This window comes from Anas platyrhynchos, chromosome 1 (genome assembly GCF_047663525.1).
Source record: "Anas platyrhynchos isolate ZD024472 breed Pekin duck chromosome 1, IASCAAS_PekinDuck_T2T, whole genome shotgun sequence".
NCBI lineage: Eukaryota > Metazoa > Chordata > Aves > Anseriformes > Anatidae > Anas > Anas platyrhynchos.
Genome location: NC_092587.1, coordinates 149,530,871 through 149,600,273, shown reverse-complemented (window position 1 = coordinate 149,600,273; position 69,403 = coordinate 149,530,871). Strand labels below are relative to the sequence as shown.

Genomic DNA, 69,403 nt, shown 5'->3' with positions numbered 1-69,403 from the left:
GAGACCTCAGTCTAAGTAGCCACATTGGTGACTGTGTCTGGAGAGGCTGCAAGAGATGCAGAAGCCATGTTTTTCTGCCTGGTGGATACCATGGCTGGGTTCTTCATGAGCAGGTTACAAACACTGTTGGGAAAGACCACTGCAAAAGAGTGGTGAGGGTACCCTCCCTGCTCACCCTGCCTGCGTGAACTGCCATGCAAACTGCCACACCACACTCACTGCTGCACCACACCCTGTTTGCCCATCCTGTTTGCCGCGCTCCTGGTCACTCGTGCTCTGAAACTAACAAAGTAAATTTATACGTATGCATTTTAGCTGTTTAGCATATCTATAGTATTCCAAAATAAACTATAACTCATCTTCAAGTGTTTATAGCTATTTGTATTGTTCAAGTGATATTAGGTTCCCAGAGCAAAATGGAAAAATTGAAGTCACAGCTTTCAGATTTTGGTGTGAGAGCTACATCTCTCTGCTACATCTGTAGTTTAATATTTCTTCCCTTTTACTTTTATTCTTATTCTTAGAATGGCTGATATTTTGCCTGAATCTGGTAAATACTCACAAGCCCTAAATATTCACAAAATGAAATGATCATTTAACCGATACCTTGGAGAAGAAACAAACCTGAGGTAATTCTGAAACCAATACAAAAATAAGAAGTGGCTCAAAGATGTACTTGTAGAATATTGTCAGTCTTAGCTCTAAGCATTTCTGAGAATACTTCTGATCATGAACAAGTATCTAAGATTTTAGCTTGCAGTAATTTAGAGAATTTCTAGAAAAATAACATGAAGAGGAATATTTTTTTTTCCACATTAAGGATTACCTGTACTTTTAAATTAAACTTTCACCCCCAATAGTAATATCATAGAAATTTACAGCATAGGTTTATGTAAATTGGGATTTTTCTTCCCCACTTTTTTTTTTTTTTTACAATTTCCCCTTTATTATTATTGTTATTATTATTATTGTTGTCGTTATTATTATTATTATTATTATTAATAATTTTCTATTTTCTATTTTTCTTCTTTTCCTTCCTCCACTCTCCCCCCTAGTACACTGACAAACATGGGATCATAGATTGGCAGTTTTTGAAAAGGCATATAACTTCCATTATCTATTTGCTGTTTCAATTTATTTCTTTAACTATGTGTATATTCTCCTGTGAAGACTGTTTTGACTGTTTCTTTTCTATTTTAGACAGTTATGACACAAAGAGATGTCTCTGTGGCCATCTTTACACTTTGATGGGTATTGACTTCTTTTGGAGGGTGGGTCTAAGATCATTCTTTCTATTTTTCTACTTGTTTTGTTTTTATTTGTTGTGTTTATCTTGTTTGTTTGTTTGTTTGTTTTCCCAGCTGAATTCTCTGTGTTTTGAGGCAACTCATATTTTGTGAGCAGAAGGTAAATGTCAAAGACATGACCTGTCACACCAAAACCAGGAGTCACTGTGTAGATATTTTTGCCTTAGCAAGTCACCTACACTACTGATAGCTAAATGCAGAAAAACGTGACATTCATATAATCATAGAATCACAGAATCATTTGGATTGTAACATAACTTAACAAAATCATCTAGTTCCAACCTTCATGCCGTGGGCAGGGACACCTCCCATTACACCCAGTTGCTTAAAACCTCATCCAACCTGTCCTTCAACACTTCAGGGATGGAGCATCCACAGCTTCTCTGGGCAACCTGTTCCAGTGCCTCACCACACTTTGACTAAAGAATTCCCACCTGATATTGAATCTGAATATACCCTCTTCTAGTTTAAAGCCATTACTCCTTGTCCTATCACTACATTCCCCCACAAGGATTCCCTCCCCAGCTTTCCTATAGCGCCCTGTTAGGTATTGGAAGGTCACTATAAGGTCTCTTTGGAGCCTTCTGTTCTCCAGGATGAACAACCCCAACTCTCTCAACCTGTCTTTGTAGGAGAGGTGCTCCAGCCCCTGATTGTCTTTGTAGCCTTTCTCTGGACTCTTTCTAATACTTCCATGAACTTCTTGTGCTGGAGGCTCAAGAGGTGAATGCAGTAGTCCAGGTGGAATCTCATAAGAGAAGAGTAGAGAGGGAGAATCATCTCCCATGACCTGCTGGCTGTGCTTCTTTTGACTCAGCCCAGGATACAGTTCTTTTTCTGTGTTGCAAGAGCACATTGCCAGCTCATGCTGAGCTTCTCGTCAAACAACACGCCCAGGTCTTTCTCCTTAGGGCTGCTTTCAATCCACTCTCCACCCATTCTGTATTTGTGCTTGGGATTACCCCAGCCCAGATGCAGAACCTTGCACTTGTCCTTGTTTAATCTCATGAGGTTCACACAGGCCCACCTCTCAAACCTGTCCAGGTCCCTCTGCATGACATCCCTTCCCTCCAACGTGTCAGGTTGGTGTCAACAAACTCTCTGAGGGTGCACTCAATTTCACTGTCCATGTCACTGACAAAGATGTCAAGGAATGTCAGTCCCAATACTGACACCTGAGGAACACCAGTCATTATTGATCTCCACTTGGACGTTGAGCTGTTGACCACAATTATTTGAGTGAAATCATTCAGCCAATTCCTTACACACTGAGTGGTCTATCCATCAAATCCTTGTCTCTCCAATTTAGAGACAAGGATATCATGGGGGACAGTGTCAAATGCTTTGCACAAGTCTAGGTAGATGAAGTAAAATGCTCTTCCCCTATCCACCAATGTTGTAACAAATGCTGCTGTAAGAGGTCACCAGAATTTTCAGGCATGATCTGTTATCAGTAAAGACATGTTAGCTGTTGCCTATCAGCTCTCTGTTTTCCATGTGATTTAGCATAGTTTCCAGGAGGATCTGCTCCACGATCTTGCCAGGCACAGATGTGAGACAGACTGGTCAGTTGTTCCCTGGGTCTTCCTTTTTTCCCTTTTTTTAAATGGAGGTTTTGTTTCTCCTCTTCTAGTCAGCAGGAACTTTGCTTTACTGCCACAATTTCTCAAATACGATGGACAGTCAGTTAGCAATTACATCCTACAGTTCCTTCAGGACCTGCAGATGTATCTCTCCAGGACCCACGGACTTGTACACCTTCAGGTTCCTTAGATACATTCAAACCTGATCAAACCTGACCTTTTCCTACAGTGGGTGGTTCTTTATTCTCCCAGTCCCTGCCTTTGCCTTCTGGGATCTGGGCCATGTGGCTAGAGCTCTAGTTGGTGAAGACTGAGGCAAAACTGTCATTATTCTCATTCTTCTCCATATCTTGAGTGACCAGGTCTCCCGTTTCCTCCCAGAGAGGGACTACAATTTCCCTAGTCTTCCTTTTATCTCTGATGTACCTACAGAAACCTTTCTTGTTGTCTTTGATGTCTCTGGCCAAATGTAATTCTAAATTTTGCTTTCCTAACCTGATCCCTGGCTGTGTGTGCAATGTCTCTGTATCCCTCCAAGGCTATCTAACCTTGCTTCCACTGTGTAGGTTTTGTTTGTTTGTTTGTTTTCTTTCTCTTTTTAACCTTGATCTTTGTTCATCCATTGCAGGCCTCCTGGCATTTTTGCCCAACTTTCTCTTTGTTGGGATGCATTGTTCCTGATTTTGAAGGAGGTGATCCTTGAATATTAACCAGCTTTCTTGGGCTCCTCTTCCCTCCAGGGCTTTGTCCCATGATACTTTAATAAGTAGATCCCTGAAGAGAACAAAGTCTGCTCTCCCAAAGTCCAGGGTAACATGCTTGCTGTGCTCCCTCCTTGCTGCCCTCTGAATGCAAAACTGTACCATTTCATGATCACTGCAGACAAGCCTGCCCTCAAGTTTCACATTCCCCACCAACCCGTCCTTGTTGGTGAGAATGAGATCCCTCTCCTCATTGGCTTCTCCATCACTTGGAGAAGAAATTGTCATCAATGCATTCCAGGAACCTCCTGGATTGCCCATGTTCTGCTGTGTTGTCTCTCCAACATTGTATTGGGGTGGTGAATTTCCCCATGAGTACAAGGGCTTGTGAATGTGAAGCTGCTTCTATCTGTCTACAGAGGGTTTAATCTCTTTGATCTCCTGTATCAAGTGGCCTGTAACAGACCCCCACTATAATGTCCCCTGTCCCTGATCTCCCTTCAATCCTGACCCATAAACTCTCTGTCAGCTACTCCTCCATACCCTGGCAGAGTTCCATGCACTCCAGCTGCTCATTGACATAGTGGGTGATGCCCCCTCCTTTCCTCCCCTACCTGTCCTTCCTAAAAAACCTGTATTCTTCCTTTCCAACACTTCAGTCATAGGAGCCGTCCCACCATGTCTCATAATGCAAATAAGGTCACAGCCTTGCATATATCTCTATCTCTTCTTGTTTATTCCCTATTCTATGAGTGTTATAATAGAGAAATATGAGATGGGACCCTGATGAAGCTGACTTACTTGCTGAAATTACTGGAATTCCCACTATATCATCTTTGAAAGGTCCTGGAGAATGGGTGAGGTGCCTGAAGACTGGAGGATAGCCAATGTCACTCCGGACTTCAGGAAGGGCAAGAAGGAGGATGCGGGAAACTACAGGCCAGTCAGTCTCACCTCTGTCCCTGGAAAGGTATTGGAGCAGCTTGTTCTAGATGCCATCTCCAAGCAATTGGAAGAGAAGAAGGTTACGAGGAGTAGTCAGCATGGATTCACCAAGGGGAAGTCCAATCTCATTGCCTTCTATGATGGCATCACCAGCTGGGTAGATGGGGGGAGAGCGGTGGATGTCATCTACCTTGACTTTAGCAAGGCTTTCAATACTGTCTCCCATGACATCCTGATAGCAAAGCTGAGAAAGTGTGGGATAGAGGAGTGGACGGCAAGGTGGGTTGAGAACTGGCTGACTGGCCAAGCTCAGAGGGTGGTGATCGGCAGAGCAGAGTCTGGCTGGAGGCCTGTGACTAGCGGTGTTCCCCAGGGGTCGGTTCTGGGTCCGGTCTTGTTCAGCATCTTCATCAATGACCTTGATGAGGGAATAGTGTCTGCCCTCAGCAAGTACGCTGATGACACAAAACTGGGAGGAGTGGCTGACAAGCCAGAAGGCTGTGCTGCCATTCAGGGAGACCTGGACCAGCTGGAGAGATGGGTAGGAAGAAACCAAATGAGGTTTAACAAGAGCAAGTGTAGAGTCCTGCACCTGGGAAGGAACAACCCGAAGTATCAGTACAGGCTGGGGGATGACCTGCTGGAGAGGAGCTCTGAGGAGAAGGACCTGGGGATCCTGGTGGATGACAGGTTGACCACGAGCCAGCACTGTGCCCTCGTGGCCAAGAGGGCCAATGGGATCCTGGTGTGCATTAAAAGGAGCATGGCCAGCAGGTCAAGGGAGGTGATCCTCCCCCTCTACTCTGCCCTGGTCAGGCCTCACCTGGAGTACTGTGTCCAGTTCTGGCCTCCCCAGTACAAGAAAGACAGGGATCTCCTGGAAAGAGTCCAGCGGAGGGCCACAAAGATGATACAGGGCCTGGAGCATCTTCTACATGAAGAAAGGCTGAGAGACTTGGGTCTGTTCAGCCTGGAGAAGAGAAGACTGAGAGGGGATCTCCTCGGTGTATATAAATATCTGAGGTGTGGGGGACAGAAGGATGTAGTCAACCTCTTCTCAGTGGTTGGTGGGGACAGGACAAGGAGTAATGATCATAAGATAGAGCACAGGTAATTCCGCTCAAGCATGCGAAAGAACTTCTTCATGGTGGGGGTGACAGAGCACTGGAACAGGCTGCCTAGGGAGGTTGTGGAGTCTCCTTCTCTGGATATATTTAAGGCCTGTCTGGACACCTACCTGGGCAGCCTGCTCTGAGGAACCTGCTTTGGCAGGGGGTTGGACTTGATGATCTTTCGAGGTCCCTTCTAACCCCTTCAATTCTGTGATTTCGTGATTCTGTGATTCTGTGATTCCTTTGAACTGCTCTTCAGGTTCTGTCCTGCTTCTGTCCATGACCCTTCTCCAGGTTCTGGGTATCTATCACTTACACTGGCATAAAGCTGGGAGGAGTATGATGGATTGAGGTTCCACTCCCCTGGCAAATATAGTTGAAAGCCTTCTTCACCAGCTGGGTGAACCTATGTCCAAAGATGTTCTCACCCTTCTCTGGTAGCTGAAACCAATCAGCCCCCAACAGACCAGGTTTCTCAAAGCAAGTCCAATGGTGTACGTAGCTGAGCACCTATCTGTGGCACAAGTTCTGCAAACAACTGTTGATCTGGAAGATTTGATAAGTTCTTTCAAATCCCCTTCTCTTCAACTGGAAGAACTGATTAAAAACAAAAACAAAACCACCACCACCAACAACAAAAGCAACAAAAACAACTACCTATATTTCTGAGTTTTTTAATTCTAATCCCATGACTCTGTAATCTCTCTTGACACTCGTCAGATTCTTGGGTGCATCACTGGTGCCTGTGTGAAACAGCAGTAGTGGATAACAGTCCTCAGGCTATATGAAGCTTGGCAGTCTCTTAGTAACATAGAATCACAGAATCGTAGAATGACTCATGTTGAAAGGGACCATGAAGATCATTTAGTTCAAAACCCCCTGCCATAGGCAGGGATGTCACCCACTTGATCAGGTTGTTCAGGGCCTCATCTAACCTGGTCTTGAACACCTCCAGTGATGGAGCATCCACAACCTCTCTGGGCCTCACCAGTTCCAGTGCTTCACCACCCTCTGAGTGAAGAATTTGCTCCTAATCTCTAACCTAAATCTCCCCTCTTTCACTTTTAATCCATTTCCCTTTCTCCTGTCATTATCTGAGAGCAGAGTCATTTTCCATCTTTTTTATAAGCTCCCATTTAAGTACTGAAATGTTGCAATGAGGTCACCCCAGAACTTTCTGTTCTGTAGGCTGAACAGCCTCAGTTCTCCCAGCATTTCTTCATTGGAGAGGTGCTCTGATCAACTTCATGGCCCTCCTCTGGACCCTCTCTAACAGCTCCACATCCTTCTTGTGTTAGAGGCTCCAGACTCCAAGTGGGGCCTCACAAGGGCAGAGTAGAGGGGGACAATCACCTCTTTCAACCTGCTGGATGCTCCTCTTTTGATGCAGCCCAGGATACAGTTGGCTTTCTGGGCTGCAAGTGTGCACTGGTGGCTCATGTCAAGGTTTTCGTCCATTAGAACCCCCAAGTCCTTCTCTGGAGGGCTGCTCTCTATGAGTTCTTCTCCCAGGTTTTACTCATGTCCAACATTACCTCAGCCCATGCATAACACCTTGCATTTGGACCTGTTGAACCTCATGAGATTCACGTGTGCCCACTTAAGCTTGTCCCAGTCCCTTTGAATTCCATCCCTTCCTTCTATTGTATCATCTGCACCACTCAGCTTGGTATCATCTGCAAATTTGCTAAGGGTGCACCCGATCCCACTGTCTATTTAATTGATAAAGATATTAAACAGTACCAGTTCTAAGACAGACCCCTAAGGTATACCACTCATCCCTGGCCCCTACCTGGACATAGAGCCATTGATCACCACTCTTTGGGTACAATCCTGAAGCCAAACCCTTATCCACTGAATGGTTCACCCATCAAATCCTTCTGTCTCCCATTTGGAGATCAGGATGTCATGTAGGACTATGTGAAAGGCTTTAAAGAAGTCCAGATCAGTCTTTCATTGTCAATTGATGCAGTCACTCCCTTGTAGAAAGACACCAGTTTGCTCAGGCATGATTTTCTATCAGTGAAGCCATTCCGGCTTTCTCAGATCACCTCTTTGTCTTGTGTGTGCCTTGATAGTGGTTCCAGAAGGATCTTTTCCATGGTCTTGCCAGACATATAGGTGAGGCTTATGAGTCTGTAGGTCCCTAGGTTCTCTTTTCTACCCTTTTAAAATATGAGAGTGATGTTTCCCTTTTTCCAGTCACCAGGGACCCCACTTTATCTTCAACATACTCTAGGAGTCTTCTGGATTGCTTACAGCCTGCTGTGTAGTTTTCCTAGTAGACATCTGTGTGGTTGAAGTCCCCCGTCAGGATGAGAACACAAATCGTCTTGTTGAAGCAAGAGTGTCTCATCTACAGGCTCCCTTTTTGATCAGGCAGCCTGTAGTAGACCCCACTCACAAGCTGCCCTTTATTGGTGTGGTCCTTAACTCTCACCCACAAGCTCTAGCTCTCAACCTGTCCATGGCTGTTTCTTAGAGGCAACTCTTCACAATCAATCCCTTTACATGACACATCAATCCCTTTACATGAAACATCCATGATGAGAGTCCCTGGTAAGCATCAGACTTCCCTCAAGAGCAGATTGGGTCAGCAGATGAGCACCACTGTAACTCTGAGAACAGAGTCTCCTACTGTTATCACCCATCACCTTTTTTAGTGGGACTAGTTATGCAGGGAGAAGACTAGGTTGTCCTACTCAGCTCTGCTCTCCCTGCAATTGCTCTTTCCTTTTCCATCTGCAGAGGGGTGAAGTAATTCTGTAGGGACACCTCAGGTTTTGGGGAAGACTCTTCCCACTGCTGGTCCTTGTTGTTGTTGTCATCCAGTGTTATTGGCCTCTTCCCTTCCCTTTTATGAGTTTTAGTGTTGGAGTTTCAGCCTGTTTCACTATGGGCATTTGGTCCCCTGCAGTCTGTTTTAGGACCCAACTGTCTAAGTCCTCATAGATTAAGATTCCTCTTGTCCTGAAGTAGATATTAATTCTGATGTTTTGCACACTATATTTGTTATTTTCTCTCTGTTAAATACAGATGAAAGACTCAGGTGCAGACCTTTGCATTTGAGAAATTTATAATGAGCTGAACATGCAAATCTCTCCAAGTCAGTGGTTGATTTTATCTGAATAAGTGGAAAGCAGAAACTGAAGAAAATGTGTGTGGTACAAATACTACATACCAGTATGGCAAATAAATTAATTGGCATTATTGAAAGAACAAACTTCTTCTGCTTTTTGTTTTCTGTAAGCCTCCAAAGCCATCTTGTTCTTGTCTTTTATGTTTTAATAACATGGCTCACTGATAAAAACTGTCTAAAAATCAGAAAATGTCCTTCTCATTCTAGCATCTCCAGCATCTGTGGGAAACAAAAATAAAACACAAAAATTAGACCCTCCTAAAGAATGTGGCTCTGCAGGGAAGATTTTACTACTGTGTGAATAAATAAAACCATTTGTGCTTGTGGACTCATGTTGATTTTGCTCAGAGGAGGTTGTGGTTACTTCCCACCCCCACTCAAGATGTTGCTGCTAGAATAAGGTTATCTCTTCACCAGTTTGTTTTTGTTTCTTTAAAATATAACACAGACAGAGCAACCTTAAAAAAAGGAAGAGTCAATGGAAGCAAACGAGAAAACAACATTATATAATAAAACATATATTTATAATGTTCTCATAAATAAACCATCAGCTGCTCTTACCACATATTTCCTCTAAAAATATTTTAATCTTAATGGAAAAAACAAACAAACAAAAAAACTATTACTAACACTTTTTCCTTATTTCTAACAGATTTTTCATCCTACACGTGATGCATAACATCACTTGCTATTAAGTTTGTCTAACACTTTCTTTTTAAAACATTATTCTTATTTGCATGTATATTTGTACAACTATAACCATGTAAATCAATTTTTCCAAGCTAACAACATGTTTAATGAGATTTTTTTTTCTTTTAAATGGAAAGATTTTGTGTCTATTTTTTATTTAAAACAATAGTTTTACTTGTTGCTCCCTTTTAGCTCTCCTCAATGTATTCCAGTTGATCTCTTCTTAGTTTCTTAATGTCATGGTTTGTCTAAATATGTTATGAGGTACAAGCTATATTCAGTCTGGGATTTTCAAATCATTTAGAAAATACAAGACGGGCACTACACAAGAACACTAAAATCAGACCAGGTTGGATGGAAAAAAAAAAAAAAACCTTTTAAAAATAGTGCTTAAAATTATTTTCCTGTGTTCCTCAATTTTGGAATATGAGAAGGCACAGGATTGTGGAAATCCACTTGATTGGATGAGACTGCCAAGCTACATACATTGAGCATGAAACCCCATTTTTTAGGAGCTAAATCTTCTCGGAGTCTATCTTCAATGAGCATGTAGCAATTTCTTTCATCTTTTAGTAATGAACAAAACTTTTGCAAATATTCAGAGCTTGGAGAAAGGGCTACTAGATGTACTTTCTGCAACAACAGTATTCCTAAGAAATGAAGAAATAGTTAAGATATAGAACAGTATTGGACAGTAACATACTGTCCAATTCATTAAGAACTGTACAATTCATTAAGAAGAGTCCCCCCAAACTACCCTGAATTAAAAAACCTCTCTCTCCCCCCCCACAAATTTTCTGCCCTAGAAAGGAGAGCTAAAATAAAACACAACACAACAAAACAAAGCCAAGACAATTTTACTGACTACAAGCCATAATAGTGTGTGCTTGCTATCACATTTGATCCTGCTCTCAGAGATTTCAGTGATTTTTTTTTTTCCATTTCAGTCTCCTCTCCTTAGACTTTTGTACCAGCATTTCAGAAAGTGATCATTTCACTGATTAATAGAATTTGTCTGTATTGAGTTCAGAAAACGGGCTGTATTCTATCACTCATCAGATTCATTATGCATAATATGTAGTTCTTTTTTTTTTTTTTTTTTTTTTTCATTTTTTTCCTGTTGTAAGGAGAGCACTTCTTTTGCTAGCCACATTTCTATACAGAATACAGGCACATGTATCGCTTTTTTCAAGTGCAAGGGTGGTTGTTTGTTTTTCCTAAACTGCTTTCAGAAAGCTACAACATTTCAAAATACAATTCTTTCTATATGAAAAGTTCTTATACTTTTTCATCTGTAGAAAGAAAACATAACAATTTCCATATATTCAAATGAAAATTCCTGCTATATAAAGGACAGTCCTTTCATATGTTAAGTAAGATGAGTCCATTTTTGTCATACTTTATTTACAGAAAATCACAGCACTATTTTTGTGGAATTCTTTGCAAGAGAAGATACAGGAATAACAAGAGACTCCTCCACAGCTGCTGCTTGTCAATAACATTGCTGTATCAGCAACATGCTTGAACAATCTGGGATGACAGGAATGCTATTTCCTTTCTCTCTCCAGGTGGGAGCCACTCCCCACTCTGTCCATGATTAAAGAAAGTGACCCCAATGTCAAATGCCTGCGATTCAGGAAATATACCACCATTTTGTAATGACAGTATTAGGAGTCTAAGTTTTTGTACATGAAAGTGTGGGGGTCTCTTGGGTGATGGGGAGTAGACAAAGGGGGAGCTGTTTTGTGTAATCAATATGTTCACTAGGGAAACTGTCTTGGTTTTAACCAAGAAGGAGTACATAGCAATGTGCTAGCTCAGTCATTAACTACATTCATACTTTTCAAGTACTTTCCACTAGAAGTACTTTGGTGTACATCACAACCAATATGCATGGTTCTGCTCAACAGAATTCTTTCAAATATAACTTAAGTCATAACTTATATCTTAAGTCACAAAAGGTACATCATATATGGAAAAAAATATTACAGAACAAAACATAAAAACAAGAAAACAATCAAACAAAAAAATGCTGTTGTAACTGAATGAAATTATGCTAACTTCATTCTTTTGACATGCTGATGACAAGCAAGCCCCATGACACAAACTTGCCTGTGTTTTACCACAAGCATACTGTCTCTGTTCACCAAAACCCTTCTCCTCAGCACTAGATATATGGTGATATAGCCACCAAACTAATAACTAGAAGTTATTAGTTATTAAGAAACACACAAAAATTGAACTCTTTCACTTGCACCAGATTGCAGACACACTAAGTTTCATGTATACTAAGTGTGACTTGCACTTTTTAGATACACATGAAATCAGTGAGGGAGGTAGCTGCCTTATGTTAATAGTATCAATTAAAGAGCAGATATGTAAAGCCAACCAATCTCTGTGAGAACCAAGTGTCCATTTTGCATGAGATTTTGGGGAGATTATTTCATATTATATCTAGATTGACTGTGTATACTTAGTGTTCATAAATTCTTAAGGACAAGGGAGATATCCCAATCATCTGACTTACATGTACATACCTGTACTAGACACCTTATGTGTGCATGGGTTACCTCTGAAAACCTTCAAAGCACCCATCTCATACAGATTGCATGGGTTAGACGCAAAACCTTTTAACAACATGAAATGCAGAAAATTACTTTAGAATCATAGACTCATAGAATCATAATATGGCTTGGACTGTAAGGGAACAAAAAGATCATCCAGTTCAACCCCCTTTCCATAGACAGGTATGCCACCCACTTGATCAGGTTGACCAAGGTCTCATCCAGCCTGGACTTGAACACCTCTGGGGATGGGGCATCCACGACTTCTCTGGGTCTCACCAGTTCCAGTGCCTCATCACACTCTGAGTGAAGAACTTCCTCCTAACATCCAATCTAAATGTATCCTCTTTTTGTTTAAGACTATTCCCCCTTGTCCTATCATTGTCTATGCTAGTAAAGAGTCTCTCTCTATCTTTTTTTTTTTTTTTTTTTTTTATGAGACCCCTTTAAGTACTGATAAGCTGCAATTAGGTCATACCCAGAGCCTTCTCTTCTTCAAGTTGAGCATCACCAGCTCTCTCAGCCTTTCTTCACAGGAGAGGTGCTTCAGCCCCCTGATCATCTTCATGGCTTTTCTTTGGACCCTCTCTAACAGATTCACACACTTTTTGTGCTGGGAACCCCTGTCTTGGACACAAGTGGGGCCTCAGAAGTTCAGAGTAGAGGGGGACAATCATCTCCCTCGACCTGCTGGCCACCCCTCTTTTGATGCAGCCCAGGATGCAGTTGGCCTTCTGGGCTGCAAATGTGCACTGGATGTCATCCCTTTCTTCTGTTTTATCAACCGCACCACACAGATTGGTGTCATCTGCAAACTTGCTGAGAGTGCACTTGATCTCACTATCTATGTCTCTGATAAAGATATTAAATAGAACCAGTCCCAAGACTGACTCCTGAGGGACACTGCTCATCACCAGCCTCTGTCTGGACATAGAACCACCACTGTCTGGGTGCAGCCTTCTAGCCAATTCCTTATGTGCTGCATTATCCACCCTTCAAATCCATATCTTTCCAAAATAGAGATCAGGATGTCATGTAGAACCGTACTAAAAGCCTTGCAGAATCTCACCTAGATGGCACTGGTCAGTCTTCCCTTGTCAATTGATGCAGACTTGTTCTCTAGGCTCTTCAAACACAGTTGCAATTCATGGACTAAAATTGCATGGGTAGTGTCTTTTCTTAAAAGTAGTGTGAAAAATTATTGCAGATGAAGCCAGAAAAGTAGCTTAAAAATCTTTAGTCTCTTTTTGTTTGTTTTCAAAAATGAAAGTGTTTTTGGGGATGGTTGGACCAGGTGATCTTGGAGGTCTTTTCCAACCTTAATAATTTTAAGATTCTATGATTCTATTTAAATCCTAACTCAGAAAGACCAAAACAAAATACAACAATTTTTCTACAGCTGACATTTGCAAACAGATTGCAAGTGGAATACCTTTAATATCAAATAGAAAAGTAACCTCAGTTCCTCAACTATTATGCATTCATTAAAGAATTGTTGGACATGGTTTGGGCCATATTAGTTGGTACACACTCCAGTTATAAAAGTTTTACTAGCAATCTTGCTCAAGTAGCAGCAGGAGGAAGAGTTGCTATGTAACTAATTACAGCTATCAGCAGTGGTTCTGTTTTAAATGGTCTATGAATTAGGCAGTCTCCTAGAAGCACACACAAGTGAATTTGCCATTAACAATGAATAACTGTGAAAAGAATGCAGTACAACTTTACTTAGTCCATCCTGGGATTAGCCAGGCAGCTTTATTCTTACTTGGTCTCTGAAGTAAGTTTCAGAGGAAAAATCAAGAGCCTTTCCCTCAGCAAGGTGATTTCTGACAAATACTTGTTTCATTTTTACAATATAGTCTATATTCTTATTCCAGTGCCACCAAGGCAAGCTGTAACATCATTGTTCTTTGTGGAATAAAAAACACAGATTTTAATAGATTTACTACTGTGATATCTGAAATTTACACCTCTATAAATTAATCGAAAATGTGTCTACATGCTCTGATTTCTTGTTACCTTAATAGGAAAAATATAGTTGCATGAAGAGTTAATGTCTTTCATAATAATTTGGAACTCCTTCAGAACTGCTGACTTACTATTTATATCAATTCACTACTCCAGAAACACATTAATAGATTAGATAAAAGGAAGAAATTCTTTACTGTGAGGGTGGTGAGGCACTGGAACAGGTTGCCCAGAGAAGTTGTGGATGCCCCATCCACACTTTCAATCTGGAAGTGTTGAAGGCCAGGTTGAATGGGGCTTTAAGCAACCTGTTCTAGTTGAAGGCATCCCTGCTCATGGCAGGGTGGATAGAGTCAGATAATCCTGGTCCCTTCCAACCCTCCTAACCTAAACTATTCCATGATTTTATGAATCCATCCAATTACAGTGGTAATTCATTCACTGTTCACGATTAGCAAAATTTTCTCTTTGACATTACACCTATCCCTTCGTAATATTTATCTCCCTGCAATGTTCATTGTTCTTAAGATAACACTTTAAAGATTGTGAAGATTTGTTGTGTTATGGCATCTTATTTCTAGGACTGCTGAATTAAACAGCCTTGTCTGCATAGGTAACCAAACAAATCAGAACTGACCTAGTAGTGAAATTCCAAATTGTCTGTATTTAAGGAACATGTATCTCAGAAAAAAAGAATACTGTATTAATTAGCATTGTCACATGGGATATAAGTCTCTCTGTCACTCTAGATTCCTTTAAAACTCTTGTTCCCATTCTGGATCTGAAAGTTTCAAAGCTATTGTTACAACTAAGACAAATCACAATTTCTTTTACAGAAAATGGATCACTTCTAAAACCTGAAGAAAATTAGATATGACCTCTGCCTTCCTTCTTGCACCTTCCATTGGTTTATTTATTTATTTTTTTAACTACACTATTCATACAAGAATTTCATATAACAAATGTTGTAGAAGAAATGTAAATTACAATTATGCTAAATTAAGCTGTTCTCAGCTCTGTTGCTGAGCTAAGGACAGTTTGAGGTGCCTCCCAGAGGCCTCAATGTTCACTTTTCTAGACAATAAAATAGTTGCTTCAGAGTCATTACTGAATATGCAACAATTTGCTGAAGTTCACCTCAATGAAGAATCTGACCTCAGGACTTTATAACAGCAAATCATCCAGTCCTACAAAATCCTTTAACTTTTGCTCCTTTGAAACCAGCAGAGTAAAACAACAGTGATGCTACTGTAGAGAAGGACTTTGCTAGCCTGCATGTAGGGAAATTGTCCATTCTTTCAGAACATATGACACCATGGGAGACTAACAGCGTCTCAAACAGTCTACTTTGTTTTACAATCGTTTTAACCATGTGCTCCCAAAATAAAGAAACTGTGCACCAAACTACAAACATGTATTGGGGAAAAAAATAAAAATAAAAATTCACAGGAAGTATGTAATGAGGAATGATCTTACAGGTGTTATGTCATCACCTTGAAAGTTATATGACTACTTACAGAATCACAGAATCATCCAGGTTGGAAGAGACCTCCAAGATCACCTAGTCCAACCTCTGACCTAACACTAACAAGTCCTCTACTAAACCATATCACTAAGCCCTACATCTAAACATCTTTAAAAAACCTCCAGGGACTGTGACTCCACCACTTCCCTGGGCAGCCTATTCCAATGCCTCACAACCCTCTCAGTCAAGAAGTTCTTCCTAATAACCAACCTAAACCTCCCCTGGAGCGACTTTAGCCCATTCCCCCTTGTCTTGTCACCAGGCACATGAGAGAATAGACCAACCTTTACCTCACTACAGCCTCCTTTAAGGTATCTATAGAGTGTGATAAAGTCGCCCCTGATCCTCCTCTTTTCCAGACTGAACAATCCCAGCTCCCTCAGCCGCTGCTTGTAAGACTTGTTCTCCGGAACCCTCACCAGTTTTGTTGTCCTTCTCTGGACTCTCTTGAGCACCTCAGTGTCCTTGTTGTAGCGAGGGGCCCAAAACTGAACACAGTACTCAAGGTGTGGTCTCACAAGAGCCAAGTAAAGGGGGACAATCACTTCCCTAGCCCTGCTGGCCACACTGCTTCTTAGACAAGCCAGGATGCCGTTGGCTTTCTTGGCCACCTGAGCACGCTGCTGGCTCATATTCAGCCCACTATCAACCAATACTCCCAGGTCCTTCTCTGCCAGGCAGCTTTCCAACCATTCCTCTCCCAGTCTGTAGCTCTGCTTGGGGTTATTGCACCCCAGGTGCAGGACCTGGCACTTGGCCTTGTTGAATTTCATGCAGTTGACCTCAGCCCATCGGTGCAGCCTATCCAGATCCTCCTGCAGAGCCTTCCTACCCTTGAGCAGATTGACACACGCACCTAACTTGGTGTCATCTGTGAACTTTCTGAGGGTACACTCAATGCCTTCATCCAGATCATCAATGAAGATATTAAAGAGGACCGGCCCCAGCACCGAGCCCTGGGGAACGCCACTGGTGACCGGCCTCCAACTGGATTTGACTTCATTCACCACGACTCTTTGGGCCCGGCTATCCAGCCAGTTTCTAACTCAATGAAGCATACGCCAGTCCAAGCCAAGAGCAGACAGTTTCTTGAGTAGAATGCTGTGGGAAACGGTGTCAAAAGCCTTGCTGAAGTCAAGGTAGACCACATCCACAGCCTTTCCCTCATCCACCAAAGCGCATCACTTTGTCATAGAAGGAGATCAGGTTCGTCAAGCAGGACCTGCCTTTCATAAACGCATGCTGACTGGGCCTGATCGCCTGCTTGCCCTGCAAGTGCTGAGTGATGACTCTCAAGATAATCTGCTCCATGAGCTTCCCTGGCACTGAGGTCAAACTGACAGGCCTATAGTTTCCCGGGTCTGCCCTCCAGCCCTTCATGTAGATGGGCGTCATGTTTGCTAGCCACCAGTCAACTGGGACATCCCCCGATAGCCAGGACTGCAGATAAATGATGGAAAGCGGCTTGGCCAGCTCCTCTGCCAGTTCTCTCAGTACCCTTGGGTGGATCCCATCCGGCCCCATTGACTTGCGCACATCCAAGTGCCATAGCAGGTCGCTAACCATTTATTCGTGGACAGTGAGGGCCACATCCTGCTCCCCATCCCCTTCCGCCAGCTCACGGTACTGGGTATCCGGAGAACAACCAGTATTACCGCTAAAGACTGAGGCAAAGAAGGCATTAAGCACCTCTGCCTTTTCCTCATCTTTTGTAACAAGGTTTCCCCCCGCATCCAGTAAAGGATGGAGATTCTCCTTAATCCTCCGTTTTGCACTGATATATTTGTAAAAAGATTTTTTGTTGTCTTTAACGGCAGCAGCCAGGTTGAGCTCCAGATGAGCTTAGGCCTTTCTAATTTTGTCCCTGCACAGCCTCGTAACATCCTTATAGTCCTCCTCAGTGTCCCGCCCTTTTTTCCAAAGATTGTAAACCCTCTCTTTTCTCCTAAGCTCAGGCTGCAACTCTCTGTTGAGCCAGGCCATTCTTCTTCCACACCAGCTCGTCTTTGGGCACGTGGGGACAGACCGCTCCTGCGCCATTAAGATTTCCCTCTTGAAGAGCGCCCAGCCTTCCTGGACTCCTCTGCCCTTCAGAACCGCCTCCCAAGGGACTCTACCAACCAGTGTCCTGAGCAGCTCAAAGTCAGCCCTCCAGAAGTCCAATACAGCGGTTTTACTGGTCCCCTTCCTGGCCTTGCCAGTAATAGTGAACTCCACCATTTTGTGGTCACTCTGCCCAAGACAGCTTCCAACCACCACATCTCCCACCAGTCCTTCTCTGTTTGTGAAGAGAAGGTCTAGCGGGGCGCCACCCCTGGTAGGCTCACTAACCAGCTGCATCAGGAAACTACCTTCCACAGAAACCTCCTAGACTGCTTTCTCTGGGCTGTGTTGTGCTTCCAGGATATGTCAGGGAAGTTGAAGTCCCCCACGAGAACAAGCGCCGACGATTTCGCGACTTCTTTCAGCAGCCTGTAGAACTCCTCATCCGTCTCCTCATCCTGGTTCGGCAGTCTATAACAGACCCCGACCAGGACGCTAGCCTTGTTGGCCTTCCCGCTGATCCTAACCCAAAGGGACTCAACCTTGCCATTCCCAGCCTCGAGTTCCACAACATCGAAAGACTCTCTAATATAGAGAGCCACACCACCACCCCTTCTGTGCTGCCTGTCCCTTCTGAAGAGCTTATAGCCAGGCATTGCAGAACTCCAGTCATGAGACTGGTCCTACCACGTCTCCGTGACGGCAACCAAGTCGTAGCCTGCCTGCCCCACGATGGCTTCCAGCTCCTCCTGTTTGTTACCCATGCTGCGTGCATTGGTGTAGATGCACTTCAGCCGGGCCATTGCCTTATCTCCCGGCCTTGCCATTGTTCCCCCTGGCACAGCTCCAACATGCCTTGAGCGAATGAACGGCTGTGCGAACGGCTGTGTGGTGCTTAGCTGCCGGCTAGGGGAAACCATGACAACAGCAATGTAGTCATGTAACCAAATTGAAGCCAAAACTTTCAGCCCAGTCCTTGACCTGAACAGGGAGTGAGGATCCGTATCCTGGCATTTATACGTGATAGTTTATGTGCAGCCAAAGTAAATACTGCAGTCGGAGGTCATGGCGTTAGATTTTGAAAAGTCCGGCATAAAGAAGAGATCTCAGAAAGGCAAATTTAAGCAACATTAACGTCAAGCAAAGTCTTTCTGATTGCTATATTCTTTATCTGTCGTGATTAGACAGATGAAAATCTATGACGTCAATTTTGCCTTTTAGGTCATTTTCTTTTTTATTTTATTTAAGTTTATTGATCTTATTTTAACAGGCTCTGTACTAATTTTCCTCACAGAATGACTAGCAGAAATATGAGCCTTACGTGCCTTTTGTATTTAATTCATTAGGTCAACTCTAACCACTAAGCCAGGTTATTTCTATTAGCGATAAGGAGCAATTGAACCTTAAACATTGAAACCTAGGTTGATGAGCCTATTCCGCAAGGTCTCATGACTCCACACATGTGAAGTGAAATCTGCCAGGTGGGGATCATTTGACATTTGCTATAAAGGAAGCATGAGGAGTATGGGAAGACTTGCCACTCTAGGGGAGTATGAGGTTCAGGTTACATAGGGTGCTTTTTCTACTGTCCTCGTGAAATGGAATCAGTGTTCCTAAGTAGACTACTTTTTCATCGTGTTTTCTATAATCTCTGTGAAATAGTTTGGGACACTCTATGAGCTACTAACATTGGTGGTGACTACTCAGAATGGGAAAAACCTGGCGGTGCTACTTCCCCATGAAGTTGTTTAGAAGAAAGTAAAATTCAGAAGCTGGCAGGTAAGTGCTCCTGGATTAAAAATTTGATACGGGTTGGGGAGCTTGAGGATTTCTTTGACCGTGTCTGTAACATGGAACTTGGGGTTTTTTAAAGTTTTTGTCGTGTAATCAAGGATAACAGATGTCCTGGTCCCCAGTCCTGGTCCCCAGTCCTGGTCCCCAGTCCTGGTCCCCAGTCCTGGTCCCCAGTCCTGGTCCCCAGTCCTGGTCCCCAGTCCTGGTCCCCAGTCCTGGTCCCCAGTCCTGGTCCCCAGTCCTGGTCCCCAGTCCTGGTCCCCAGTCCTGGTCCCCAGTCCTGGTCCCCAGTCCTGGTCCCCAGTCCTGGTCCCCAGTCCTGGTCCCCAGTCCTGGTCCCCAGTCCTGGTCCCCAGTCCTGGTCCCCAGTCCTGGTCCCCAGTCCTGGTCCCCAGTCCTGGTCCCCAGTCCTGGTCCCCAGTCCTGGTCCCCAGTCCTGGTCCCCAGTCCTGGTCCCCAGTCCTGGTCCCCAGTCCTGGTCCCCAGTCCTGGTCCCCAGTCCTGGTCCCCAGTCCTGGTCCCCAGTCCTGGTCCCCAGTCCTGGTCCCCAGTCCTGGTCCCCAGTCCTGGTCCCCAGTCCTGGTCCCCAGTCCTGGTCCCCAGTCCTGGTCCCCAGTCCTGGTCCCCAGTCCTGGTCCCCAGTCCTGGTCCCCAGTCCTGGTCCCCAGTCCTGGTCCCCAGTCCTGGTCCCCAGTCCTGGTCCCCAGTCCTGGTCCCCAGTCCTGGTCCCCAGTCCTGGTCCCCAGTCCTGGTCCCCAGTCCTGGTCCCCAGTCCTGGTCCCCAGTCCTGGTCCCCAGTCCTGGTCCCCAGTCCTGGTCCCCAGTCCTGGTCCCCAGTCCTGGTCCCCAGTCCTGGTCCCCAGTCCTGGTCCCCAGTCCTGGTCCCCAGTCCTGGTCCCCAGTCCTGGTCCCCAGTCCTGGTCCCCAGTCCTGGTCCCCAGTCCTGGTCCCCAGTCCTGGTCCCCAGTCCTGGTCCCCAGTCCTGGTCCCCAGTCCTGGTCCCCAGTCCTGGTCCCCAGTCCTGGTCCCCAGTCCTGGTCCCCAGTCCTGGTCCCCAGTCCTGGTCCCCAGTCCTGGTCCCCAGTCCTGGTCCCCAGTCCTGGTCCCCAGTCCTGGTCCCCAGTCCTGGTCCCCAGTCCTGGTCCCCAGTCCTGGTCCCCAGTCCTGGTCCCCAGTCCTGGTCCCCAGTCCTGGTCCCCAGTCCTGGTCCCCAGTCCTGGTCCCCAGTCCTGGTCCCCAGTCCTGGTCCCCAGTCCTGGTCCCCAGTCCTGGTCCCCAGTCCTGGTCCCCAGTCCTGGTCCCCAGTCCTGGTCCCCAGTCCTGGTCCCCAGTCCTGGTCCCCAGTCCTGGTCCCCAGTCCTGGTCCCCAGTCCTGGTCCCCAGTCCTGGTCCCCAGTCCTGGTCCCCAGTCCTGGTCCCCAGTCCTGGTCCCCAGTCCTGGTCCCCAGTCCTGGTCCCCAGTCCTGGTCCCCAGTCCTGGTCCCCAGTCCTGGTCCCCAGTCCTGGTCCCCAGTCCTGGTCCCCAGTCCTGGTCCCCAGTCCTGGTCCCCAGTCCTGGTCCCCAGTCCTGGTCCCCAGTCCTGGTCCCCAGTCCTGGTCCCCAGTCCTGGTCCCCAGTCCTGGTCCCCAGTCCTGGTCCCCAGTCCTGGTCCCCAGTCCTGGTCCCCAGTCCTGGTCCCCAGTCCTGGTCCCCAGTCCTGGTCCCCAGTCCTGGTCCCCAGTCCTGGTCCCCAGTCCTGGTCCCCAGTCCTGGTCCCCAGTCCTGGTCCCCAGTCCTGGTCCCCAGTCCTGGTCCCCAGTCCTGGTCCCCAGTCCTGGTCCCCAGTCCTGGTCCCCAGTCCTGGTCCCCAGTCCTGGTCCCCAGTCCTGGTCCCCAGTCCTGGTCCCCAGTCCTGGTCCCCAGTCCTGGTCCCCAGTCCTGGTCCCCAGTCCTGGTCCCCAGTCCTGGTCCCCAGTCCTGGTCCCCAGTCCTGGTCCCCAGTCCTGGTCCCCAGTCCTGGTCCCCAGTCCTGGTCCCCAGTCCTGGTCCCCAGTCCTGGTCCCCAGTCCTGGTCCCCAGTCCTGGTCCCCAGTCCTGGTCCCCAGTCCTGGTCCCCAGTCCTGGTCCCCAGTCCTGGTCCCCAGTCCTGGTCCCCAGTCCTGGTCCCCAGTCCTGGTCCCCAGTCCTGGTCCCCAGTCCTGGTCCCCAGTCCTGGTCCCCAGTCCTGGTCCCCAGTCCTGGTCCCCAGTCCTGGTCCCCAGTCCTGGTCCCCAGTCCTGGTCCCCAGTCCTGGTCCCCAGTCCTGGTCCCCAGTCCTGGTCCCCAGTCCTGGTCCCCAGTCCTGGTCCCCAGTCCTGGTCCCCAGTCCTGGTCCCCAGTCCTGGTCCCCAGTCCTGGTCCCCAGTCCTGGTCCCCAGTCCTGGTCCCCAGTCCTGGTCCCCAGTCCTGGTCCCCAGTCCTGGTCCCCAGTCCTGGTCCCCAGTCCTGGTCCCCAGTCCTGGTCCCCAGTCCTGGTCCCCAGTCCTGGTCCCCAGTCCTGGTCCCCAGTCCTGGTCCCCAGTCCTGGTCCCCAGTCCTGGTCCCCAGTCCTGGTCCCCAGTCCTGGTCCCCAGTCCTGGTCCCCAGTCCTGGTCCCCAGTCCTGGTCCCCAGTCCTGGTCCCCAGTCCTGGTCCCCAGTCCTGGTCCCCAGTCCTGGTCCCCAGTCCTGGTCCCCAGTCCTGGTCCCCAGTCCTGGTCCCCAGTCCTGGTCCCCAGTCCTGGTCCCCAGTCCTGGTCCCCAGTCCTGGTCCCCAGTCCTGGTCCCCAGTCCTGGTCCCCAGTCCTGGTCCCCAGTCCTGGTCCCCAGTCCTGGTCCCCAGTCCTGGTCCCCAGTCCTGGTCCCCAGTCCTGGTCCCCAGTCCTGGTCCCCAGTCCTGGTCCCCAGTCCTGGTCCCCAGTCCTGGTCCCCAGTCCTGGTCCCCAGTCCTGGTCCCCAGTCCTGGTCCCCAGTCCTGGTCCCCAGTCCTGGTCCCCAGTCCTGGTCCCCAGTCCTGGTCCCCAGTCCTGGTCCCCAGTCCTGGTCCCCAGTCCTGGTCCCCAGTCCTGGTCCCCAGTCCTGGTCCCCAGTCCTGGTCCCCAGTCCTGGTCCCCAGTCCTGGTCCCCAGTCCTGGTCCCCAGTCCTGGTCCCCAGTCCTGGTCCCCAGTCCTGGTCCCCAGTCCTGGTCCCCAGTCCTGGTCCCCAGTCCTGGTCCCCAGTCCTGGTCCCCAGTCCTGGTCCCCAGTCCTGGTCCCCAGTCCTGGTCCCCAGTCCTGGTCCCCAGTCCTGGTCCCCAGTCCTGGTCCCCAGTCCTGGTCCCCAGTCCTGGTCCCCAGTCCTGGTCCCCAGTCCTGGTCCCCAGTCCTGGTCCCCAGTCCTGGTCCCCAGTCCTGGTCCCCAGTCCTGGTCCCCAGTCCTGGTCCCCAGTCCTGGTCCCCAGTCCTGGTCCCCAGTCCTGGTCCCCAGTCCTGGTCCCCAGTCCTGGTCCCCAGTCCTGGTCCCCAGTCCTGGTCCCCAGTCCTGGTCCCCAGTCCTGGTCCCCAGTCCTGGTCCCCAGTCCTGGTCCCCAGTCCTGGTCCCCAGTCCTGGTCCCCAGTCCTGGTCCCCAGTCCTGGTCCCCAGTCCTGGTCCCCAGTCCTGGTCCCCAGTCCTGGTCCCCAGTCCTGGTCCCCAGTCCTGGTCCCCAGTCCTGGTCCCCAGTCCTGGTCCCCAGTCCTGGTCCCCAGTCCTGGTCCCCAGTCCTGGTCCCCAGTCCTGGTCCCCAGTCCTGGTCCCCAGTCCTGGTCCCCAGTCCTGGTCCCCAGTCCTGGTCCCCAGTCCTGGTCCCCAGTCCTGGTCCCCAGTCCTGGTCCCCAGTCCTGGTCCCCAGTCCTGGTCCCCAGTCCTGGTCCCCAGTCCTGGTCCCCAGTCCTGGTCCCCAGTCCTGGTCCCCAGTCCTGGTCCCCAGTCCTGGTCCCCAGTCCTGGTCCCCAGTCCTGGTCCCCAGTCCTGGTCCCCAGTCCTGGTCCCCAGTCCTGGTCCCCAGTCCTGGTCCCCAGTCCTGGTCCCCAGTCCTGGTCCCCAGTCCTGGTCCCCAGTCCTGGTCCCCAGTCCTGGTCCCCAGTCCTGGTCCCCAGTCCTGGTCCCCAGTCCTGGTCCCCAGTCCTGGTCCCCAGTCCTGGTCCCCAGTCCTGGTCCCCAGTCCTGGTCCCCAGTCCTGGTCCCCAGTCCTGGTCCCCAGTCCTGGTCCCCAGTCCTGGTCCCCAGTCCTGGTCCCCAGTCCTGGTCCCCAGTCCTGGTCCCCAGTCCTGGTCCCCAGTCCTGGTCCCCAGTCCTGGTCCCCAGTCCTGGTCCCCAGTCCTGGTCCCCAGTCCTGGTCCCCAGTCCTGGTCCCCAGTCCTGGTCCCCAGTCCTGGTCCCCAGTCCTGGTCCCCAGTCCTGGTCCCCAGTCCTGGTCCCCAGTCCTGGTCCCCAGTCCTGGTCCCCAGTCCTGGTCCCCAGTCCTGGTCCCCAGTCCTGGTCCCCAGTCCTGGTCCCCAGTCCTGGTCCCCAGTCCTGGTCCCCAGTCCTGGTCCCCAGTCCTGGTCCCCAGTCCTGGTCCCCAGTCCTGGTCCCCAGTCCTGGTCCCCAGTCCTGGTCCCCAGTCCTGGTCCCCAGTCCTGGTCCCCAGTCCTGGTCCCCAGTCCTGGTCCCCAGTCCTGGTCCCCAGTCCTGGTCCCCAGTCCTGGTCCCCAGTCCTGGTCCCCAGTCCTGGTCCCCAGTCCTGGTCCCCAGTCCTGGTCCCCAGTCCTGGTCCCCAGTCCTGGTCCCCAGTCCTGGTCCCCAGTCCTGGTCCCCAGTCCTGGTCCCCAGTCCTGGTCCCCAGTCCTGGTCCCCAGTCCTGGTCCCCAGTCCTGGTCCCCAGTCCTGGTCCCCAGTCCTGGTCCCCAGTCCTGGTCCCCAGTCCTGGTCCCCAGTCCTGGTCCCCAGTCCTGGTCCCCAGTCCTGGTCCCCAGTCCTGGTCCCCAGTCCTGGTCCCCAGTCCTGGTCCCCAGTCCTGGTCCCCAGTCCTGGTCCCCAGTCCTGGTCCCCAGTCCTGGTCCCCAGTCCTGGTCCCCAGTCCTGGTCCCCAGTCCTGGTCCCCAGTCCTGGTCCCCAGTCCTGGTCCCCAGTCCTGGTCCCCAGTCCTGGTCCCCAGTCCTGGTCCCCAGTCCTGGTCCCCAGTCCTGGTCCCCAGTCCTGGTCCCCAGTCCTGGTCCCCAGTCCTGGTCCCCAGTCCTGGTCCCCAGTCCTGGTCCCCAGTCCTGGTCCCCAGTCCTGGTCCCCAGTCCTGGTCCCCAGTCCTGGTCCCCAGTCCTGGTCCCCAGTCCTGGTCCCCAGTCCTGGTCCCCAGTCCTGGTCCCCAGTCCTGGTCCCCAGTCCTGGTCCCCAGTCCTGGTCCCCAGTCCTGGTCCCCAGTCCTGGTCCCCAGTCCTGGTCCCCAGTCCTGGTCCCCAGTCCTGGTCCCCAGTCCTGGTCCCCAGTCCTGGTCCCCAGTCCTGGTCCCCAGTCCTGGTCCCCAGTCCTGGTCCCCAGTCCTGGTCCCCAGTCCTGGTCCCCAGTCCTGGTCCCCAGTCCTGGTCCCCAGTCCTGGTCCCCAGTCCTGGTCCCCAGTCCTGGTCCCCAGTCCTGGTCCCCAGTCCTGGTCCCCAGTCCTGGTCCCCAGTCCTGGTCCCCAGTCCTGGTCCCCAGTCCTGGTCCCCAGTCCTGGTCCCCAGTCCTGGTCCCCAGTCCTGGTCCCCAGTCCTGGTCCCCAGTCCTGGTCCCCAGTCCTGGTCCCCAGTCCTGGTCCCCAGTCCTGGTCCCCAGTCCTGGTCCCCAGTCCTGGTCCCCAGTCCTGGTCCCCAGTCCTGGTCCCCAGTCCTGGTCCCCAGTCCTGGTCCCCAGTCCTGGTCCCCAGTCCTGGTCCCCAGTCCTGGTCCCCAGTCCTGGTCCCCAGTCCTGGTCCCCAGTCCTGGTCCCCAGTCCTGGTCCCCAGTCCTGGTCCCCAGTCCTGGTCCCCAGTCCTGGTCCCCAGTCCTGGTCCCCAGTCCTGGTCCCCAGTCCTGGTCCCCAGTCCTGGTCCCCAGTCCTGGTCCCCAGTCCTGGTCCCCAGTCCTGGTCCCCAGTCCTGGTCCCCAGTCCTGGTCCCCAGTCCTGGTCCCCAGTCCTGGTCCCCAGTCCTGGTCCCCAGTCCTGGTCCCCAGTCCTGGTCCCCAGTCCTGGTCCCCAGTCCTGGTCCCCAGTCCTGGTCCCCAGTCCTGGTCCCCAGTCCTGGTCCCCAGTCCTGGTCCCCAGTCCTGGTCCCCAGTCCTGGTCCCCAGTCCTGGTCCCCAGTCCTGGTCCCCAGTCCTGGTCCCCAGTCCTGGTCCCCAGTCCTGGTCCCCAGTCCTGGTCCCCAGTCCTGGTCCCCAGTCCTGGTCCCCAGTCCTGGTCCCCAGTCCTGGTCCCCAGTCCTGGTCCCCAGTCCTGGTCCCCAGTCCTGGTCCCCAGTCCTGGTCCCCAGTCCTGGTCCCCAGTCCTGGTCCCCAGTCCTGGTCCCCAGTCCTGGTCCCCAGTCCTGGTCCCCAGTCCTGGTCCCCAGTCCTGGTCCCCAGTCCTGGTCCCCAGTCCTGGTCCCCAGTCCTGGTCCCCAGTCCTGGTCCCCAGTCCTGGTCCCCAGTCCTGGTCCCCAGTCCTGGTCCCCAGTCCTGGTCCCCAGTCCTGGTCCCCAGTCCTGGTCCCCAGTCCTGGTCCCCAGTCCTGGTCCCCAGTCCTGGTCCCCAGTCCTGGTCCCCAGTCCTGGTCCCCAGTCCTGGTCCCCAGTCCTGGTCCCCAGTCCTGGTCCCCAGTCCTGGTCCCCAGTCCTGGTCCCCAGTCCTGGTCCCCAGTCCTGGTCCCCAGTCCTGGTCCCCAGTCCTGGTCCCCAGTCCTGGTCCCCAGTCCTGGTCCCCAGTCCTGGTCCCCAGTCCTGGTCCCCAGTCCTGGTCCCCAGTCCTGGTCCCCAGTCCTGGTCCCCAGTCCTGGTCCCCAGTCCTGGTCCCCAGTCCTGGTCCCCAGTCCTGGTCCCCAGTCCTGGTCCCCAGTCCTGGTCCCCAGTCCTGGTCCCCAGTCCTGGTCCCCAGTCCTGGTCCCCAGTCCTGGTCCCCAGTCCTGGTCCCCAGTCCTGGTCCCCAGTCCTGGTCCCCAGTCCTGGTCCCCAGTCCTGGTCCCCAGTCCTGGTCCCCAGTCCTGGTCCCCAGTCCTGGTCCCCAGTCCTGGTCCCCAGTCCTGGTCCCCAGTCCTGGTCCCCAGTCCTGGTCCCCAGTCCTGGTCCCCAGTCCTGGTCCCCAGTCCTGGTCCCCAGTCCTGGTCCCCAGTCCTGGTCCCCAGTCCTGGTCCCCAGTCCTGGTCCCCAGTCCTGGTCCCCAGTCCTGGTCCCCAGTCCTGGTCCCCAGTCCTGGTCCCCAGTCCTGGTCCCCAGTCCTGGTCCCCAGTCCTGGTCCCCAGTCCTGGTCCCCAGTCCTGGTCCCCAGTCCTGGTCCCCAGTCCTGGTCCCCAGTCCTGGTCCCCAGTCCTGGTCCCCAGTCCTGGTCCCCAGTCCTGGTCCCCAGTCCTGGTCCCCAGTCCTGGTCCCCAGTCCTGGTCCCCAGTCCTGGTCCCCAGTCCTGGTCCCCAGTCCTGGTCCCCAGTCCTGGTCCCCAGTCCTGGTCCCCAGTCCTGGTCCCCAGTCCTGGTCCCCAGTCCTGGTCCCCAGTCCTGGTCCCCAGTCCTGGTCCCCAGTCCTGGTCCCCAGTCCTGGTCCCCAGTCCTGGTCCCCAGTCCTGGTCCCCAGTCCTGGTCCCCAGTCCTGGTCCCCAGTCCTGGTCCCCAGTCCTGGTCCCCAGTCCTGGTCCCCAGTCCTGGTCCCCAGTCCTGGTCCCCAGTCCTGGTCCCCAGTCCTGGTCCCCAGTCCTGGTCCCCAGTCCTGGTCCCCAGTCCTGGTCCCCAGTCCTGGTCCCCAGTCCTGGTCCCCAGTCCTGGTCCCCAGTCCTGGTCCCCAGTCCTGGTCCCCAGTCCTGGTCCCCAGTCCTGGTCCCCAGTCCTGGTCCCCAGTCCTGGTCCCCAGTCCTGGTCCCCAGTCCTGGTCCCCAGTCCTGGTCCCCAGTCCTGGTCCCCAGTCCTGGTCCCCAGTCCTGGTCCCCAGTCCTGGTCCCCAGTCCTGGTCCCCAGTCCTGGTCCCCAGTCCTGGTCCCCAGTCCTGGTCCCCAGTCCTGGTCCCCAGTCCTGGTCCCCAGTCCTGGTCCCCAGTCCTGGTCCCCAGTCCTGGTCCCCAGTCCTGGTCCCCAGTCCTGGTCCCCAGTCCTGGTCCCCAGTCCTGGTCCCCAGTCCTGGTCCCCAGTCCTGGTCCCCAGTCCTGGTCCCCAGTCCTGGTCCCCAGTCCTGGTCCCCAGTCCTGGTCCCCAGTCCTGGTCCCCAGTCCTGGTCCCCAGTCCTGGTCCCCAGTCCTGGTCCCCAGTCCTGGTCCCCAGTCCTGGTCCCCAGTCCTGGTCCCCAGTCCTGGTCCCCAGTCCTGGTCCCCAGTCCTGGTCCCCAGTCCTGGTCCCCAGTCCTGGTCCCCAGTCCTGGTCCCCAGTCCTGGTCCCCAGTCCTGGTCCCCAGTCCTGGTCCCCAGTCCTGGTCCCCAGTCCTGGTCCCCAGTCCTGGTCCCCAGTCCTGGTCCCCAGTCCTGGTCCCCAGTCCTGGTCCCCAGTCCTGGTCCCCAGTCCTGGTCCCCAGTCCTGGTCCCCAGTCCTGGTCCCCAGTCCTGGTCCCCAGTCCTGGTCCCCAGTCCTGGTCCCCAGTCCTGGTCCCCAGTCCTGGTCCCCAGTCCTGGTCCCCAGTCCTGGTCCCCAGTCCTGGTCCCCAGTCCTGGTCCCCAGTCCTGGTCCCCAGTCCTGGTCCCCAGTCCTGGTCCCCAGTCCTGGTCCCCAGTCCTGGTCCCCAGTCCTGGTCCCCAGTCCTGGTCCCCAGTCCTGGTCCCCAGTCCTGGTCCCCAGTCCTGGTCCCCAGTCCTGGTCCCCAGTCCTGGTCCCCAGTCCTGGTCCCCAGTCCTGGTCCCCAGTCCTGGTCCCCAGTCCTGGTCCCCAGTCCTGGTCCCCAGTCCTGGTCCCCAGTCCTGGTCCCCAGTCCTGGTCCCCAGTCCTGGTCCCCAGTCCTGGTCCCCAGTCCTGGTCCCCAGTCCTGGTCCCCAGTCCTGGTCCCCAGTCCTGGTCCCCAGTCCTGGTCCCCAGTCCTGGTCCCCAGTCCTGGTCCCCAGTCCTGGTCCCCAGTCCTGGTCCCCAGTCCTGGTCCCCAGTCCTGGTCCCCAGTCCTGGTCCCCAGTCCTGGTCCCCAGTCCTGGTCCCCAGTCCTGGTCCCCAGTCCTGGTCCCCAGTCCTGGTCCCCAGTCCTGGTCCCCAGTCCTGGTCCCCAGTCCTGGTCCCCAGTCCTGGTCCCCAGTCCTGGTCCCCAGTCCTGGTCCCCAGTCCTGGTCCCCAGTCCTGGTCCCCAGTCCTGGTCCCCAGTCCTGGTCCCCAGTCCTGGTCCCCAGTCCTGGTCCCCAGTCCTGGTCCCCAGTCCTGGTCCCCAGTCCTGGTCCCCAGTCCTGGTCCCCAGTCCTGGTCCCCAGTCCTGGTCCCCAGTCCTGGTCCCCAGTCCTGGTCCCCAGTCCTGGTCCCCAGTCCTGGTCCCCAGTCCTGGTCCCCAGTCCTGGTCCCCAGTCCTGGTCCCCAGTCCTGGTCCCCAGTCCTGGTCCCCAGTCCTGGTCCCCAGTCCTGGTCCCCAGTCCTGGTCCCCAGTCCTGGTCCCCAGTCCTGGTCCCCAGTCCTGGTCCCCAGTCCTGGTCCCCAGTCCTGGTCCCCAGTCCTGGTCCCCAGTCCTGGTCCCCAGTCCTGGTCCCCAGTCCTGGTCCCCAGTCCTGGTCCCCAGTCCTGGTCCCCAGTCCTGGTCCCCAGTCCTGGTCCCCAGTCCTGGTCCCCAGTCCTGGTCCCCAGTCCTGGTCCCCAGTCCTGGTCCCCAGTCCTGGTCCCCAGTCCTGGTCCCCAGTCCTGGTCCCCAGTCCTGGTCCCCAGTCCTGGTCCCCAGTCCTGGTCCCCAGTCCTGGTCCCCAGTCCTGGTCCCCAGTCCTGGTCCCCAGTCCTGGTCCCCAGTCCTGGTCCCCAGTCCTGGTCCCCAGTCCTGGTCCCCAGTCCTGGTCCCCAGTCCTGGTCCCCAGTCCTGGTCCCCAGTCCTGGTCCCCAGTCCTGGTCCCCAGTCCTGGTCCCCAGTCCTGGTCCCCAGTCCTGGTCCCCAGTCCTGGTCCCCAGTCCTGGTCCCCAGTCCTGGTCCCCAGTCCTGGTCCCCAGTCCTGGTCCCCAGTCCTGGTCCCCAGTCCTGGTCCCCAGTCCTGGTCCCCAGTCCTGGTCCCCAGTCCTGGTCCCCAGTCCTGGTCCCCAGTCCTGGTCCCCAGTCCTGGTCCCCAGTCCTGGTCCCCAGTCCTGGTCCCCAGTCCTGGTCCCCAGTCCTGGTCCCCAGTCCTGGTCCCCAGTCCTGGTCCCCAGTCCTGGTCCCCAGTCCTGGTCCCCAGTCCTGGTCCCCAGTCCTGGTCCCCAGTCCTGGTCCCCAGTCCTGGTCCCCAGTCCTGGTCCCCAGTCCTGGTCCCCAGTCCTGGTCCCCAGTCCTGGTCCCCAGTCCTGGTCCCCAGTCCTGGTCCCCAGTCCTGGTCCCCAGTCCTGGTCCCCAGTCCTGGTCCCCAGTCCTGGTCCCCAGTCCTGGTCCCCAGTCCTGGTCCCCAGTCCTGGTCCCCAGTCCTGGTCCCCAGTCCTGGTCCCCAGTCCTGGTCCCCAGTCCTGGTCCCCAGTCCTGGTCCCCAGTCCTGGTCCCCAGTCCTGGTCCCCAGTCCTGGTCCCCAGTCCTGGTCCCCAGTCCTGGTCCCCAGTCCTGGTCCCCAGTCCTGGTCCCCAGTCCTGGTCCCCAGTCCTGGTCCCCAGTCCTGGTCCCCAGTCCTGGTCCCCAGTCCTGGTCCCCAGTCCTGGTCCCCAGTCCTGGTCCCCAGTCCTGGTCCCCAGTCCTGGTCCCCAGTCCTGGTCCCCAGTCCTGGTCCCCAGTCCTGGTCCCCAGTCCTGGTCCCCAGTCCTGGTCCCCAGTCCTGGTCCCCAGTCCTGGTCCCCAGTCCTGGTCCCCAGTCCTGGTCCCCAGTCCTGGTCCCCAGTCCTGGTCCCCAGTCCTGGTCCCCAGTCCTGGTCCCCAGTCCTGGTCCCCAGTCCTGGTCCCCAGTCCTGGTCCCCAGTCCTGGTCCCCAGTCCTGGTCCCCAGTCCTGGTCCCCAGTCCTGGTCCCCAGTCCTGGTCCCCAGTCCTGGTCCCCAGTCCTGGTCCCCAGTCCTGGTCCCCAGTCCTGGTCCCCAGTCCTGGTCCCCAGTCCTGGTCCCCAGTCCTGGTCCCCAGTCCTGGTCCCCAGTCCTGGTCCCCAGTCCTGGTCCCCAGTCCTGGTCCCCAGTCCTGGTCCCCAGTCCTGGTCCCCAGTCCTGGTCCCCAGTCCTGGTCCCCAGTCCTGGTCCCCAGTCCTGGTCCCCAGTCCTGGTCCCCAGTCCTGGTCCCCAGTCCTGGTCCCCAGTCCTGGTCCCCAGTCCTGGTCCCCAGTCCTGGTCCCCAGTCCTGGTCCCCAGTCCTGGTCCCCAGTCCTGGTCCCCAGTCCTGGTCCCCAGTCCTGGTCCCCAGTCCTGGTCCCCAGTCCTGGTCCCCAGTCCTGGTCCCCAGTCCTGGTCCCCAGTCCTGGTCCCCAGTCCTGGTCCCCAGTCCTGGTCCCCAGTCCTGGTCCCCAGTCCTGGTCCCCAGTCCTGGTCCCCAGTCCTGGTCCCCAGTCCTGGTCCCCAGTCCTGGTCCCCAGTCCTGGTCCCCAGTCCTGGTCCCCAGTCCTGGTCCCCAGTCCTGGTCCCCAGTCCTGGTCCCCAGTCCTGGTCCCCAGTCCTGGTCCCCAGTCCTGGTCCCCAGTCCTGGTCCCCAGTCCTGGTCCCCAGTCCTGGTCCCCAGTCCTGGTCCCCAGTCCTGGTCCCCAGTCCTGGTCCCCAGTCCTGGTCCCCAGTCCTGGTCCCCAGTCCTGGTCCCCAGTCCTGGTCCCCAGTCCTGGTCCCCAGTCCTGGTCCCCAGTCCTGGTCCCCAGTCCTGGTCCCCAGTCCTGGTCCCCAGTCCTGGTCCCCAGTCCTGGTCCCCAGTCCTGGTCCCCAGTCCTGGTCCCCAGTCCTGGTCCCCAGTCCTGGTCCCCAGTCCTGGTCCCCAGTCCTGGTCCCCAGTCCTGGTCCCCAGTCCTGGTCCCCAGTCCTGGTCCCCAGTCCTGGTCCCCAGTCCTGGTCCCCAGTCCTGGTCCCCAGTCCTGGTCCCCAGTCCTGGTCCCCAGTCCTGGTCCCCAGTCCTGGTCCCCAGTCCTGGTCCCCAGTCCTGGTCCCCAGTCCTGGTCCCCAGTCCTGGTCCCCAGTCCTGGTCCCCAGTCCTGGTCCCCAGTCCTGGTCCCCAGTCCTGGTCCCCAGTCCTGGTCCCCAGTCCTGGTCCCCAGTCCTGGTCCCCAGTCCTGGTCCCCAGTCCTGGTCCCCAGTCCTGGTCCCCAGTCCTGGTCCCCAGTCCTGGTCCCCAGTCCTGGTCCCCAGTCCTGGTCCCCAGTCCTGGTCCCCAGTCCTGGTCCCCAGTCCTGGTCCCCAGTCCTGGTCCCCAGTCCTGGTCCCCAGTCCTGGTCCCCAGTCCTGGTCCCCAGTCCTGGTCCCCAGTCCTGGTCCCCAGTCCTGGTCCCCAGTCCTGGTCCCCAGTCCTGGTCCCCAGTCCTGGTCCCCAGTCCTGGTCCCCAGTCCTGGTCCCCAGTCCTGGTCCCCAGTCCTGGTCCCCAGTCCTGGTCCCCAGTCCTGGTCCCCAGTCCTGGTCCCCAGTCCTGGTCCCCAGTCCTGGTCCCCAGTCCTGGTCCCCAGTCCTGGTCCCCAGTCCTGGTCCCCAGTCCTGGTCCCCAGTCCTGGTCCCCAGTCCTGGTCCCCAGTCCTGGTCCCCAGTCCTGGTCCCCAGTCCTGGTCCCCAGTCCTGGTCCCCAGTCCTGGTCCCCAGTCCTGGTCCCCAGTCCTGGTCCCCAGTCCTGGTCCCCAGTCCTGGTCCCCAGTCCTGGTCCCCAGTCCTGGTCCCCAGTCCTGGTCCCCAGTCCTGGTCCCCAGTCCTGGTCCCCAGTCCTGGTCCCCAGTCCTGGTCCCCAGTCCTGGTCCCCAGTCCTGGTCCCCAGTCCTGGTCCCCAGTCCTGGTCCCCAGTCCTGGTCCCCAGTCCTGGTCCCCAGTCCTGGTCCCCAGTCCTGGTCCCCAGTCCTGGTCCCCAGTCCTGGTCCCCAGTCCTGGTCCCCAGTCCTGGTCCCCAGTCCTGGTCCCCAGTCCTGGTCCCCAGTCCTGGTCCCCAGTCCTGGTCCCCAGTCCTGGTCCCCAGTCCTGGTCCCCAGTCCTGGTCCCCAGTCCTGGTCCCCAGTCCTGGTCCCCAGTCCTGGTCCCCAGTCCTGGTCCCCAGTCCTGGTCCCCAGTCCTGGTCCCCAGTCCTGGTCCCCAGTCCTGGTCCCCAGTCCTGGTCCCCAGTCCTGGTCCCCAGTCCTGGTCCCCAGTCCTGGTCCCCAGTCCTGGTCCCCAGTCCTGGTCCCCAGTCCTGGTCCCCAGTCCTGGTCCCCAGTCCTGGTCCCCAGTCCTGGTCCCCAGTCCTGGTCCCCAGTCCTGGTCCCCAGTCCTGGTCCCCAGTCCTGGTCCCCAGTCCTGGTCCCCAGTCCTGGTCCCCAGTCCTGGTCCCCAGTCCTGGTCCCCAGTCCTGGTCCCCAGTCCTGGTCCCCAGTCCTGGTCCCCAGTCCTGGTCCCCAGTCCTGGTCCCCAGTCCTGGTCCCCAGTCCTGGTCCCCAGTCCTGGTCCCCAGTCCTGGTCCCCAGTCCTGGTCCCCAGTCCTGGTCCCCAGTCCTGGTCCCCAGTCCTGGTCCCCAGTCCTGGTCCCCAGTCCTGGTCCCCAGTCCTGGTCCCCAGTCCTGGTCCCCAGTCCTGGTCCCCAGTCCTGGTCCCCAGTCCTGGTCCCCAGTCCTGGTCCCCAGTCCTGGTCCCCAGTCCTGGTCCCCAGTCCTGGTCCCCAGTCCTGGTCCCCAGTCCTGGTCCCCAGTCCTGGTCCCCAGTCCTGGTCCCCAGTCCTGGTCCCCAGTCCTGGTCCCCAGTCCTGGTCCCCAGTCCTGGTCCCCAGTCCTGGTCCCCAGTCCTGGTCCCCAGTCCTGGTCCCCAGTCCTGGTCCCCAGTCCTGGTCCCCAGTCCTGGTCCCCAGTCCTGGTCCCCAGTCCTGGTCCCCAGTCCTGGTCCCCAGTCCTGGTCCCCAGTCCTGGTCCCCAGTCCTGGTCCCCAGTCCTGGTCCCCAGTCCTGGTCCCCAGTCCTGGTCCCCAGTCCTGGTCCCCAGTCCTGGTCCCCAGTCCTGGTCCCCAGTCCTGGTCCCCAGTCCTGGTCCCCAGTCCTGGTCCCCAGTCCTGGTCCCCAGTCCTGGTCCCCAGTCCTGGTCCCCAGTCCTGGTCCCCAGTCCTGGTCCCCAGTCCTGGTCCCCAGTCCTGGTCCCCAGTCCTGGTCCCCAGTCCTGGTCCCCAGTCCTGGTCCCCAGTCCTGGTCCCCAGTCCTGGTCCCCAGTCCTGGTCCCCAGTCCTGGTCCCCAGTCCTGGTCCCCAGTCCTGGTCCCCAGTCCTGGTCCCCAGTCCTGGTCCCCAGTCCTGGTCCCCAGTCCTGGTCCCCAGTCCTGGTCCCCAGTCCTGGTCCCCAGTCCTGGTCCCCAGTCCTGGTCCCCAGTCCTGGTCCCCAGTCCTGGTCCCCAGTCCTGGTCCCCAGTCCTGGTCCCCAGTCCTGGTCCCCAGTCCTGGTCCCCAGTCCTGGTCCCCAGTCCTGGTCCCCAGTCCTGGTCCCCAGTCCTGGTCCCCAGTCCTGGTCCCCAGTCCTGGTCCCCAGTCCTGGTCCCCAGTCCTGGTCCCCAGTCCTGGTCCCCAGTCCTGGTCCCCAGTCCTGGTCCCCAGTCCTGGTCCCCAGTCCTGGTCCCCAGTCCTGGTCCCCAGTCCTGGTCCCCAGTCCTGGTCCCCAGTCCTGGTCCCCAGTCCTGGTCCCCAGTCCTGGTCCCCAGTCCTGGTCCCCAGTCCTGGTCCCCAGTCCTGGTCCCCAGTCCTGGTCCCCAGTCCTGGTCCCCAGTCCTGGTCCCCAGTCCTGGTCCCCAGTCCTGGTCCCCAGTCCTGGTCCCCAGTCCTGGTCCCCAGTCCTGGTCCCCAGTCCTGGTCCCCAGTCCTGGTCCCCAGTCCTGGTCCCCAGTCCTGGTCCCCAGTCCTGGTCCCCAGTCCTGGTCCCCAGTCCTGGTCCCCAGTCCTGGTCCCCAGTCCTGGTCCCCAGTCCTGGTCCCCAGTCCTGGTCCCCAGTCCTGGTCCCCAGTCCTGGTCCCCAGTCCTGGTCCCCAGTCCTGGTCCCCAGTCCTGGTCCCCAGTCCTGGTCCCCAGTCCTGGTCCCCAGTCCTGGTCCCCAGTCCTGGTCCCCAGTCCTGGTCCCCAGTCCTGGTCCCCAGTCCTGGTCCCCAGTCCTGGTCCCCAGTCCTGGTCCCCAGTCCTGGTCCCCAGTCCTGGTCCCCAGTCCTGGTCCCCAGTCCTGGTCCCCAGTCCTGGTCCCCAGTCCTGGTCCCCAGTCCTGGTCCCCAGTCCTGGTCCCCAGTCCTGGTCCCCAGTCCTGGTCCCCAGTCCTGGTCCCCAGTCCTGGTCCCCAGTCCTGGTCCCCAGTCCTGGTCCCCAGTCCTGGTCCCCAGTCCTGGTCCCCAGTCCTGGTCCCCAGTCCTGGTCCCCAGTCCTGGTCCCCAGTCCTGGTCCCCAGTCCTGGTCCCCAGTCCTGGTCCCCAGTCCTGGTCCCCAGTCCTGGTCCCCAGTCCTGGTCCCCAGTCCTGGTCCCCAGTCCTGGTCCCCAGTCCTGGTCCCCAGTCCTGGTCCCCAGTCCTGGTCCCCAGTCCTGGTCCCCAGTCCTGGTCCCCAGTCCTGGTCCCCAGTCCTGGTCCCCAGTCCTGGTCCCCAGTCCTGGTCCCCAGTCCTGGTCCCCAGTCCTGGTCCCCAGTCCTGGTCCCCAGTCCTGGTCCCCAGTCCTGGTCCCCAGTCCTGGTCCCCAGTCCTGGTCCCCAGTCCTGGTCCCCAGTCCTGGTCCCCAGTCCTGGTCCCCAGTCCTGGTCCCCAGTCCTGGTCCCCAGTCCTGGTCCCCAGTCCTGGTCCCCAGTCCTGGTCCCCAGTCCTGGTCCCCAGTCCTGGTCCCCAGTCCTGGTCCCCAGTCCTGGTCCCCAGTCCTGGTCCCCAGTCCTGGTCCCCAGTCCTGGTCCCCAGTCCTGGTCCCCAGTCCTGGTCCCCAGTCCTGGTCCCCAGTCCTGGTCCCCAGTCCTGGTCCCCAGTCCTGGTCCCCAGTCCTGGTCCCCAGTCCTGGTCCCCAGTCCTGGTCCCCAGTCCTGGTCCCCAGTCCTGGTCCCCAGTCCTGGTCCCCAGTCCTGGTCCCCAGTCCTGGTCCCCAGTCCTGGTCCCCAGTCCTGGTCCCCAGTCCTGGTCCCCAGTCCTGGTCCCCAGTCCTGGTCCCCAGTCCTGGTCCCCAGTCCTGGTCCCCAGTCCTGGTCCCCAGTCCTGGTCCCCAGTCCTGGTCCCCAGTCCTGGTCCCCAGTCCTGGTCCCCAGTCCTGGTCCCCAGTCCTGGTCCCCAGTCCTGGTCCCCAGTCCTGGTCCCCAGTCCTGGTCCCCAGTCCTGGTCCCCAGTCCTGGTCCCCAGTCCTGGTCCCCAGTCCTGGTCCCCAGTCCTGGTCCCCAGTCCTGGTCCCCAGTCCTGGTCCCCAGTCCTGGTCCCCAGTCCTGGTCCCCAGTCCTGGTCCCCAGTCCTGGTCCCCAGTCCTGGTCCCCAGTCCTGGTCCCCAGTCCTGGTCCCCAGTCCTGGTCCCCAGTCCTGGTCCCCAGTCCTGGTCCCCAGTCCTGGTCCCCAGTCCTGGTCCCCAGTCCTGGTCCCCAGTCCTGGTCCCCAGTCCTGGTCCCCAGTCCTGGTCCCCAGTCCTGGTCCCCAGTCCTGGTCCCCAGTCCTGGTCCCCAGTCCTGGTCCCCAGTCCTGGTCCCCAGTCCTGGTCCCCAGTCCTGGTCCCCAGTCCTGGTCCCCAGTCCTGGTCCCCAGTCCTGGTCCCCAGTCCTGGTCCCCAGTCCTGGTCCCCAGTCCTGGTCCCCAGTCCTGGTCCCCAGTCCTGGTCCCCAGTCCTGGTCCCCAGTCCTGGTCCCCAGTCCTGGTCCCCAGTCCTGGTCCCCAGTCCTGGTCCCCAGTCCTGGTCCCCAGTCCTGGTCCCCAGTCCTGGTCCCCAGTCCTGGTCCCCAGTCCTGGTCCCCAGTCCTGGTCCCCAGTCCTGGTCCCCAGTCCTGGTCCCCAGTCCTGGTCCCCAGTCCTGGTCCCCAGTCCTGGTCCCCAGTCCTGGTCCCCAGTCCTGGTCCCCAGTCCTGGTCCCCAGTCCTGGTCCCCAGTCCTGGTCCCCAGTCCTGGTCCCCAGTCCTGGTCCCCAGTCCTGGTCCCCAGTCCTGGTCCCCAGTCCTGGTCCCCAGTCCTGGTCCCCAGTCCTGGTCCCCAGTCCTGGTCCCCAGTCCTGGTCCCCAGTCCTGGTCCCCAGTCCTGGTCCCCAGTCCTGGTCCCCAGTCCTGGTCCCCAGTCCTGGTCCCCAGTCCTGGTCCCCAGTCCTGGTCCCCAGTCCTGGTCCCCAGTCCTGGTCCCCAGTCCTGGTCCCCAGTCCTGGTCCCCAGTCCTGGTCCCCAGTCCTGGTCCCCAGTCCTGGTCCCCAGTCCTGGTCCCCAGTCCTGGTCCCCAGTCCTGGTCCCCAGTCCTGGTCCCCAGTCCTGGTCCCCAGTCCTGGTCCCCAGTCCTGGTCCCCAGTCCTGGTCCCCAGTCCTGGTCCCCAGTCCTGGTCCCCAGTCCTGGTCCCCAGTCCTGGTCCCCAGTCCTGGTCCCCAGTCCTGGTCCCCAGTCCTGGTCCCCAGTCCTGGTCCCCAGTCCTGGTCCCCAGTCCTGGTCCCCAGTCCTGGTCCCCAGTCCTGGTCCCCAGTCCTGGTCCCCAGTCCTGGTCCCCAGTCCTGGTCCCCAGTCCTGGTCCCCAGTCCTGGTCCCCAGTCCTGGTCCCCAGTCCTGGTCCCCAGTCCTGGTCCCCAGTCCTGGTCCCCAGTCCTGGTCCCCAGTCCTGGTCCCCAGTCCTGGTCCCCAGTCCTGGTCCCCAGTCCTGGTCCCCAGTCCTGGTCCCCAGTCCTGGTCCCCAGTCCTGGTCCCCAGTCCTGGTCCCCAGTCCTGGTCCCCAGTCCTGGTCCCCAGTCCTGGTCCCCAGTCCTGGTCCCCAGTCCTGGTCCCCAGTCCTGGTCCCCAGTCCTGGTCCCCAGTCCTGGTCCCCAGTCCTGGTCCCCAGTCCTGGTCCCCAGTCCTGGTCCCCAGTCCTGGTCCCCAGTCCTGGTCCCCAGTCCTGGTCCCCAGTCCTGGTCCCCAGTCCTGGTCCCCAGTCCTGGTCCCCAGTCCTGGTCCCCAGTCCTGGTCCCCAGTCCTGGTCCCCAGTCCTGGTCCCCAGTCCTGGTCCCCAGTCCTGGTCCCCAGTCCTGGTCCCCAGTCCTGGTCCCCAGTCCTGGTCCCCAGTCCTGGTCCCCAGTCCTGGTCCCCAGTCCTGGTCCCCAGTCCTGGTCCCCAGTCCTGGTCCCCAGTCCTGGTCCCCAGTCCTGGTCCCCAGTCCTGGTCCCCAGTCCTGGTCCCCAGTCCTGGTCCCCAGTCCTGGTCCCCAGTCCTGGTCCCCAGTCCTGGTCCCCAGTCCTGGTCCCCAGTCCTGGTCCCCAGTCCTGGTCCCCAGTCCTGGTCCCCAGTCCTGGTCCCCAGTCCTGGTCCCCAGTCCTGGTCCCCAGTCCTGGTCCCCAGTCCTGGTCCCCAGTCCTGGTCCCCAGTCCTGGTCCCCAGTCCTGGTCCCCAGTCCTGGTCCCCAGTCCTGGTCCCCAGTCCTGGTCCCCAGTCCTGGTCCCCAGTCCTGGTCCCCAGTCCTGGTCCCCAGTCCTGGTCCCCAGTCCTGGTCCCCAGTCCTGGTCCCCAGTCCTGGTCCCCAGTCCTGGTCCCCAGTCCTGGTCCCCAGTCCTGGTCCCCAGTCCTGGTCCCCAGTCCTGGTCCCCAGTCCTGGTCCCCAGTCCTGGTCCCCAGTCCTGGTCCCCAGTCCTGGTCCCCAGTCCTGGTCCCCAGTCCTGGTCCCCAGTCCTGGTCCCCAGTCCTGGTCCCCAGTCCTGGTCCCCAGTCCTGGTCCCCAGTCCTGGTCCCCAGTCCTGGTCCCCAGTCCTGGTCCCCAGTCCTGGTCCCCAGTCCTGGTCCCCAGTCCTGGTCCCCAGTCCTGGTCCCCAGTCCTGGTCCCCAGTCCTGGTCCCCAGTCCTGGTCCCCAGTCCTGGTCCCCAGTCCTGGTCCCCAGTCCTGGTCCCCAGTCCTGGTCCCCAGTCCTGGTCCCCAGTCCTGGTCCCCAGTCCTGGTCCCCAGTCCTGGTCCCCAGTCCTGGTCCCCAGTCCTGGTCCCCAGTCCTGGTCCCCAGTCCTGGTCCCCAGTCCTGGTCCCCAGTCCTGGTCCCCAGTCCTGGTCCCCAGTCCTGGTCCCCAGTCCTGGTCCCCAGTCCTGGTCCCCAGTCCTGGTCCCCAGTCCTGGTCCCCAGTCCTGGTCCCCAGTCCTGGTCCCCAGTCCTGGTCCCCAGTCCTGGTCCCCAGTCCTGGTCCCCAGTCCTGGTCCCCAGTCCTGGTCCCCAGTCCTGGTCCCCAGTCCTGGTCCCCAGTCCTGGTCCCCAGTCCTGGTCCCCAGTCCTGGTCCCCAGTCCTGGTCCCCAGTCCTGGTCCCCAGTCCTGGTCCCCAGTCCTGGTCCCCAGTCCTGGTCCCCAGTCCTGGTCCCCAGTCCTGGTCCCCAGTCCTGGTCCCCAGTCCTGGTCCCCAGTCCTGGTCCCCAGTCCTGGTCCCCAGTCCTGGTCCCCAGTCCTGGTCCCCAGTCCTGGTCCCCAGTCCTGGTCCCCAGTCCTGGTCCCCAGTCCTGGTCCCCAGTCCTGGTCCCCAGTCCTGGTCCCCAGTCCTGGTCCCCAGTCCTGGTCCCCAGTCCTGGTCCCCAGTCCTGGTCCCCAGTCCTGGTCCCCAGTCCTGGTCCCCAGTCCTGGTCCCCAGTCCTGGTCCCCAGTCCTGGTCCCCAGTCCTGGTCCCCAGTCCTGGTCCCCAGTCCTGGTCCCCAGTCCTGGTCCCCAGTCCTGGTCCCCAGTCCTGGTCCCCAGTCCTGGTCCCCAGTCCTGGTCCCCAGTCCTGGTCCCCAGTCCTGGTCCCCAGTCCTGGTCCCCAGTCCTGGTCCCCAGTCCTGGTCCCCAGTCCTGGTCCCCAGTCCTGGTCCCCAGTCCTGGTCCCCAGTCCTGGTCCCCAGTCCTGGTCCCCAGTCCTGGTCCCCAGTCCTGGTCCCCAGTCCTGGTCCCCAGTCCTGGTCCCCAGTCCTGGTCCCCAGTCCTGGTCCCCAGTCCTGGTCCCCAGTCCTGGTCCCCAGTCCTGGTCCCCAGTCCTGGTCCCCAGTCCTGGTCCCCAGTCCTGGTCCCCAGTCCTGGTCCCCAGTCCTGGTCCCCAGTCCTGGTCCCCAGTCCTGGTCCCCAGTCCTGGTCCCCAGTCCTGGTCCCCAGTCCTGGTCCCCAGTCCTGGTCCCCAGTCCTGGTCCCCAGTCCTGGTCCCCAGTCCTGGTCCCCAGTCCTGGTCCCCAGTCCTGGTCCCCAGTCCTGGTCCCCAGTCCTGGTCCCCAGTCCTGGTCCCCAGTCCTGGTCCCCAGTCCTGGTCCCCAGTCCTGGTCCCCAGTCCTGGTCCCCAGTCCTGGTCCCCAGTCCTGGTCCCCAGTCCTGGTCCCCAGTCCTGGTCCCCAGTCCTGGTCCCCAGTCCTGGTCCCCAGTCCTGGTCCCCAGTCCTGGTCCCCAGTCCTGGTCCCCAGTCCTGGTCCCCAGTCCTGGTCCCCAGTCCTGGTCCCCAGTCCTGGTCCCCAGTCCTGGTCCCCAGTCCTGGTCCCCAGTCCTGGTCCCCAGTCCTGGTCCCCAGTCCTGGTCCCCAGTCCTGGTCCCCAGTCCTGGTCCCCAGTCCTGGTCCCCAGTCCTGGTCCCCAGTCCTGGTCCCCAGTCCTGGTCCCCAGTCCTGGTCCCCAGTCCTGGTCCCCAGTCCTGGTCCCCAGTCCTGGTCCCCAGTCCTGGTCCCCAGTCCTGGTCCCCAGTCCTGGTCCCCAGTCCTGGTCCCCAGTCCTGGTCCCCAGTCCTGGTCCCCAGTCCTGGTCCCCAGTCCTGGTCCCCAGTCCTGGTCCCCAGTCCTGGTCCCCAGTCCTGGTCCCCAGTCCTGGTCCCCAGTCCTGGTCCCCAGTCCTGGTCCCCAGTCCTGGTCCCCAGTCCTGGTCCCCAGTCCTGGTCCCCAGTCCTGGTCCCCAGTCCTGGTCCCCAGTCCTGGTCCCCAGTCCTGGTCCCCAGTCCTGGTCCCCAGTCCTGGTCCCCAGTCCTGGTCCCCAGTCCTGGTCCCCAGTCCTGGTCCCCAGTCCTGGTCCCCAGTCCTGGTCCCCAGTCCTGGTCCCCAGTCCTGGTCCCCAGTCCTGGTCCCCAGTCCTGGTCCCCAGTCCTGGTCCCCAGTCCTGGTCCCCAGTCCTGGTCCCCAGTCCTGGTCCCCAGTCCTGGTCCCCAGTCCTGGTCCCCAGTCCTGGTCCCCAGTCCTGGTCCCCAGTCCTGGTCCCCAGTCCTGGTCCCCAGTCCTGGTCCCCAGTCCTGGTCCCCAGTCCTGGTCCCCAGTCCTGGTCCCCAGTCCTGGTCCCCAGTCCTGGTCCCCAGTCCTGGTCCCCAGTCCTGGTCCCCAGTCCTGGTCCCCAGTCCTGGTCCCCAGTCCTGGTCCCCAGTCCTGGTCCCCAGTCCTGGTCCCCAGTCCTGGTCCCCAGTCCTGGTCCCCAGTCCTGGTCCCCAGTCCTGGTCCCCAGTCCTGGTCCCCAGTCCTGGTCCCCAGTCCTGGTCCCCAGTCCTGGTCCCCAGTCCTGGTCCCCAGTCCTGGTCCCCAGTCCTGGTCCCCAGTCCTGGTCCCCAGTCCTGGTCCCCAGTCCTGGTCCCCAGTCCTGGTCCCCAGTCCTGGTCCCCAGTCCTGGTCCCCAGTCCTGGTCCCCAGTCCTGGTCCCCAGTCCTGGTCCCCAGTCCTGGTCCCCAGTCCTGGTCCCCAGTCCTGGTCCCCAGTCCTGGTCCCCAGTCCTGGTCCCCAGTCCTGGTCCCCAGTCCTGGTCCCCAGTCCTGGTCCCCAGTCCTGGTCCCCAGTCCTGGTCCCCAGTCCTGGTCCCCAGTCCTGGTCCCCAGTCCTGGTCCCCAGTCCTGGTCCCCAGTCCTGGTCCCCAGTCCTGGTCCCCAGTCCTGGTCCCCAGTCCTGGTCCCCAGTCCTGGTCCCCAGTCCTGGTCCCCAGTCCTGGTCCCCAGTCCTGGTCCCCAGTCCTGGTCCCCAGTCCTGGTCCCCAGTCCTGGTCCCCAGTCCTGGTCCCCAGTCCTGGTCCCCAGTCCTGGTCCCCAGTCCTGGTCCCCAGTCCTGGTCCCCAGTCCTGGTCCCCAGTCCTGGTCCCCAGTCCTGGTCCCCAGTCCTGGTCCCCAGTCCTGGTCCCCAGTCCTGGTCCCCAGTCCTGGTCCCCAGTCCTGGTCCCCAGTCCTGGTCCCCAGTCCTGGTCCCCAGTCCTGGTCCCCAGTCCTGGTCCCCAGTCCTGGTCCCCAGTCCTGGTCCCCAGTCCTGGTCCCCAGTCCTGGTCCCCAGTCCTGGTCCCCAGTCCTGGTCCCCAGTCCTGGTCCCCAGTCCTGGTCCCCAGTCCTGGTCCCCAGTCCTGGTCCCCAGTCCTGGTCCCCAGTCCTGGTCCCCAGTCCTGGTCCCCAGTCCTGGTCCCCAGTCCTGGTCCCCAGTCCTGGTCCCCAGTCCTGGTCCCCAGTCCTGGTCCCCAGTCCTGGTCCCCAGTCCTGGTCCCCAGTCCTGGTCCCCAGTCCTGGTCCCCAGTCCTGGTCCCCAGTCCTGGTCCCCAGTCCTGGTCCCCAGTCCTGGTCCCCAGTCCTGGTCCCCAGTCCTGGTCCCCAGTCCTGGTCCCCAGTCCTGGTCCCCAGTCCTGGTCCCCAGTCCTGGTCCCCAGTCCTGGTCCCCAGTCCTGGTCCCCAGTCCTGGTCCCCAGTCCTGGTCCCCAGTCCTGGTCCCCAGTCCTGGTCCCCAGTCCTGGTCCCCAGTCCTGGTCCCCAGTCCTGGTCCCCAGTCCTGGTCCCCAGTCCTGGTCCCCAGTCCTGGTCCCCAGTCCTGGTCCCCAGTCCTGGTCCCCAGTCCTGGTCCCCAGTCCTGGTCCCCAGTCCTGGTCCCCAGTCCTGGTCCCCAGTCCTGGTCCCCAGTCCTGGTCCCCAGTCCTGGTCCCCAGTCCTGGTCCCCAGTCCTGGTCCCCAGTCCTGGTCCCCAGTCCTGGTCCCCAGTCCTGGTCCCCAGTCCTGGTCCCCAGTCCTGGTCCCCAGTCCTGGTCCCCAGTCCTGGTCCCCAGTCCTGGTCCCCAGTCCTGGTCCCCAGTCCTGGTCCCCAGTCCTGGTCCCCAGTCCTGGTCCCCAGTCCTGGTCCCCAGTCCTGGTCCCCAGTCCTGGTCCCCAGTCCTGGTCCCCAGTCCTGGTCCCCAGTCCTGGTCCCCAGTCCTGGTCCCCAGTCCTGGTCCCCAGTCCTGGTCCCCAGTCCTGGTCCCCAGTCCTGGTCCCCAGTCCTGGTCCCCAGTCCTGGTCCCCAGTCCTGGTCCCCAGTCCTGGTCCCCAGTCCTGGTCCCCAGTCCTGGTCCCCAGTCCTGGTCCCCAGTCCTGGTCCCCAGTCCTGGTCCCCAGTCCTGGTCCCCAGTCCTGGTCCCCAGTCCTGGTCCCCAGTCCTGGTCCCCAGTCCTGGTCCCCAGTCCTGGTCCCCAGTCCTGGTCCCCAGTCCTGGTCCCCAGTCCTGGTCCCCAGTCCTGGTCCCCAGTCCTGGTCCCCAGTCCTGGTCCCCAGTCCTGGTCCCCAGTCCTGGTCCCCAGTCCTGGTCCCCAGTCCTGGTCCCCAGTCCTGGTCCCCAGTCCTGGTCCCCAGTCCTGGTCCCCAGTCCTGGTCCCCAGTCCTGGTCCCCAGTCCTGGTCCCCAGTCCTGGTCCCCAGTCCTGGTCCCCAGTCCTGGTCCCCAGTCCTGGTCCCCAGTCCTGGTCCCCAGTCCTGGTCCCCAGTCCTGGTCCCCAGTCCTGGTCCCCAGTCCTGGTCCCCAGTCCTGGTCCCCAGTCCTGGTCCCCAGTCCTGGTCCCCAGTCCTGGTCCCCAGTCCTGGTCCCCAGTCCTGGTCCCCAGTCCTGGTCCCCAGTCCTGGTCCCCAGTCCTGGTCCCCAGTCCTGGTCCCCAGTCCTGGTCCCCAGTCCTGGTCCCCAGTCCTGGTCCCCAGTCCTGGTCCCCAGTCCTGGTCCCCAGTCCTGGTCCCCAGTCCTGGTCCCCAGTCCTGGTCCCCAGTCCTGGTCCCCAGTCCTGGTCCCCAGTCCTGGTCCCCAGTCCTGGTCCCCAGTCCTGGTCCCCAGTCCTGGTCCCCAGTCCTGGTCCCCAGTCCTGGTCCCCAGTCCTGGTCCCCAGTCCTGGTCCCCAGTCCTGGTCCCCAGTCCTGGTCCCCAGTCCTGGTCCCCAGTCCTGGTCCCCAGTCCTGGTCCCCAGTCCTGGTCCCCAGTCCTGGTCCCCAGTCCTGGTCCCCAGTCCTGGTCCCCAGTCCTGGTCCCCAGTCCTGGTCCCCAGTCCTGGTCCCCAGTCCTGGTCCCCAGTCCTGGTCCCCAGTCCTGGTCCCCAGTCCTGGTCCCCAGTCCTGGTCCCCAGTCCTGGTCCCCAGTCCTGGTCCCCAGTCCTGGTCCCCAGTCCTGGTCCCCAGTCCTGGTCCCCAGTCCTGGTCCCCAGTCCTGGTCCCCAGTCCTGGTCCCCAGTCCTGGTCCCCAGTCCTGGTCCCCAGTCCTGGTCCCCAGTCCTGGTCCCCAGTCCTGGTCCCCAGTCCTGGTCCCCAGTCCTGGTCCCCAGTCCTGGTCCCCAGTCCTGGTCCCCAGTCCTGGTCCCCAGTCCTGGTCCCCAGTCCTGGTCCCCAGTCCTGGTCCCCAGTCCTGGTCCCCAGTCCTGGTCCCCAGTCCTGGTCCCCAGTCCTGGTCCCCAGTCCTGGTCCCCAGTCCTGGTCCCCAGTCCTGGTCCCCAGTCCTGGTCCCCAGTCCTGGTCCCCAGTCCTGGTCCCCAGTCCTGGTCCCCAGTCCTGGTCCCCAGTCCTGGTCCCCAGTCCTGGTCCCCAGTCCTGGTCCCCAGTCCTGGTCCCCAGTCCTGGTCCCCAGTCCTGGTCCCCAGTCCTGGTCCCCAGTCCTGGTCCCCAGTCCTGGTCCCCAGTCCTGGTCCCCAGTCCTGGTCCCCAGTCCTGGTCCCCAGTCCTGGTCCCCAGTCCTGGTCCCCAGTCCTGGTCCCCAGTCCTGGTCCCCAGTCCTGGTCCCCAGTCCTGGTCCCCAGTCCTGGTCCCCAGTCCTGGTCCCCAGTCCTGGTCCCCAGTCCTGGTCCCCAGTCCTGGTCCCCAGTCCTGGTCCCCAGTCCTGGTCCCCAGTCCTGGTCCCCAGTCCTGGTCCCCAGTCCTGGTCCCCAGTCCTGGTCCCCAGTCCTGGTCCCCAGTCCTGGTCCCCAGTCCTGGTCCCCAGTCCTGGTCCCCAGTCCTGGTCCCCAGTCCTGGTCCCCAGTCCTGGTCCCCAGTCCTGGTCCCCAGTCCTGGTCCCCAGTCCTGGTCCCCAGTCCTGGTCCCCAGTCCTGGTCCCCAGTCCTGGTCCCCAGTCCTGGTCCCCAGTCCTGGTCCCCAGTCCTGGTCCCCAGTCCTGGTCCCCAGTCCTGGTCCCCAGTCCTGGTCCCCAGTCCTGGTCCCCAGTCCTGGTCCCCAGTCCTGGTCCCCAGTCCTGGTCCCCAGTCCTGGTCCCCAGTCCTGGTCCCCAGTCCTGGTCCCCAGTCCTGGTCCCCAGTCCTGGTCCCCAGTCCTGGTCCCCAGTCCTGGTCCCCAGTCCTGGTCCCCAGTCCTGGTCCCCAGTCCTGGTCCCCAGTCCTGGTCCCCAGTCCTGGTCCCCAGTCCTGGTCCCCAGTCCTGGTCCCCAGTCCTGGTCCCCAGTCCTGGTCCCCAGTCCTGGTCCCCAGTCCTGGTCCCCAGTCCTGGTCCCCAGTCCTGGTCCCCAGTCCTGGTCCCCAGTCCTGGTCCCCAGTCCTGGTCCCCAGTCCTGGTCCCCAGTCCTGGTCCCCAGTCCTGGTCCCCAGTCCTGGTCCCCAGTCCTGGTCCCCAGTCCTGGTCCCCAGTCCTGGTCCCCAGTCCTGGTCCCCAGTCCTGGTCCCCAGTCCTGGTCCCCAGTCCTGGTCCCCAGTCCTGGTCCCCAGTCCTGGTCCCCAGTCCTGGTCCCCAGTCCTGGTCCCCAGTCCTGGTCCCCAGTCCTGGTCCCCAGTCCTGGTCCCCAGTCCTGGTCCCCAGTCCTGGTCCCCAGTCCTGGTCCCCAGTCCTGGTCCCCAGTCCTGGTCCCCAGTCCTGGTCCCCAGTCCTGGTCCCCAGTCCTGGTCCCCAGTCCTGGTCCCCAGTCCTGGTCCCCAGTCCTGGTCCCCAGTCCTGGTCCCCAGTCCTGGTCCCCAGTCCTGGTCCCCAGTCCTGGTCCCCAGTCCTGGTCCCCAGTCCTGGTCCCCAGTCCTGGTCCCCAGTCCTGGTCCCCAGTCCTGGTCCCCAGTCCTGGTCCCCAGTCCTGGTCCCCAGTCCTGGTCCCCAGTCCTGGTCCCCAGTCCTGGTCCCCAGTCCTGGTCCCCAGTCCTGGTCCCCAGTCCTGGTCCCCAGTCCTGGTCCCCAGTCCTGGTCCCCAGTCCTGGTCCCCAGTCCTGGTCCCCAGTCCTGGTCCCCAGTCCTGGTCCCCAGTCCTGGTCCCCAGTCCTGGTCCCCAGTCCTGGTCCCCAGTCCTGGTCCCCAGTCCTGGTCCCCAGTCCTGGTCCCCAGTCCTGGTCCCCAGTCCTGGTCCCCAGTCCTGGTCCCCAGTCCTGGTCCCCAGTCCTGGTCCCCAGTCCTGGTCCCCAGTCCTGGTCCCCAGTCCTGGTCCCCAGTCCTGGTCCCCAGTCCTGGTCCCCAGTCCTGGTCCCCAGTCCTGGTCCCCAGTCCTGGTCCCCAGTCCTGGTCCCCAGTCCTGGTCCCCAGTCCTGGTCCCCAGTCCTGGTCCCCAGTCCTGGTCCCCAGTCCTGGTCCCCAGTCCTGGTCCCCAGTCCTGGTCCCCAGTCCTGGTCCCCAGTCCTGGTCCCCAGTCCTGGTCCCCAGTCCTGGTCCCCAGTCCTGGTCCCCAGTCCTGGTCCCCAGTCCTGGTCCCCAGTCCTGGTCCCCAGTCCTGGTCCCCAGTCCTGGTCCCCAGTCCTGGTCCCCAGTCCTGGTCCCCAGTCCTGGTCCCCAGTCCTGGTCCCCAGTCCTGGTCCCCAGTCCTGGTCCCCAGTCCTGGTCCCCAGTCCTGGTCCCCAGTCCTGGTCCCCAGTCCTGGTCCCCAGTCCTGGTCCCCAGTCCTGGTCCCCAGTCCTGGTCCCCAGTCCTGGTCCCCAGTCCTGGTCCCCAGTCCTGGTCCCCAGTCCTGGTCCCCAGTCCTGGTCCCCAGTCCTGGTCCCCAGTCCTGGTCCCCAGTCCTGGTCCCCAGTCCTGGTCCCCAGTCCTGGTCCCCAGTCCTGGTCCCCAGTCCTGGTCCCCAGTCCTGGTCCCCAGTCCTGGTCCCCAGTCCTGGTCCCCAGTCCTGGTCCCCAGTCCTGGTCCCCAGTCCTGGTCCCCAGTCCTGGTCCCCAGTCCTGGTCCCCAGTCCTGGTCCCCAGTCCTGGTCCCCAGTCCTGGTCCCCAGTCCTGGTCCCCAGTCCTGGTCCCCAGTCCTGGTCCCCAGTCCTGGTCCCCAGTCCTGGTCCCCAGTCCTGGTCCCCAGTCCTGGTCCCCAGTCCTGGTCCCCAGTCCTGGTCCCCAGTCCTGGTCCCCAGTCCTGGTCCCCAGTCCTGGTCCCCAGTCCTGGTCCCCAGTCCTGGTCCCCAGTCCTGGTCCCCAGTCCTGGTCCCCAGTCCTGGTCCCCAGTCCTGGTCCCCAGTCCTGGTCCCCAGTCCTGGTCCCCAGTCCTGGTCCCCAGTCCTGGTCCCCAGTCCTGGTCCCCAGTCCTGGTCCCCAGTCCTGGTCCCCAGTCCTGGTCCCCAGTCCTGGTCCCCAGTCCTGGTCCCCAGTCCTGGTCCCCAGTCCTGGTCCCCAGTCCTGGTCCCCAGTCCTGGTCCCCAGTCCTGGTCCCCAGTCCTGGTCCCCAGTCCTGGTCCCCAGTCCTGGTCCCCAGTCCTGGTCCCCAGTCCTGGTCCCCAGTCCTGGTCCCCAGTCCTGGTCCCCAGTCCTGGTCCCCAGTCCTGGTCCCCAGTCCTGGTCCCCAGTCCTGGTCCCCAGTCCTGGTCCCCAGTCCTGGTCCCCAGTCCTGGTCCCCAGTCCTGGTCCCCAGTCCTGGTCCCCAGTCCTGGTCCCCAGTCCTGGTCCCCAGTCCTGGTCCCCAGTCCTGGTCCCCAGTCCTGGTCCCCAGTCCTGGTCCCCAGTCCTGGTCCCCAGTCCTGGTCCCCAGTCCTGGTCCCCAGTCCTGGTCCCCAGTCCTGGTCCCCAGTCCTGGTCCCCAGTCCTGGTCCCCAGTCCTGGTCCCCAGTCCTGGTCCCCAGTCCTGGTCCCCAGTCCTGGTCCCCAGTCCTGGTCCCCAGTCCTGGTCCCCAGTCCTGGTCCCCAGTCCTGGTCCCCAGTCCTGGTCCCCAGTCCTGGTCCCCAGTCCTGGTCCCCAGTCCTGGTCCCCAGTCCTGGTCCCCAGTCCTGGTCCCCAGTCCTGGTCCCCAGTCCTGGTCCCCAGTCCTGGTCCCCAGTCCTGGTCCCCAGTCCTGGTCCCCAGTCCTGGTCCCCAGTCCTGGTCCCCAGTCCTGGTCCCCAGTCCTGGTCCCCAGTCCTGGTCCCCAGTCCTGGTCCCCAGTCCTGGTCCCCAGTCCTGGTCCCCAGTCCTGGTCCCCAGTCCTGGTCCCCAGTCCTGGTCCCCAGTCCTGGTCCCCAGTCCTGGTCCCCAGTCCTGGTCCCCAGTCCTGGTCCCCAGTCCTGGTCCCCAGTCCTGGTCCCCAGTCCTGGTCCCCAGTCCTGGTCCCCAGTCCTGGTCCCCAGTCCTGGTCCCCAGTCCTGGTCCCCAGTCCTGGTCCCCAGTCCTGGTCCCCAGTCCTGGTCCCCAGTCCTGGTCCCCAGTCCTGGTCCCCAGTCCTGGTCCCCAGTCCTGGTCCCCAGTCCTGGTCCCCAGTCCTGGTCCCCAGTCCTGGTCCCCAGTCCTGGTCCCCAGTCCTGGTCCCCAGTCCTGGTCCCCAGTCCTGGTCCCCAGTCCTGGTCCCCAGTCCTGGTCCCCAGTCCTGGTCCCCAGTCCTGGTCCCCAGTCCTGGTCCCCAGTCCTGGTCCCCAGTCCTGGTCCCCAGTCCTGGTCCCCAGTCCTGGTCCCCAGTCCTGGTCCCCAGTCCTGGTCCCCAGTCCTGGTCCCCAGTCCTGGTCCCCAGTCCTGGTCCCCAGTCCTGGTCCCCAGTCCTGGTCCCCAGTCCTGGTCCCCAGTCCTGGTCCCCAGTCCTGGTCCCCAGTCCTGGTCCCCAGTCCTGGTCCCCAGTCCTGGTCCCCAGTCCTGGTCCCCAGTCCTGGTCCCCAGTCCTGGTCCCCAGTCCTGGTCCCCAGTCCTGGTCCCCAGTCCTGGTCCCCAGTCCTGGTCCCCAGTCCTGGTCCCCAGTCCTGGTCCCCAGTCCTGGTCCCCAGTCCTGGTCCCCAGTCCTGGTCCCCAGTCCTGGTCCCCAGTCCTGGTCCCCAGTCCTGGTCCCCAGTCCTGGTCCCCAGTCCTGGTCCCCAGTCCTGGTCCCCAGTCCTGGTCCCCAGTCCTGGTCCCCAGTCCTGGTCCCCAGTCCTGGTCCCCAGTCCTGGTCCCCAGTCCTGGTCCCCAGTCCTGGTCCCCAGTCCTGGTCCCCAGTCCTGGTCCCCAGTCCTGGTCCCCAGTCCTGGTCCCCAGTCCTGGTCCCCAGTCCTGGTCCCCAGTCCTGGTCCCCAGTCCTGGTCCCCAGTCCTGGTCCCCAGTCCTGGTCCCCAGTCCTGGTCCCCAGTCCTGGTCCCCAGTCCTGGTCCCCAGTCCTGGTCCCCAGTCCTGGTCCCCAGTCCTGGTCCCCAGTCCTGGTCCCCAGTCCTGGTCCCCAGTCCTGGTCCCCAGTCCTGGTCCCCAGTCCTGGTCCCCAGTCCTGGTCCCCAGTCCTGGTCCCCAGTCCTGGTCCCCAGTCCTGGTCCCCAGTCCTGGTCCCCAGTCCTGGTCCCCAGTCCTGGTCCCCAGTCCTGGTCCCCAGTCCTGGTCCCCAGTCCTGGTCCCCAGTCCTGGTCCCCAGTCCTGGTCCCCAGTCCTGGTCCCCAGTCCTGGTCCCCAGTCCTGGTCCCCAGTCCTGGTCCCCAGTCCTGGTCCGTTTTTACTCACAAGGTCTCCACTTGTCCATCACCCTCCCCCAGCTGGAGCTGGGTACACTCTAATTGCTCCCTCACATAAAGGGCAACCCCACCCCTTCATTTCCCCCGCCTGTCTCTCCTAAAGAGGATGTAGTTCTCCATGATTGTGTTCCAGTCATGTGAGCTGTCCCACCACGTCTCAGTGATCGCAAGGAGATCGTGGCCCTGCATCCGAACGCAGACCTTGAGCTCATCCTTTTTATTTCCCACGCTCCGTGCACAAGCACTTTAGGGAAGCAGCAGGTACAGTTACCCCGGGGAGGATGCAAGAAGAAGATACTGGACGGGGGATTGGGAATGCTACCTTCTCTGAGGAGCCCTCAGACAATCCTATGGGAGAGTTCAGAAGTTTTTCCCTGTCTTCAACAGTGACAGTGGTGTGAAATGTGTTCATCTGATCCGTGGCAGTATGGAACAATGCTAGGGCTGCATGGTATGATGAATGTGACCTTCTGTCCTACAGACGCTTCTATAAGCACAAGTCTAAGAAAAACAGAGTGGTTAATGTACATTTATGTAGTTCTTGTACCTTACAAATGAATGTTTTAGCAATTCGTGTCAATAAAGAGCTTGAAGGGAAATGTATTTGTAGGCTTTTACTTGAAGTCTCTGATATCTGGGGGGGTTCAGAATAGCTGCTGACTATTATGACTATCGCATGGGACACTATGCAAGTCTCTGTTATCTGGCCAGGAGACTAAGGAGACGGGGTAAGCTGAAGAAAGACTAAAAGACAAAGTTTGCAGGGGATGCTGCACAAGTCACTTACAGCCAAGCTGGACAAAGGAGAAGGACCAGAGGGACGAAGACAATGAGCCTTCCGCATGAGAGACCCCCAGAGGGACCACCGGAGACTGTTACGCATGCTCCAGTAGGAGGGTTTGGATTCTGGAAACTAATTATAATAACCCTGTTTTTTTTAGAAGCAGTAATGAACATGCGTTAGCCTAGGAGCGTAAAAATCAGCTGCTTGATGTAACTGGTGTGCGTCTTGGTGGAGCAGAGATTCCCGGTGCACCCAGCGCTGTTTGCCTACCTCTATTCCTTTAATAAATTGTAAACTTTGATTATAGTCCTATTTTGAGACTGAGCCATTTATAAGAGTAGTGAGGACTTCACCCAGCCCTTCTCTGTCACCTTTAGCTCCCCTCCCTTCCCCCATCAAACCTAGTTTAAAGCCCTGGTAATCAGCCCAGAGAGCTTGCTCCCCAGCACACTTGTGCCCCACTTGCCCAGTCCTGGTCCCCAGATTTTTGCACCAGGAACATGATTCCACAGAGCCTTCAAGCCTTTCTGTAGCTTTAAAGATGCTGAACAGCCAGGGAGACTCGGCCTCCCTTCTCTGTTGAGTTCGGTGCTGCCTAGCCTTCACATTTTCAGTACTCAGTAGCGTCCCCCAGGCTCTCGTATTTTGAGAGGGATTGCACTCCCCTTGCATCATATGGGAATCCCAGTTTTCTGTCTCAAGGGTGAATGGTGTAAGGCACTCTGAATCATTGCAGGTTGTCGTTGTTGTCCATTGCCGTGTAAATTAAGGTCATGCAAGTACCTTCTACCGTTTCTTCTTCCCTTTCATTTGTTGTCTGGTTTCTACCAAATATTAACATATTTGGTGAAATGCCTTAAAACAACATTACTTTTTAATTAAAAACTTTTTTTTTTCTCTCTAGGTCTGCCAGTAGCTGACAGAGTAGAAAGGTGTGCCTCTCTCTCTTTTTTGTATAGAGTTAGAGGCAAGCCTGATATCCAGCTAAGACGGACAAAGGAGAAGGACAAGGACAAAGCCTGGGAGGAAGACTATGAGCCTTCAGCACGAGAGACCCCCAGAGGGACCACCGGGGACTGATATGCATGTGCCAGTGGGAGGGTTCGGAATCCGGGAACTAATTATAATAACACTGCCTTTTCTAGAAGTAGTAATGAACATGTATTAGCCTAGGAGCAGAAAAAGCTGCCGCCTGATGTAACGTGTGTGTGTTGGAGGAGCCCAGACTCCCCGCGCACCCAGCGCTCTTTACTTGCCTTTTATTAACCCCATAAATAAATCTCATAAAGCTAAGTTGACTCGGAATTTATAACAGTATGATGAAAAGTGTTGCACTCCAAGTTGGGAAGGGGAGAGGAAAATGCTCATGTATACGTGAGAATTGTACTCAGACAGCTGATTACACCTTTGCATACACCTTTTAAGGGAAAACTTTAAACCCGAGAAGCAACAGGCAGTTTTCTACGTTTCTTGATATGATAACATGATGTATGATATAGGTATGATATCAAAGGATGATATCATACCTGTAGTCTGCTGCAGGCTGAAAACTAGCCTGTGCCTCAGGTACCGTTTTATGCCTTTGCTTTTGCTACTACATCCCTGTAAGCCTTCAAAAGAGAAATGAAATCATCCTACCAGAAGAAACACCGTCCAGAAGACACTTGAGTGTTTAGAGCCTGAATTCTCACTGAAACCAAAGGCAGGGATCTTACTGACCTGAAGAAAGAGGCTTTAATCTCTCCTGGCTTGTTTACTCCTGAAGGAGCGTGAAAGAGATGCATGTCCTTGTATGTGAAGAGGAGGTGAAGGAACAGCTAGTGCAAGGAACACACAAATCCGTTGCGCCAGACTAATAGGTGGCTGGCTCTGAGCTGGGAGACTGCAACAGAAACATAGAACTATCTAGGTTGGAAGAGACCTCCAAGATCATCAAGTCCAACCTCTGACCTAACACTAACCAGTCCTCTACTAAACTATATCACTGAGCTCTACATCTAAATGTCTTTTAAAGACACCCAGGGATGGTGACTCCACCACTTCCCTGAGCAGCCTGTTCCAATGTCTAACAACCCTTTCAGTAAAGAAGTTCTTCCTAAGATCCAACCTAAAACTCCCCTGGGGCAACTTTAGCCCATTCCCCTTGTCCTGTCACCAGGCACGTGGGAGAACAGACCAACCCCCACCTCCCTACAGCCTCCTTTAAGGTACCTGTAGAGAGCAATAAGGTCGCCCCGAGCCTCCTCTTCTCCAGGAGGAACAAGCGGCTCCCTCAGCCGATCCTCGTGGGACTTGTTCTCCAGACCCCTCACCAGCTTCATTGCCCTTCTCTGGACTCGCTCGAGCACCTCGATGTCCTTCTTGTAGAGAGGGGCCCAAAACTGAACACAGTACTAGAGGTGCGGCCTCACCAGAGACGAGTACAGGGGGACAATCACTTCCCTAGCCCTGCTGGCCACACTGCTTCTTAGACAAGCCAGGATGCCGTTGGCTTTCTCGGCCACCTGAGCACACTTCTGGCTCATATTCAGCCTACTGTCAACAAATACTCCCAGGACCTTCTCTGCCAGGCAGCTTTCCAGCTCTGCTTGGGGTTGTTGCAAGCCAGGTGCAGGACCCAGCCCTTGGCCTTGTTAAACTTCATACAGTTAGCCTCAGCCCATTGGTCCAGCCTTTCCAGATCCTCCTGCAGAACCTTCCTACCCTCAAGCAGATCGACACATACACTTAACTTGGTGTCGTCTGCAAACTTACTGAGGGTGCACTCAATGCCCTCATCCAGATCATCGATAAAGATATTAAAGAGGACCGGCCCCAGTACTGAGCCCTGAGGGACTGCACTAGTGAGTGGCCTCTAACTGGATTTATCTCCAATCATCATTACTCTTTGGGCCTGGATACCCAGCCAGTTTCTAACCCAACGAAGCATACACCAGTCCAAGCAGCCAGTTTCTTGAGGAGAAAGCTGTGGGAAACGGTGTCAAAAGCCTTGCTGAAATCAAGGTAGACCACATCCACAGACTTTCCCTCATCCACAAAGCAAGTCACTTTGTCATAAAAGATCAGGTTCATCAAGCAAGACCTGCCTTTCATAAACCCATGCTGACTGGGCCTGATTGCCTGATTGCCCTTCAAGTGCTGGGTGATGGCACTCAAGATGATCTGCTCCATGAGCTTACATGCATTCAAAATTTAAGTCTAATTTTACAACTTTGATATGCAGGAAAATAGAACTTTTTTTTTTCTTTTTTTTTCTTCTTTTTTTATTTCTTAAAGATAAAATGCAGTGTATAATAGGAGAAAAAAAATCAACAGATATGAATTCCTAAAGACTGAAATTCTGAGAATTTTAAATTCCCCAAATTCAAATTTCTTTCATGAATTAAATTGCAGAAACAAGACAAAGAGTTTCTACTTTGTTATTTTGAATTGTATAATGTAATGTATTTTATTTGCTGTTTCTTGGGGATTGATAAGAAGATAAGATCTTGATCTCACACATGTAAAAAAGCAAAAATAGACCCTAAGCACGTAAACCACATTCCTAATCTTTCCTTTTTCCCCTCAGCTGAAAAGTCATGAAGATAGAATGGAGGATTTTATTTATTTATTTTATAAATTCTGAAGAATCTGATTAGGGAGAGTTCAAGGATGGAAATCTGTCTTTGAGTTATTTGATATTACTGCATAATATTTTGATAGCGATATTCAAGAGTGTACTCTAATCACAACTCTTATCATCATTGTTATTGCTATTATTACCATGCTATTTAGTTTCCAAGAACAGCTTAACTTTTATCCTGTATAAATATATGTATATGTCTAATTTTATCTTGTTTGCAAAACTCTGAAGATGGTTACAATTCAAATGGCTCCAAAAATTACAATTTAGCAAGCAGCTAGTGAATGTACTGCATCCAAATTCTTGATCTGTCTGCACACCATAAAACTTTCACCAGTTTCTAGAACACGGAAAAAGAAAAAACCTTAGTGCTAGCTATCCATTGAAAAAGTGACAACTCCTAGAGGAAAAATTGTGATTAAATTTAAACAAATGAGACAAACAAAAACAACTTCATAAATTACCAGGGGCCACATAGACACTAAAAAGATAGCTCTGGGACACTGCAGTCATGAACAAATCAGTACTATGCCACCACAAAACAACACACAAAACACTCTTTGGCTGTTATGTACCTTCATCAGGTGGAAAATACTTAGCACTATACCACCAAATAAAATGTTTGTCAATTAAATTGTAATGGTACTTTCTCCAATTTTGCTGTCATTCCTCAAGCAGTAAGAGTTTAATTTGCCTGTATAGCTTATGTCAGTACTCTAGTGGAATAAATATTGTCAGAAAAAAAAAGGAAAAAAAAAAAAAAAAGAAAAAAAAAAGTGTTTTCTCTACATAACTACAATGATTTAGTTGGTATAAAAATGTGAATTTATAATAGTAATTGTAATAAAATATCATGTGTTATATCAGAAAAACAAAGTTTTTGGTACAAATGTGGTCAAAATGTTTGTAAAGCCTTTGAAAAACTAGTGTTGATCAAATTTGAATATCACAGCTCTAATTTTATACTTCAATTACAATGTCCAATACCCCTTATGACTCTTCTTTGTATTATATATAATTTATTTATATGATTGCTTGTTCCCCATCTCCATGACTATGATAACTGAATATTCCATAGCTAATGAAGTGTTTACATCTAGTTTACAGGCAGGGAGATTACAGAGTATACAGAGTACAGATTCATGTATCACCAATATGTAATTATGAAATACATTACAAACTTGACCAAAATAAGCACTTAAATGCTATCCAATGTATACTTAAGGGACTTAAGTCCTCAATGTTAAAATTGTCTTGGCATCCAAAAAGTATGCTTCTAAACATGTCCAGAAGTTTTGACAGTGCTTAACAACTCAACAGATTACCTTATACTACAAGACTCTAAGGAACTACAAACTAAATATTTATCTTCCTGTCTCATCCATGGACTTGCTCTAGTAGGTGTTCCCAGAACAAGCCTGCTGAATTCATTACCCCACATGCAAGATACAGCTGCCAGCTGTGGTGCCATCATTACTTCTTAAGAAGATAATAAAAGCAAAACTGTTATTCAGATACAAGAAATTATGTTTAATTTCCTCTTCTCACTGGGGGAATTTGAATGAGGTTCTCCTAAACACTGAAGTACACAGTGGTATTCAGCATAATACATATGGTATATCTAGATGGGATATTTTGTCTTTTCAAATTTAATTCAATTTATAAAGAATAATTAAAAAGAACAGAAGTAGCAACTTAGAGCATGTATACAGGACTAGGTGCAAACAGTCTCATGCACAAATTAGCTTGACATCATGGGTATGGTTCTGTGGTGCTTTGTCCACAAACCACCAGACTCAAGCTGGCTCAGTGTAACCTTCACATCACTTTGGAAGAGCAACCAAGTGTCTGCCAGCAACTGTGTATGACTCTATATACTGCTGCTTATTATACTTGTCAGAGGAGCTATACAACTCTCCAGGATTTCCTTAATTTTGAAAATATTTTGAAGAATTAAAGAATAAATTTCAGTCTCTTGATTACAGGCTAGTAAATGACTGTCTAAAGCTGTTATAAAGGAAGCTTTCTTTGCTTTTCTGTTCATATATGTGGTAAATAGACAGTGACTACAAATTATGAGCAAAGGAACTAAATTTCTTTTGGTGTTATGAAAACATTAAGGCCAATGTTGTTAGCTACCAGCTGTTGTTAAAAGGGAAATTTATCCTCTGTGTACATATATATACATACACACACCACAAATGCAGGCGTCAGTGTTAAAATCAATGTTTAGCCATGTCGATGTGTCAGAGCTATTTCAACTATAGCAATCATGAAAAATCTACGTATAAATGTAGATAGATGTGAGTATGTTACCTCTGTTCAAAACCTACTGCTTTGTACTATGTTAATATATGTGAGCTGTTCTTTTCAGTGCATTCTTTTGCAGTTTACAGGAATGATTGCTGGAATTGAAATAGGAGATATCAGGCATGCTACAGAATAAGAACTCATTGCAGACCATGGGAACATTCTGATATTTTTTCAGGTCTTAACATGTGTCATAAGTTTTGTTGGCATATTCTAAGACTCACATTCTAGTGTTCTTTCATAAGGAAAAAAAAAAAAAAAAAGATTTGACCTACATGTCCTACTTTTTGAAAAGTTGAAAAACAGACTCTCAGATCTTGAGTAAACTGATCCAGCTGACCATCTATATCATTATTGTCCTTCAGTGCTGATAGTTAAAGCTCTAATTCCAGTGGGGAAAGAACTCACTTGAAAACCTAGACATGAGCTTTTAAAATGTCAAAATGTAAATTAAAAAACTAGCAAACAAACAAACAAACAAACAAAAAGATGGGAACTCATGAATGCTATTTTATTTGCTGACAGCTTTAAAAAAGAGTAATACTCCTTTTGACCTCCACAATTATCAATTTCTTATCTGGCTTTTCTTTTTGTTGTTTTTCCAGGTTTTACAATGTTTCAACACTAAAGAAGAAAAATAACAATGAATTGTATCATGTGTGCTTCAGTGTTTTCTGCAATGCCCAGGGGTTCCACTTGCTTTTAGTATACTCAGCACAGAGACGGGCTGTGCTAAGCACTTCATCAAATTTGTAGTCAAGGTGCAAGTGCAATAATCATTTTCTGTGTAATTTGCCTTGGGACAACATTTTTAGCCAAATACCCTCTCTTCTTCCTTCTGTATCAGTATAGCCTAGCAGCTTTGAGTGAAACTGAAAATCTGAGCAAAATTGTTCCTGAATTTCTATTGTCCTTTTTTAAAAGCTGCACATACCTTAAAATAATTTTCACATGGAAGAACCAAAGGGGTCTTTTTTTTTTTTTTCCTTCTTTTCCTATATTCCTGACTGAGGAAGACATAGAAATATTAACACTATAAAAATAATAAACTGAAAAATGCAACAGGTTTGATAACAGATGACCGAAATGCATACATTGGCCAATAATTTACTCAAGAAGTTTAGTGAGTGTCTGAAAATTTTTTAATGTTATGGACACGGATCAGTCCATCCTGTACACAGCAAAAATCTACTCTCCTGCACTTATATACCATTTCAGGAGGGTATGTCTATAGATTCCAGGGCATATATGCTTTATCAGATAATTTCCAGAAGTATTGCAGAAAGATTTGCCCTTCCATTTAATCTAGAGGTTCTCTTTTGTGTTTCATGGTGTACAAATATCACTCTGGATAGCTGAAGTACGACCTTCCGATTATTTCAACTTTTAGATATGGAAAAACAACATAAAAAATGAAAACACATGAAAACACACACAAAAAAATGTTATGATAATATTATTTGAATGCCACATATATTCCTCAGAGAAAAGCTAAGTCGAAGGGTTATATAGTATGGAAATAGCTGATGTTCCCTAAAGGGAGCTTGCCTAGTGGATGAAAACCAGTTTAAATCACTTGTAAGGGTTCACTTCCTCCAAGAGATGAATGTGCAGAAGAACGATCCAGTGTGGATGAAAAGGTTCATCCCTTAAAACCTATTCTCTATGAGTATTTAATTTGGTGTTTACATTGATTTAGCTCAGATGAACAACTCAAAATCTTTTCCTGTGAATGAGTCTTGCATCGCCTCTTTCAAAAAAAAAAAAAAAAAAAGGCTTTTTTTTGTTTGTTTTGTTTGTTTGTTTCAGTCAAAAAATAAAATGTACTTATGCTTCATATAAGTTTGTTTGATTCAGAAGTGGAAGATAAGGATTGACTACTTTCCTGAAACTCTTAAAAATCTCCCACAAAACTGTTTTATCAAACCACATTTCTGATAAATCTGAAGGTGACTTCCATTCCCTTTATATTGTAGATTAAAAAATGACAGATTCAGCAGGCCAGTAAAACAGTACAAGTTATCTGAAGTAACAGAGAATAGAAAGACAACTTTTTTCTTGCAGCTGAAATGCCCATATCAGTAGACAATAACATATTAGCCTTCTGAGGGAGATGGAAATGTGATCCTCCCCCTCCACATGATCTAAAAATATTGTTACCCACACAGTTTATGAGATGGCAAACCCCATCAGTATGTTTGAGACCAGTCTGGGCTTTGCAAGAGAGTTCAGACTACAGTCTAGTTAGGAAAGAGATAGTCACTGAGTGTCTTAAATGAGGGAAGCTTTTACAGACATGGAAAGAGAAGATATTAAGAAATTCTGAAAGTAACATAGAGGTGGTAACTGCAGTTGCAAGGATCTTAGCTCTGTATTAGGTTTCACTAAATCTTTTACTGCTTTATGGAATAACACTGGTTTATGTGTGAGTAGATGGTATTTACTTGATTACATGAGGCTAAACTGAAAGCCAATCTCAGCTTCCACAATATTATATCCTAATTTCTTCTTTCATGGAAATGAAGTAGGCTCAATCATCAGTGAGCTCATGACTATGTGAGCTATGAGTCACATTATGCAGTGCAACTACTGTTCAAGTCAGTAGGGCTGGAATTCCTCTCACTTATCTTCTGGAATGTGTCTAATCTGGCCTCTTTTGGATGCCTACTTTAGGATGAGATGAATCACACCGCAGCGGTGCCTGTTTTTTACCACTAACTGCAAAAGAACTCTAGTTAACTGGCTCAGGTGCATATTTCTACTACATGGATATCTAAATCTAGGTGAGACAAGTTCCACTTGAATGTTTTTGTTTCTTTCTTTCACAGAATCATAGAATATTCCGAGTTGGAAGGGACCCACAAGGATCATCGAAACCAACCTCTGGTACCACACAGGTCTACCCAAAAATTCAGACCATGTGACTAAGTGCACAGTCCAAACACTTCTTACACTCTGACAGGCTTGGTGCCATGACTACATTCCTGAGGAACCTGTTCCAATGAACGACCACCCTCTTGATGAAGAACCTTTTCCTGATATCCAGCCTGAATGTTCCTTGTGGCAGCTTGACTCCATTCCCTCGGGTCACTGGTCACTAAAGAGAATAGATCATCACCTGCCCATCCACTCCCCCTCATGAGGAAGCTGTAGATCACAATGAGGTCTCCCCTCAGCCTCCTCTTTTCCAGGCTGAACAGAACAAGTGACCTCAGCCGCTTCTCCTATGTCTTCCCCTCTAGGCCCTTCATCATCTTCGTAGTTTGTTTTCAGTAAAAGCTAAAGTTAAACGAAGTACATGCATCAGAAGCTGCTAAGCCTACAGTTTTTTTTTTTTTTTAACTGCATCTACAGAAACACTGGCATCATCATTATATCATCTAGATAGATTTTTGAAAGAAGTACTAGAAAGTTCTTTTATAGGAAAAAAAATTATATATATATATATATATATATATATAATAACAATAGTATGCAATCCTTTGTGTGCAATAATGGTTTGTTCTCCAGAAAGCTGTCAGCTTTAAGTAATTGTGAGGAAGAAATTATGGTCCCTATAAGAGATCAAAGAGAGTTGACATAATGCATAAAACATGTAAGTTTCTAATACATCACAAACATTCAAATTGCGGTGACTACAACACATGCAGTGCCTTACTATAATATGTCATAAGCATTAAGTTAGACCATTTGGTTTAGTTTTTGGGATTTGTTTTAGAACATTCCAATTTAGATATTGCCAAGCTGAACATTGGTTTCTAATCTAACTGAATAGCTTTATTCATCATACTCCAATTATGGTTGTCCTACTGTATTTTGACCTACACTGAGATGTTATTGAAAGAATATTTGTTGAAGGGATGGAAGGATTCTCAATCAATTTACCGATTGCCATCAACTTCACAGTAATTTTCAATTCTTATGCATGAATCTCATGACAGAGCATAAATATATTTATTACAAAAATGTATTATATATTTATTGATAGTATGCATGCATAATGTTTATAAAATGTGGAAATATACATAAGTTGTTGCCTAGAAAGATATATTTTGTATGTAATGCATGCAAATAGTTATATATATACACGCTGGTGCATTCACTTACATAAATACAGACATGCATACATATACATATTTATAGGGCTAAATGATAGAGGAAAAACAAGAGACACTTATAATTTGCAAGTGACAGTTTAAACTTGACAAGGTTTTATTTGTTCAAGAATCAAATCTTTTCTCTGATTCCTCAAAAAGACAATTATCAGAAAGATTCTCTTTCACTCCTGTCATTAACAGATAGACATTGATGACAGTTTAACTTGGTTTCAACATGGCTCTTGGGCCACAGCTGCTTACCAGGCAATCTAAGTACCACTTGAACGCTCAGTTGCAGATTGACCTTGTGGTAATTGAGGTTATGAAAAGGCTCTTGTTCTCTAAAATCTCAAATGAACACCTCTCCCTCTGGGAGACAGCAGGATATTCAACAATAACAGCCCTGCTGAATCTGTAAGATTTTCTCTGCCTCTACGGTCTGTGCTGAGGTCAGGATGAGAAACAAATGGCTATGATGGAGTATGAGGAGTGTAATAGAGTAGCAACTCAAGATGAAATTATCTAGACTGCAATTATTGTCCTTTAATCATGCCCTATTCTGTCACCCTCAAAAAGACCTGCTAAGTATTTGAAAACAGATTTTTAACACTTTTCTTGCTTGTTTCAAAAGAAGTACACTGTGCTCTTATTCTAGACTATGCTGTCATTTTGTCTTAAGGAAAAAAAAAAAAAAAAAAGTGGGGGGATGGGCTGTAATAATAGTTAAACTCTTTTTTCTTTAAAACATAGGACCATCTGCTGAAGTTATCGGCGACTTCATCTTGCAGCATAAGCCATCATTTGAACATCTCTGCCCCTGCCAGTAATTAACATCACCGTCAATGGGAATTAATGCTGAGGCTTTCAGAGGAAATGGGGATAATTAAGCTAATCACAAGAAGTACACAACAATTATTGTTATTATTTTAAATATCGAGTCAGTTAGCTGTGAGTTAGCCACTCTCTTTGGCAAAAGCTCACTGTTTATAGTAGCTGAATATAAGATTTAAATTAGAGATAGCAAAAGATATTTTAGCCATTCAACTTAGGCCAGCGCTTATAGAGTTATTTTGTTTTAAATGCTAAATACAAAATTAAGAGAAGTCTGCCCAGAGGCAGATATATATATGTGTATTTAATAACCTGATAACCTGTTATATTTATTGGACTTGAATACCCTATTATGCTTCTAGATACAAAAAGGGGTAAACTCCATTGAAGCTGAGGGCAGACACTGATGCTCAACATGAAAATCTGGTCAACCAACACCTTGAATTAAATAGACTGTTTATCTGATTATGCATTAAGCATTCTTAGGTGAAGTCAGCTGATGTTTTCTATAACCAAGGGTTTATTTTAAGTCATTTTTAAAACAATTTTGTGCCAAAATCTAGTCATTAATGGTTAATTTCATTAATCAACCTTACCCTCTAGATCACAGAGTGAGAAGCTGAAATGTCCCTGGCTTGGTGTAAGCACTGCTCTGCAACAATTGAAACATCAACATGTTATCAGCACTCTTCTCATCCTAACCAAAACATAGCATTCTACCAGCTACTAGGAAGAAAATTAACTCTGTCTTAACTGAAACCAGGACAGGGGTCTAAAACATAAAGAAAGATGTTGCCTTTATTTACATCCACTGCAGCTGCCTGTCATATAGATAAGACTTTGTTTTTTTTTTTTGTTTTTGTTTTTTTTTTTTTTCTCCCATAGAAAGATGTCCCAGTAAAGACGTCCCAGAAAGATGTCCCAGTTCCAAACCTATATCACTGCAAGAAATGATACCTTGAACTCCTGCAGACCTTGGAGGGTGAAATCTCCATGGCTTTCTGAGCTCAGCAGAAAGTGGCTGCCAGAAACACCCTCTTCCCAGCTTCCTCTGCCTATCTTCCCCTATGTTTTTTCAGTTAAGAATTCATGAAAGGTTGCTCTAGGCAGTTCTTTTAAAAGAAGGGGATGTTGTGCCTGCATGTCTACATGTGGCCTATCACTGAAACATTTTTTTTTTTCCAGACTTGAAGGAACAAAAGAGTTCAAATACTGTTACTTCATATGCAACAACACTGACATTAAAATCTATTCCAAATCCAGAAAACAAATGTCATTTATTTCACTGGAAGTGGGCTAGGAAAAAGGATTTCAATTCTTGACAGAAACAGAAATTTTTGTAGACTATTGCACTTTAACTAGATAAAACTAATGTTGTCTAGAAATACTGTTTTTTTTTTCTTTTTTTCCTCTTTCTTTCTGAGCAAAAGGGAATATTATCCAAAAGAGATTTTTAAATTAAAATATGATTTGGAACTGAAATTTTTCAGGATTCCTTTAGATTTATTTATTTTTTTAAAATCAAACAATATTTTTAGAATACATTTTATTCTTTTAAACTTCTCTTTAATACTTCTAACACGTCTTTAAAAATTGACATTGTGAGATATTCCATATGTTAACTTTTACTTGCCTTCCTGTACTGCTGCTTCTTTATGTCTTACAGAATTTCCACCATTGCTTTTCTAAGAAATTAAATGCTAATTTTGCTAATATAATCTCCATTTTACATATGACAATGTAGTTTGTGTGAAGTTTCATGTTTTGGCAAAATACAGCAGGCAGAATATATATTCTAGTTCTGTTCTAAGTTATTGCCAGACAGACATTTTCCTTTTAAGGCAAAACTTGGAATTTATTATACTGATCAGAATGCAGCCTTAATTTCTTACATTTACAGCCCAACTACTCCCCCCAAAACACAGGTACTATCCCAGTTCACAGTATTGCCTTTCAAGATTAGTATTCACGTGACTCATTTTGCTTACTTCTACCTTGTTTTACATCATTTTATGAAAGGGTGAGCAACATTTAGTTCTGAAGTGAAGAACTTCAGAAACGAGCCGACTAGGAAAAGCACCCTCCTAGACCTGTTGTCTGTAAACAAGGAGGATCTTATGGGTGAAGTGGAGGTAGGTGAACACCTTGGCCATACTGACAGTGAAGTAGTCAAGTTTAAAAGCTTTGGCATTACAAGGAAAATTGCCATAAAAACTTCAACCCTGGATGTGGGGAGAGAAGACTTAAGACTGCTCAGGGAACTAGTTAGTGAGATCCGCTGGGAAACTGTTTTTAAAGACATTGAGATCCAACAGTGTGGTCAGATTTTAAGTACCACATCCTAAGAGCACAAAACAGGGAATTCCGAAATGTCAGAAGTCAATCAGGAGGAGCAAAAGGCCAGCCTGGCTGAGCAGAGATCTTCCCCAAGAGTTTACATGGAAAAAGAAAGTTTATGGTTTCTGGAAGCAAGGTTGTATGACATGGGAGGACCACAGGGATGTCGCTCGCCTTTGTAGGAAGAGAATTTGTGTAGATAAAGATCAATAAGATTTGAAGCTGTCCAGAAATGTGGGGGAAAATAAAAAAGGCTTTTTAAAGTATGTTAATAGGAAAAGGAGGACCAGAACAAACAATGGTCTGATACTTGATGAGGATGGTCACCTCACAAACAAGGACAAAGGCAAAGCAAAGATGTTTACTGCATTTTTTGCCTCTGTCTTCAACACCGGTGATGGGATCTGGGACCCCAGCTGCCCTGAGTTGGAGGACCATGACTGTGGGAACAATAAACTCCCAGTCAACCCAAACTTGTCTGGGCTTTGCTGCTCCACCTGAATTCATATGAGTCCATGGGGCCTGATGGAATTTATACCAGAGTACTCAGCGAGCTGTCTGATGTCATTGTGGGACCTCTCTCAGTTATTTTTCAATGGTCTTGTGAATTTGGAGAGGTCCCAGTTGACTGAAAGTTGGTAAATGTAGTCCCAATTAAAAATCAATCAATCAATCAATCAAGAAAGAAAGAAGACCCTGGCAATTATAAGCCTCTCAGTGTCTGATTTCATTTTACAAGATCACCATCTAGTTGACCAAAGGAAGCCAGTTGGTGTAATCTTTCTGGACTTCAGTAATGTTTTTAATAATGTCTCTCACAGCATCCTTCTAGAAAAAATGACCAAAATACAGTTAGATAAAAGCATAATAACATGGGTGAAAAATTAGCTGATGGGTCGGGCCCAGAAGTTTCTTGTAAATGGGGTTACTTTGGGATGACGACCTCTCACTTGCAGGATTCCCCAGGGTTCCATGTTAGGACCAGCCCTCTTCAATGATTCCATAAACAATTTGAATGTGGGTCTTGAAGGTTTTTTTGAGCAAGTTCACAGATGTTACCAAATTTGGTGGAGCTGTTGACTCCATTGAGGGAGATAAGGCCTTGCAGAGAGATCTAGGTAAATTAGAGAGCTAGACAATCACAAACAACATGAAGTTTAAGCAAGTGTCAGATTCTGCACCTGGGAAAACGCAATCCTAGTTATACATACAGACTGGTGGACAAGATTCTGGAAATCAACCCTGACGAAAGGGATCTGGGGATTTTGCTCAACAGGAAGCTGAACATGAGCCAGAAGTGAGCTTTGGCAGCCAGGAGGATGAACCACAGATTGCATTAAGCACGGCATGCTAGATAGTTGAGGGAAGCTATTATTCCACTCTACTCTGTGCTGGCATGTTCTTGTCTTGAGTGCTGTGTGCACTTTTGGGCACCACAGTAGAAGAAAGGTATAAATCTGTTTCAAAGTGTCCAAAGGAGGGCTACAAAGATGGTGAAGGGTCTGGAGGAGAAGACGTACAAAGAGCAGATGAAGTCATTTTGTTTGTTCAACCTGGAGAAGACTTAATGTAGACCTCATCATAGCTTCCTCTTGAGGGGGAGCAGAGGGGCAGATATTGATCTCTTCTCTTTGGTGACCACTGATAGGACACAAAGGGAAAGGACTGAAACTGTGACAGGGATGGTTCAAGTTGGATATAAGGAAACATTTCTTCACCAAGAGGGTGGTTGTGCACTGGAACGGGCTCCCTAGGGAAGTGGTCACTACACTGAGCCTTCCAGAGATCAAGAATATTTTGGACAATGCTCTCAGACATGTGGTTTGATTTTTGGGTGGTCCACTGGGGACCCATTTATTGTACTTGATGATCCTTGTGGGTGCCTTCCAACTTAGGATACTTTAAGGTTCTATGGTTCTATGATTTTATGAAGTAAAGTAGTCTTGTTCTTTTTTCTATAAATAATAGCAAAAGGTTTCCCTACCACATGGCCTTGTTATCAGTTTATACTTTGAAGCATGTTACAGGAAATTATGAATGAAAAGATAATAAAATGGCTTTCAGCTGTAAAACATACATGCTGCCAACATTTTTGTCATCAATAATTCTCTCATAAACATGGGTCTCTTCTTTCATTATGCAGGCTGTCATGCTTTATTCAACCACGTAATTTCACCTAATTAAAATAAGCAGTGTGTAGTTTCCTCCCCCTTCTATTTTGTTAGCTGGACAAGTGCCAATAATGATATTTATAGTATCCTAAGTGGACATCTTGTTAAATATTCATTCTTTTCTCATCTTTGCAGTTAAAAGTACAGTAACTCCTGCTGATTTCTTTTCTGAATACCAAGATTTACTCTATTTATGTGAAGATTTAATACATAGTGAATAGACTAGCACTTGCAGTTATGGAGGCTGGAAAAGGTTTATGCTTTTTAAAACAGGCAAAAGATAGGAGACTATGTAAAACTGTTGACTGATATCAAGCCAGCACACTAAACCATTAAGTCTCTCATAAGTAATTATGCTACGAATCACTACATAACCTCTTATCTGTTTGTGTGGCAGGGTTTTTTCTTTGGCCAACTTATTTCAGACAAAAAAATATATACATATATTTTTTTCCTTGGAAAGCAATTTCACACACAGAAAAAAAAAAAAAAATCTAAACTAAAATCCTATTCTAGCTGCCATGTACCACTTGGAGCAGAAATAAATCTGATTCAAAAATGGTGACAGTCACTAGATTTTGGCAATATAAAAATCAGTGACTTTGACAGGATATGCTTTTTTTGTTTTAAGGGGTGATATTTTTACTTCATTTTATGGAAGTAATGTGTGTAGGTGTAAATATAGGGTAGAGATGGTTTCATGAAAAAAAAAAAAAAAAAACAAGATTGAAGAAATGATGAATGAAAAGTTTGTTCACTGAGTGAACAAAAGGAAAGAGAAGTGTATTGTACATTTCCAGAAGGGCTTACTGTCGTGACTAACATTTTCAGTACAAAATTTTGCTTTGTTTTACACACACACAGATGAAAAAAAAAAAAAAAAAAAAAAAGCAATAATGTATACTAGTACTTTATCAGATCCTGATATGAATCACCTTTATGAAATTGCCTTTATAAATAATACCAAAATGTCCCACATGACACTCATTAAAGTTTTCTTCATGCTTAAGGAATGAAAGGGAACTCAGATTTACCATATCCTTTCCCCACCCCCCAACCCCCCTTCCCACTCCTCATTTTTTCACATCCATTATACAGCTTTTAACTTGTAACTGAATTTCATTTTCAGAAAGATTAAAACACAGATGGATAATAGGAAAGAGAAAGCTCAAGAATACCAGAAGAATCACTCTTTAGAATGTCAACTATGACATGACTGTCATGAGTCTCAAAATATATGAGTTCAGGGTGATTCTGGATCCAAAAGAGTGTGTAGCTCTCATTCAGGTTGGTAATAACTTTATCTGTTTAACATTTTCTGTATATGCCAGGAATTTCTGCTAGGTTTGGTCGCATGGGAATTAAATTCAGGGAATCATTCACTTAGCTTGTTCAGCAGTGATGGAATTGAATGCCTGTATTTGAAATGAGATAGTAATACTTCCTTTTCATGGTCCCTATTATCATATCGAATACTTTACAACAATTAAAGCTTTTATCCTCACCAAAACTCTATATCAGAAGCCAGAGATTCACTGCCACTTTACTGCAAGGATGCAAGGCAAAAGCAAATTATTCCAAGTGACACAAGTCAGTCTACCATATTCTAAATTACATTTTTACAAGAGATTTTTGATGCATTTTGTGTGACTTTAGCTACCTAAGTCATGTGAAGTAGAAACATTATTTGTGATGTGTATTGGTAGACATTATAAACCCTGTTCAGAGATAAGCAATGATAGCAAAAATAATTTTAATGCATTTTTGACTGGTTGAACACATATTTGAGTTTTTGCTCTTCCTACACTTAAAAAAAAAAAAAAAAAAATCACAGCAAAAAATCAGAATAATTTGAAAGTAACTAAAACTTTCTGAAAACTAATGGCTGCCTATTGAAACTTAGATGCCATTTTTGATATCCGAAAATGGTCTTTCATTGTGTAATATACCACATTTTTTTTTTTTTGATTCTAAAGAAGGAATGAAGTATAGAATAAATATGAATTATCCTCCACTATTACATATTGATGGATTTTTGCTGTTTCTGATAGATCTCCCCCTAGTTGATGGTGATATAATGAATGCATAATCACTATACCATTAAATAGTGTGTTATATAATTATAGTTTCATTAATGAATCAATCCATGTTTTTATAACACAACAAATTATACAACTGATACCTTATTTTTAAAGTTGATATAAATTAAATATATAGTTTTAAACTTAGATATGATATTTAACAGAAAACAGACTGAGCACAGACATATTTTAAACTCTGTAAGTTATGGTATACTTTTCAGACAGTATTAATTTTACTTAGCAAATAGAAAATCTAAATTTCAGGTCTCCATAGTAAAAAGCCAAGGAAGTCATTTTAGTGTTGAATCAATTTAGATAACCCATATAGGCTTGGAAGCATAATAAACGTATCAGTAAGAATATGAAGCAAACAAAAATAACCTTTTGATCATGCCTTATATAAAGTTCCTTTATCAGATCTTGAAGACTGGGGTCTTGCTTTTGTTATATTTCTTTGTTGTTTTATTTTGTTTATTGGTCTGATTTTTCTTTTGATTGCTTTCAAGCTAATATTGTTTTGTTTTGTTTTGTTTTATTTTGTTTCATTTTTAAAGGATTGTAAGGAACTCATTTAAATCACAAAATCAGGAAATAAAACAAACATGTCTATTTGTGTTTGTACACATCATTTTCATTACCCCTTGTATAAGCTATCTAGTTTACTGTGTACGTTTAAAAAGCTAAATTATAAGACTCTAGAAAAAGCAGCATAAAACTCAGTAGGTCTTGCTATAATAAAAATATAAAAGATATAAAAATACTAATTAATACAACATCAATAATGGTGGTAATATCAGTAAAAATTAAATATAAGTCTTACTTCTGACTGAGAATGATAACATCTCAAAGGCTGTGAGAGAAAAAGGACAGAGAAAAACTGAGTACTTAACAAACTTCTCTTTTGAACTTCTGCTTTTGAACTCAACAAACTAATCCCGATCAGGCAATACCCATGATTCAATTACTATTTCAATTACTATTTCCTTGATTGTCTGCAAACTACTGGAATTTTTATTTATTTATTTACTTATTTTGTCATTCAGCTCCTTCTTAAGCCTCCTCCATTCCTCCATTTTCCATCAGCACTTGATTTAACAATCATTCTTCAACAGCTTTTACACAAAGCCCGCTCTAGGGATTTTAACCTTGTCACTTGGGTGAAATGTTGGAATAATTGTAATTGTATTTGTTCTATTAAAGTTATTCCTAATAAGAACAGCTTATACCCTGTGGTGCCCCTTTAGAAACACAAAGCTAATGTAAGAATGATATTCCAAGTGTGTGCTGCTAATTGTGGCATTCTGAGATAGTATCTTGTTTATTTTCCTTTTTATAAAGTGCT

General features: G+C 52.8%; 1 long non-coding RNA gene across 1 annotated transcript; it reads left to right on the top strand.

The window, feature by feature from the left end:
- Positions 1-19,129: 19,129 nt before the first annotated feature.
- LOC113839794 (uncharacterized) lies at positions 19,130-51,864 on the top strand. Its single transcript, XR_005269790.2, has 2 exons — positions 19,130-19,356; positions 51,517-51,864. It is a non-coding gene; the product is annotated as an uncharacterized lncRNA (long non-coding RNA).
- The last annotated feature ends 17,539 nt before the right edge of the window (positions 51,865-69,403 follow it).